This window comes from Myotis myotis, unplaced genomic scaffold (assembly GCF_014108235.1).
Source record: "Myotis myotis isolate mMyoMyo1 unplaced genomic scaffold, mMyoMyo1.p scaffold_m19_p_41, whole genome shotgun sequence".
Classification (NCBI taxonomy): domain Eukaryota; kingdom Metazoa; phylum Chordata; class Mammalia; order Chiroptera; family Vespertilionidae; genus Myotis; species Myotis myotis.
In genome coordinates this window covers 1,609,436-1,675,699 of record NW_023416348.1, presented here as the reverse complement: position 1 = coordinate 1,675,699, position 66,264 = coordinate 1,609,436, and the positions used below count along the sequence as shown (strand labels likewise).

At 66.1% G+C, this 66,264-nt stretch overlaps 4 protein-coding genes and 1 long non-coding RNA gene across 17 annotated transcripts in view; 4 read left to right on the top strand and 1 right to left on the bottom strand.

Moving 5' to 3' along the window:
* Positions 1–8,214, top strand: part of JAG2 (jagged canonical Notch ligand 2) — a 28,429-nt gene extending 20,215 nt beyond the window's left edge. For 3 of the 4 annotated variants that reach the window (XM_036306392.1, XM_036306394.1, XM_036306391.1), the window contains 17 exons: positions 119–232; positions 309–355; positions 436–606; positions 1,392–1,542; positions 1,644–1,790; positions 1,867–1,980; positions 2,174–2,287; positions 2,366–2,479; positions 2,635–2,751; positions 3,206–3,233; positions 3,314–3,399; positions 4,485–4,598; positions 4,705–4,820; positions 5,275–5,523; positions 6,169–6,300; positions 6,881–7,037; positions 7,535–8,214. In XM_036306392.1, the coding sequence (XP_036162285.1) occupies positions 119–232; positions 309–355; positions 436–606; positions 1,392–1,542; positions 1,644–1,790; positions 1,867–1,980; positions 2,174–2,287; positions 2,366–2,479; positions 2,635–2,751; positions 3,206–3,233; positions 3,314–3,399; positions 4,485–4,598; positions 4,705–4,820; positions 5,275–5,523; positions 6,169–6,300; positions 6,881–7,037; positions 7,535–8,010 (2,447 nt within the window). In that variant the 3' untranslated portion in view covers positions 8,011–8,214. The remainder of the gene's footprint in view (positions 1–118; positions 233–308; positions 356–435; positions 607–1,391; positions 1,543–1,643; positions 1,791–1,866; positions 1,981–2,173; positions 2,288–2,365; positions 2,480–2,634; positions 2,752–3,205; positions 3,234–3,313; positions 3,400–4,484; positions 4,599–4,704; positions 4,821–5,274; positions 5,524–6,168; positions 6,301–6,880; positions 7,038–7,534) is intronic. The other variant, XM_036306393.1, reaches the window with a different exon arrangement.
* A 22,910-nt stretch (positions 8,215–31,124) lies between these two features.
* Positions 31,125–38,536, top strand: GPR132 (G protein-coupled receptor 132). The gene is made up of 3 exons (XM_036306395.1): positions 31,125–31,398; positions 34,764–34,864; positions 36,082–38,536. Exons 2-3 carry the CDS (start codon positions 34,858–34,860, stop codon positions 37,179–37,181), a joined length of 1,107 nt encoding a protein of 368 aa, XP_036162288.1. The 5' UTR covers positions 31,125–31,398; positions 34,764–34,857; the 3' UTR covers positions 37,182–38,536.
* Positions 38,537–41,831: 3,295 nt separating this feature from the next.
* Positions 41,832–49,724, top strand: CDCA4 (cell division cycle associated 4). 10 transcript variants are annotated; one of them, XM_036306449.1, is made up of 5 exons: positions 41,841–41,874; positions 42,281–42,486; positions 44,473–44,494; positions 44,603–44,668; positions 48,735–49,724. In XM_036306449.1, the coding sequence occupies exons 2-5, from the start codon at positions 42,314–42,316 to the stop codon at positions 49,449–49,451; spliced, it is 978 nt and encodes a 325-aa protein (XP_036162342.1). In that variant the 5' UTR covers positions 41,841–41,874; positions 42,281–42,313; the 3' UTR covers positions 49,452–49,724. The 10 variants fall into 10 exon arrangements, with proteins under 10 accessions (XP_036162341.1, XP_036162348.1, XP_036162342.1 ...); XM_036306448.1 differs by having other exon boundaries at positions 41,832–41,874; positions 42,314–42,486; positions 44,473–44,668; XM_036306454.1 differs by lacking the exon at positions 41,841–41,874 and having other exon boundaries at positions 42,349–42,486; positions 43,996–44,494.
* Positions 49,725–55,352: 5,628 nt separating this feature from the next.
* LOC118655068 lies at positions 55,353–60,994 on the bottom strand. The gene is made up of 3 exons (XR_004967195.1): positions 60,177–60,994; positions 58,229–58,382; positions 55,353–57,221 (listed from the first exon to the last, which is right to left on the bottom strand). It is a non-coding gene; the product is annotated as an uncharacterized LOC118655068 (long non-coding RNA).
* Positions 60,995–61,984: 990 nt separating this feature from the next.
* Positions 61,985–66,264, top strand: part of AHNAK2 (AHNAK nucleoprotein 2) — a 42,084-nt gene continuing 37,804 nt past the window's right edge. The window contains 1 exon segment of the mRNA XM_036306506.1: positions 61,985–62,134. Coding sequence (XP_036162399.1) covers positions 62,080–62,134 — 55 coding nt within the window. The 5' untranslated portion in view covers positions 61,985–62,079.

The following is a 66,264-nucleotide window of genomic DNA, read 5'->3' as shown; positions in this document are numbered from 1 at the left end:
GCGGGCTGTGCGTTCGGCTGCTGGTGCTGCTGTGGCTGCTGGTGCTGCTGTGGCTGCGGGGGGCAGGCTCGGGGGCGGCGGGGCCAGGCCCCATGGCGCCCTCTTGTCTCGTCCGCAGACGCCAATGAGTGTGAAGGGAAGCCGTGCCTTAACGCTTTTTCTTGCAAAAACCTGATTGGTGGCTATTACTGTGATTGCATCCCGGGCTGGAAGGGGAGCGACTGCCACATCAGTCAGTACGGGTGGCAGGGCCGGCGGGGGGGGCGGGCGGCTCCCGGGCCCCCCGTGACCGCTCCTCTGTCCCCCAGACATCGACGACTGCCGAGGGCAGTGTCAGCACGGCGGCACCTGCAAGGTAAGGGGTGGCCGCGGCCCTGCCCCCGGGGAGGCGTGGGGGGCGGTGCCCGCGGGAGCTCACCCTGCCGCCCCGCCCAGGACCTGGTGAACGGCTACCAGTGCGTGTGCCCGCGGGGCTTCGGCGGCCGGCACTGCGAGCTCGCGCTGGACGAGTGCGCCAGCAGCCCCTGCCGCAGCGGCTTCTGCGAGGACCTGGTGGACGGCTTCCGCTGCCACTGCCCCCCCGGCTTCTCGGGGCTGCTCTGCGAGGTGCGTGCGGGGGACGCCTGCCCTTCCAGCCCCGTGCTGCCCTGCCCGCCCCCCGGGGTCCGGACAGGCTGCTGTGAGGACCGACCCCACAGTGTCCGGGGCTCAGTCCTAGACGGAGCCCCAGGCCCCACAGTCCAGGTTGCCTGGCAGGGTGGAGCGGGGGGGAAGAGCGAAGGGTCCCTGCTGGTCATGCCAAGCCCTGGCACACGCCCCGTATGCCCCGCACTGCCTGGCAGGTGAGTGGCTGTGACGAGGTGGAGCATGTGGGCCGCCCGAGAGAGGGGGGCCCTGGGATGGGGTGCAGGTGCCCGAGTGTGAGGGGCTGCAGGTGCCGAGCGCGGTCCTGGGGGGGCGGGATGCTCTCCAGACGGGTGGCTTATGCCTACCTCCCTCTGACCTGCCCTGGCCTTGGGGCTGCAGATGCACAGGGCAGGGCTCCTGGCCAGCAGGCCTCCTGGGCCCGTGGTAGGGGCCCCCCGGGGCTCCGTGTGGCGAAGACCCACAGACCGGCTTCAGGCAGCAGGCCTGTGGAAGGTCAGAAGCGGCCTTCCTGCCGGCAGGAGGGGCGAAGGCCGGATGCCGCCCAAGGCAGAGGAAGCGGCTGCCGCGAGCGCGGTGGCGGGAGGGGCCTGGCGGCCCAGGTGTTTCCGTCCAGCGAGTGGCCTGGACGTCTCGGGTGGGAGGCCCTGAGGCTCTGGCTGCGGAGGCCAGGTGTCCAGGCCGAGTGGACGCCACACCGGCGTCCCGTACCAGGGGCTGCGCCCTCACGCTGCCCCTCCCCGCAGGTGGATGTCGACTTCTGCGACCCGAGCCCCTGCCAGAACGGCGCCCGCTGCTACAACCTGGAGGGTGACTACTACTGCGCCTGCCCCGACGACGTGGGTGGCAAGAACTGCTCTGTGCCCAGGGAGCCTTGCCCTAGCGGGGCCTGCAGAGGTGGGGCGGGGCCTGCAGAGGCAGGGAGGTGGGGCGGGGCCTGCAGAGACAGGGTGGGGACTGCAGGGCTGGGTCTGCTGACCTCTTCCCCTTTGCTGCAGTGATTGACAGCTGCGGGTTCGAGGCAGGAGTGGCCGGCGGGGCCCCCACCAGCGTGTGCGGCCCCCATGGGCACTGCGTCAGCCAACCCGGGGGCAACTTCTCCTGCGTCTGCGACAGTGGCTTCACGGGCACCTACTGCCATGAGAGTGAGTGGCCGTGGCGGTGGCCGGGGGCCGGGTGGGGGGCGGCCAGCCGGGCCCTGCTCACGCCTGCCTCCCGCAGACATCGACGACTGCCTGGGCCAGCCCTGCCGCAACGGGGGCACGTGCATCGACGAGGTGGCCGCCTTCCGCTGCTTCTGCCCCAGCGGCTGGGAGGGCGAGCTCTGTGACACCAGTGAGTGGGTCTCCAGGCTCCCCCGCGCCCCCCCCCCCGCCCCCACACACCCGGGGGCCCACCAGGAGCTCAGGCCTGGGCCTGGCATCCGTTCCCCCCCTCTCTGTCTCTCCCGCCCGCTCCTGGGCCTCTGTCCCAGGCAGCTCTCCCTGAATGCCGGTGACCCCCTGTTGACCGGCGTCCTCGCCCCCAGATCCCAACGACTGCCTCCCCGATCCCTGCCACAGCCGCGGCCGCTGCTACGACCTGGTCAACGACTTCTACTGCGCGTGCAACGACGGCTGGAAGGGCAAGACCTGCCACTCGCGTGAGTGCCTGCCCGGCCCCCGTCCTGCGGGCCCTGCTCGCTGCGAGGCGTGCCCGCTGAGCAGCCCTGTGCCCGCAGGCGAGTTCCAGTGCGACGCCTACACCTGCAGCAACGGCGGCACCTGCTACGACAGCGGCGACACCTTCCGCTGCGCCTGCCCGCCCGGCTGGAAGGGCAGCACCTGCAACCTCGGTGAGGGGCCGGGCGCCGGGGCCGGGCACGGGCTGCCCTGCGATGGGCAGGCGGGCGGCCCCGTTCCCGGCTCGCTCTGCCCCGGCTGGGTGGGGGCGGTGTGGGCCTCTGTCTGCCCAGGGCTGGATGGAGAGGACCCCCTCTGTGCCCTTCAGCCAGGAACAACAGCTGCCTGCCCAACCCCTGCCTGAACGGGGGCACCTGCGTGGGCAGCGGGGACTCCTTCTCCTGCATCTGCCGCGACGGCTGGGAGGGCCGCACCTGCACACACAGTGAGCTCGGGGTCAGGGCGTCGGGGGAGGCATGGGGGTGGGGCCTGTGGGGGGGGCTCCCTGGGCCTGCCCCCTCCTGCCCCTGCCCACGCACGTGCCCACTGCACTGTCCACCAAAGCACAGTCGTACCCCAAGACCTGCTGCGCTCCCCTGACCCCCAGCTCTGCAGCCTCATTCCCCTCCCTGGGTGTCCTGGCCTCCATGGACCTGCCAACCCCTCAGCCTGCAGCCAGGCTCCTGCCCGTGCCACCCGCCCACTCCCGCTGCAGGCACCGCCCAGGCCCAGCCCCCTGCGGCTGTTCAGGTCACCCTCCGAGGCCACCGCTGCCCCTCACCCCCAGCCACCCGCACACGTGGCCAGCATGGGCTGTGGTGCCCGGGCCGCCACGCCCAGCGAGAGGGGCTCTGGTGGCAGATGCCTCACCCACCTCCTTTCTCTTTTCTCGAATGCAGATACCAACGATTGCAACCCGCTGCCCTGGTGAGTGGCAGCCCTGGGGGCCGGCGGACCTGGTGCTGGTCCTGCCCGGGGGCTCCCTGAGACCTGCCCTCTCTCCGCAGCTACAATGGCGGCGTCTGCGTCGATGGCGTCAACTGGTTCCGCTGCGAGTGCGCTCCTGGCTTCGCGGGCCCCGACTGCCGCATCAGTGAGGCGCCGGGCGGGCGGGGCTCGGGTTCGGGTGTCTGGAGTCGGGGGTCCCCAGAGTCCACACACCCTGGAGGACAGTGTGGACACAGCCCCCTCCTGCCTCGCGCCAGGCCTCAGTGTCCCCACTGGTCTGTGCCCTGCCGACACCCCCCTTTGCTCTGGGGCTGCCTGGGGAGGGGCTTGACCAGTGGTTGCCAACCTTTTTGTGGCCACGCCCCACCTAAGCACCTCTAAAATCCTGGTGCCCCCCCCCCCCCGTGACACAGAATCCTTATTATTCAAACAGTGAACTGTTCACGTGGAGGAAGCCAGAGGGGCCAGGAACTTGGTCTAAACAAGCTTCCACAGAGCACAGCACCCATGAAAGAGAGAAATAAAAGGGCGAAAGGATAGTTAAGTCCCGAGGAAGAAATCACTGAGAAACCGTTAAAAAATATATGAAATGATGTGAAAAAATAGCAAATAAAGCTTCAGAACATAATAGAAAACTGAAATGCGTGAATATGTCACAACGTGTGTTTACATGCTGCAGATGAGGCCCCTACAACCGTGGTCGGCAAACCGCGGCTCCTGAGCCACACGCGGCTCTTTGGCCCCTTGAGTGTGGCTCTTCCACAAAATACCACGTGTGGTCGCGCACGTACAGTGCGATTGAAACTTCGTGGCCCGTGCGCGGAAGTCGGCATTTTGTGGAAGAGCCACACTCAAGGGGCCAAAGAGCTGCATGTGGCTTGTGAGCCGCAGCTTGCCGGCCACGGCCCTAAAACCACAAGAAACGCAGAAGGTTCACTGTTAACAGCTCGTTCTCGAATGGCCCCCTTAGAATCACAGTGCCCCCCTCTGGGGCGTGTGCCCCGTTGGGACCCGCTGGGCTAGGTCCTGGCTGGCTGAGGGGCTGGTCTCCTGGCTCCGGGAGTGGAGGGAGCGGAGGGGCCAGTGCCCATGAGGCCTCGGGCTGTGACGGTGACAGTGCAGGCCCAGCTCAGAGACCCCTGGGCACCTGGAGGCCGTGCTGACCTGGGACTGCTCCCCGGACTGGCACGGGCGCCGTCCTCCTGTCTCTGAGCAGCCGCTTCTCCGCAGACATTGACGAGTGCCAGTCCTCACCCTGCGCCTACGGGGCCACGTGTGTGGACGAGATCAACGGCTACCGCTGCAGCTGCCCGCCCGGCCGCGCTGGCCCGCGGTGCCAGGAGGGTAGGCGGGGAGCATGGAGGGGGTGGGGGCTGTGCCAAGCAGGAGCCAGGGCAGGACCTGGTCTCTGCGGTCAGTGCCACCGCCGACCCGCCTCCTCTCCCCGCAGTGATCGTGTTGGGCAGGTCCTGCTGGTCCCAGGGGGTGCCCTTCCCACACGGGAGCTCCTGGGTGGAGGACTGCAACAGCTGCCGCTGCCTGGATGGCCGCCGGGACTGCAGCAAGGTGCCAGGGGCCCCTGCCCCCTGAGCGAGCCTCCCTGCCCTGCCCGGGTCTGACGTCCTGGTGCCCAAGGGGCTCCGTCCTTTGTCCGTGACCCCGATCCCCTGGGAGACCCAGGAGCTGCTGCCGGGGGGTCGGGGAGGACGAACCAAGTCCACCCCCCCTGCTGAACGTCCAGGAAGGAGGGCCCCCTGGCACGACCAGGCCCCTTTCCTCGCTGTGCAGTTGGAGAAACTGAGTCCAGTGCTGCTCAGGCTCCAGCAGCCCCAGGCCTGCATGCTGCTGGTCCCTCCCACGGGGCCTCCCTGCCTGGCGGGGTCCTTGCTGGAGCTGGGCTCAGCCCCGGAGCCCTGGGTGGTGGGTGGGCACGGCCCTGGGACTTGCTGACCCCGAGCCTGTCTGTCTGTCTGTCTCCCGCTGTGGCTTCTGTGGTCCTCGTCTGCTGTGCCCGGCCCAGGTGTGGTGCGGACGGAAGCCTTGCCTGCTGGCCAGCCGGCCCAACACTCTGAGTGCCCAGTGCCCCCCGGGCCAGCAGTGTGGGGAGAGGGCCCCGGGACAGTGCCTGCAGCCGCCCTGTGCGGCCTGGGGGGAGTGTGGCCCCGAGGAGCCCCTGCTGCCCAGCACCCCCTGCGTGCCGCGCTCCGGGCACCTGGACAACAACTGCGCCCGCCTCACACTGCGCTTCGACCGCGACCAGGTGCCCCAGGTGAGCTGTCCTGGCGGCACCCCCCCACCCCGAGTGTTTGCAGGCCCCGGACACATCTGCTTCTCGGAGTGGCCACTCGGATGGCGGGGACCGCTCCCGGCTGCCCTCCACGCTGCCCTTGGCTCCGCCCCTGTGGGGCCAGTGGGGCCGGTGGCTTCTGTGGCTGCTCAGGGAGCCTGGCCTCATGGGATCAGATGAGGGAGGGCGTGGAGCCCTGTGTGCCCTGTGGGGGGCAGGGAGCCAGGAACGGCCCAGCCAGGTGCCTGCCGATCCGTCGTCCCAGGGGCCTGGACTCCGGGGGGCCGGGGGCCGTTGATCGGGGCCCCTCAGCCTCCCGGGGGGCCAGGGCCAGCCTGCAGCTGGCAGGCAGTCCGGTGGCTGGGTGCTCAGAGCCCATGAGGAGGGGCTCAGAGTGGGGAGGCCCCGCCCCTCAGGCCTGCAGGTGCTGCTTCTGCCAGGATGGACCCTGAGGGTGGATGGGGGCTGTGTCCTCGGTGGGACTCAGGTCTGGTGCAGGAAACAGCTCCCCACTGACCCCCTGTGTCCCCACTGGCCCCAGCCGGGCTGCGGGGCATGTCCTGCCAGGCGCCTTGCGTGGCGGCTGGGGGATGCGCGGGCTGCTCATGTGCTGCCGTCTCTGCCCAGGGCACCACGGTGGGCGCCATCTGCTCGGGGATTCGTGCCCTGCCGGCCACGCGGGCAGTGGCCCGGGACCGCCTCCTTGTGCTGCTGTGTGACCGGCCGTCCACGGAGGCCAGCGCCGTGGAGGTGGCCATGGTGAGTGTGGGCGGGCGGGCGGGCGGCCACTCTCTTGGGGTCCTGCTCTGTATGGGCTTCTGGGAGGTGCTGGGGTGCAGGGCCCAGGTCCGGCCGGTCCCCAGGTAGTTGAAGGCAGAGGGACTGACCCAGAGGTGGGAGTCCACCCCACTGCAGTGGATGGAGCTGGGGTGCTCTGTCCGGGGCTGGGGGAGCCCGGGCCTGGGGAGAGGGGTGTTGGCGTGCCCGGGTGAGAGGAGAGGCAGGGGAGCAAGGCCGGGAGTCGGGCCCGTTCACTGGGCAGTGCATTCAGGCAGGCCAGAGGCTAGGCCAGGCAGAGGTGGGGCCCGGGGGCAGGTGTGCAGATCTGAGAGGACAGAGAGGCCCAGGGAGATGGTGATGGCTGCGGGGCCCGTGGGAAGGGCGGTCAGCCAGACCCACCTCTCTGAGCTGCCTGCAGCCCTGGTGCAGGGCAGCGCCCGCGTGAGCACGGCGGCCGGAGGGCTGTGCGCTGGGCCGGAGCCTCGGCCTTCCTCCGTCCCCGCGCTGGGGTGGGGGCCGGCCTCCAGGCGGCAGGTACCTCAGCGTGTCTCTGCCGCAGTCCTTCAGCCCTGCCTGGGACCTGCCCGACAGCAGCCTGATCCAGAGCACCGCACACGCCATCGTGGCCGCCATCACGCAGCGCGGGAACAGCTCGCTGCTGCTGGCTGTCACCGAGGTCAAGGTGGAGACCGTGGTCATGGGCGGCTCCTCCACAGGTGAGCGGGTGGGGCCGGGGAGCTGTGGGCCAGGCTGGGCCAGGGCCGGGATGGGGAGGGGCTGGAGCTGGGCTGGAGCTGGGGTTGGGGCTGGAGCTGGGGTTGCGGTTGGGGTTGGAGCTGGGGTTGGGGTTGGGGCTGGGCCTGGAGCTGGGGTTGGGGCTGGGGTTGGGCTGGGGTGGGCCTGGAGCTGGAGTTGGGGCTGGAGCTGGGGCTGGGGCTGGGGCTGGGCCTGGAGCTGGGGTTGGGGATGGGGTTGGGCTGGGCTGGGCCTGGAGCTGGAGTTGGGGCTGGAGCTGGGGTTGGGGTTGGGGCTGGAGCTGGGGTTGGGGTTGGGGCTGGGGCTGGGGCTGGGGCTGGGCCTGGAGCTGGGGCTGGGGTTGGGGCTGGGGTTGGAGCTGGGTTGGGGCTGGGGTTGGGCTGGGCTGGGCCTGGAGCTGGGGTTGCGGTTGGGGCTGAGCTGAGCCCCGGCCGGAAACCCCCTCCGCCGCCCGCAGGGGTGCTGGTGCCCGTGCTGTGCGGCGTGTTCAGCGTGCTGTGTCTGGCCTGCGTGGCCATCTGCGTGTGGTGGACGCGCAAGCGAAGGAAAGAGCGGGAGCGGAGCCGGCTGCCGCGGGAGGAGAGCGCCAACAATCAGTGGGCCCCGCTCAACCCCATCCGCAACCCCATCGAGCGGCCGGGCGGCCACAAGGACGTGCTGTACCAGTGCAAGAACTTCACGCCCCCGCCGCGCAGGGCGGCCGAGGCGCTGCCGGGGCCCGCGGGCCGGGGCGGCGGCGGGGAGGACGAGGACGAGGAGGAGCCAGGCCGCAGCGAGGAGGACTCCCTGGAGGCGGAGAAGTTCCTCCCCCACAAACTCACCAAAGAGCCGGGGCGCTCGCCCGGGAGGCCGGCCCGCTGGGCGCCGGGCCCCAAGGTGGACAACCGGGCGGCCAGGAGCGTCAACGAGGCCCGCCGAGCCGGCCAGGACTAGGCGCCACCGTGGCCGGACCGGGACCCAGCCCCGTGCCAGGCGCCACCCACCGCCGACCAGGAGGCTGAGGCTGTGTGCATAGTTTCTTTATTTTGTGTAAAAAAACCACCAAAAACCAAAAACAAATGTTTATTTTCTACGTTCCTTTGACCTTGTATAAATTATTCAGTGACTGGCAGGTGGAAAACAAGGGTGTCTTCTCGGGTAGTGGCTATTTTTGTACGTTTCCGCATGTCGCGTCCGCAGTGTGGCAGGAGAGGGTGTCATGTTCTCCCCAAACTTTGTCCCCAGAGGTGGCGCCCCGTTTACAGGATCTTCCCTTTTATTCCTCACGTGGGGGTCTCCGTGGCTCCAGGCCACAGCGCCGGCGGGACCCGTGGCCCATGGTGTTCAGGGGACCCGTGGCTGTTGGTGGGACCACCCGTGGCTGACCGCGTGGCCGTGGCTGACCACATGACCGTGGCTGTCGGTGGCGATGGCGTGGCCCGAGGCCACGGCAGCCCCTCCAGGCTCACAGCCATTCCCTCTGCCCCCATCCTCACTCGCTCCTGCCGGAACACGCCCTAGAGGTCTCCACTGTGCGTTCTGAAGTGCCCTTCCTGACGGCCCTTCTCCAGGGACGGGCAGTATTGAACTTGTGACAAGTGCCTTCACACCCCCTCGCCGCTGTCCACGCTGCTGTGGGCACAGGACACCGCCCACCAGCCCCGGCCCTCCCCCACCCCCCCCCCGTGAAAGTGCATTTTTGTAAATATGTACATATTAAACGAATCACTCTGTATATTTGATTTAATAACTTAAACGTTCTGGCCTCCCGTGTTCTTCGGGGCTGCTCCTGTGCTACTTGGAGCTGGGCGGGGCGGTCTCTGCGCGGCCGGCCAGGAGCAGGAGGCCGGGTGTGGGCAGCACGTTGGGCCCGTGGCCGCGGTGGCTGTGAGGTGTGGCTGGTCCTGCTGACCCAGGGCCTCAGCGTTTTGGTGCCTCGCAGGAGCGTTCCTGGGACCGGGAGGGAGGTGCACCCACGCCCTGCTGACTTTATAAAGTAGTCTCTTAGCCACGAAGAGCTGCCACGGCTTAAGGAATTGCGAGGTCGAACTTGAGAGAATGAAGTCGCGAGGCCATAGGCCTCATCTTGCCGGTTGGCAGACTGGACGCGGCATGGTGGCCTCGGCCGGCCGTCACAGGCTCAAGCCACTTTCGTCTGTGGGCTCTCTAGGTGCCCTGCGAGCTGTGGTGCGCAGGCCAGGTGCACAGTCAGGATCAGGTGCAGAGTCAGGCGTCAGGTGCACAGTCAGGCATCAGGTGCAGAGGCAGGCGTCAGGCACACAGTCAGGCGTCAGGCGCGCAGTCAGGTGTCCGGTGCACAGTCAGGCGTCAGGTGCAGTCAGGCATCAGGTGCACAGTTAGGCATCAGGTGCACAGTCAGGCATCAGGCACACAGGATCAGGCACACAGTCAGGCGTCAGGCACACAGGATCAGGCACACAGTCAGGTGTCAGGCGCACAGTCAAGAGTCAGGTGCACAGTCAGGCACACAGTCAGGCATCAGGTGCGCAGTCAGGCGCACAGTCAGGTGTCAGGCACACAGTTAGGCATCAGGTGCAGTCAGGAGTGAGGTGCGGTTGTGCAGGCCCGCCAGCTCCTTCATGAGGCCGGCTCTCCCAGAGGCCCCGTCAGATCCCGGGTGGCTCCATACGAGGGCGGAGCCAGTGCCCTGCACGGGCCTGGAGGCAACTGCCCTTCCTCCTGCGTCCTCCCCTCCTGGTTAGAGCAGCCCCCTCCCTGCCTTGGTGCTTTGGCCGCCAGGCCGACCCAGCGTCCTGGCCAGGGCCTCCTGCGCTGAGCAGTGGCTGGGATCCTGCCTCCCTCCTGCACCTCCGCCCGCAGTTCTGTGTCAGGCCCTGGGGACTGAGCCGCTGCCTGGGCTGGAGAGGCTGCCAGTCTCCGAAGAAACGGCCCCAGAGAGCAGGTCCCAGGCGACCAGGCCCATTAACCCCTCCGGGCTGGCCACGGGGTGTTCGACAGATGGGAGAGACACGGGGGGGGGGGGGGAGCTGCCAAGAGCCCCCTGCACGGGGCCTGCCCCTCATCGGCGGCACTTGAGGGAATAACATGCGGCCAGTGGCAGGGCCATCTCACCTTCCTGCGCCTCCCGGCCCCGTGGGCTCTCGCCCTCACCCCCCCCCCCCCCAGGTAGGGCTGCTGGGGCTTCCACTCCAGCGTGGGTCCCTGCGCACCACGGCAGCACGTCTCCGCTTTACTCAGCGCAGAGAGCTGCGCGCTTTCGTTTGTGCCCGCTCTGCCCGTCTGTCCCTGCGTCTCTCCGGCTGCTTGTTGTCCGCGCGTCCTGTCCCCAAGCCTCTACCCCACACACTCCCCTCCTGACCTTCGAGCCATGAACTGGGAGTCGCTGCCGATGGTTTGGCTCCAGGGGGGCCGGGGGGCGTCAGGGCACCGGCTCCTGGAGGGCCAGGAGCAGACGCACGCCTTCCTTCCCCGGGAGGCGCTCCTGTGCTGAATGGGCACCAGGCTGGTCTCCCGCCAGGACTGTGGTTGTGCGACTCCACCCGCGCAGGCCCTGTGGCCCCTCCCGCACCCCTGCGCCCGAGGCCGCCTGGGGAGTCCGTCCGTGTGCACAGCCCACCGGCCTGCACGCGACTGCAGAGGGCAGGCCTTCAGGGGGCCATTTGGGGGCGTTGGACGACGGGACAGGCGAGCCCACGGCCACGGCGGTGAAACGCGCTGGAAGGACGCGTGCTCACCTGGATGAGGTGCCCACGGAGGGTTTGGTTCGGGTGCTGAGCAGCATGGGGGCTGGGGGAGCGGGGGGGGGCTTTGAGGGGGCTCGGGGGGCTGGCTGCTCTGAGCCGCGCTGGACGCTAAGGGTGTTCGGGGAGCTCACCCGCAGTCTGCATGCGGCTCGGGGCCTGGCTGTGCCTCTCCCGGCACCAGGGAATCTCGGCTCTTTAAACTGTTTGGTTGCCCTGCTCCCAGATGAGACAGCATCCCAGCGGGCGGCTGACTTCCCAGAGCCTGTGCGACCCCCTCTCGGGACCTGACTGGGGCAGAGCTGTCCCTCAGAGTCCGGAGGGGATGTGGGGGGACAGAGGCAGCCAGAACCCCAGGGTCTTGCTGCTCCCCCGCCCCCCGCCCCCACGGTCCGGTCCTGCCCGGTTTGAAGACCTTGCCATGACCTCACCTGGTGGGCTGCTTTGCAAGCAGGTGCGATGCTATCCAGCTCCCCTCCCCCTGCCCTCCCCCGGCCAGGCCTGCCATTAGCCTCAGATGCCTGCAGGTGGGGGAGGGGGAGGGGGTGGGACAGACATAATTTGGAAAAGGGGGCTTATGCGTCACACATTTTGCAAGAGCCATCCTTTGCACTGTCAGGCGCTGGGGGGCAGTCTGGGAGTTGGACGGGGCGGGGGGTGGGGGGGGTGGGGGGGCGTGGCTGTGCCGTGGATGGGGGGGAGTCTGTGGGGATGGCGCAGCGACCAGAGATGCAGAATTCGATCTTTTCAGCTGGAGGAGCTGGAAGCGGCCCTCGCTGCACCCTGAGCTCACCAATCCTCGCCCTGGCCAGGGCTGAGATGCCTCCGGAGGCCCAGCCCTGCGTGGTGCAGTTGGGCCCTGAGTGCAGAGGGAAGGAGGGCTCGCGCACCCGCCCCGCTCCCAGGAGGACCCCAGGAGGCGGCCCTGGCCCCGGGCCCCAGGCAGTTCCCAGGCGTCCTCTCCAGGTGACCACAGGAGGTAGATGGGCAATGACAGAGACACAGGCGAATGGATTTGGAAAGCAGAGGGCGCTCAGAGCTCATCAATGATTCCAAGAGCTAATTCTTTATTTTTAAACAGTAGCTTCGTTATTTATTTATGCATTTATTTATTTGTATTTATTTCAAAGAGGAAGGGAGAGGGAGAGAGAGGGAAACATCCACGATGAGAGAGAATCACGGATCAGCTGCCTCCTGCACGCCCCACACTGGGGACGGAGCCTGCAACCCGGGCCTGTGCCCTGACCTGGGACAGAACCGTGACCTGGTTCCTAGGTCGACGCGCAGCCATGGAGCCACACCGGCCGGGCTGCATCTGGCTGTTGATTCAGACCCTTTCAGGACCTTCGTGGAGCGCGGCAGAGCGTCGCCGGGTTTCCTGAGCCCTGGACTCGGGTAGCAAACTGACCGCCCTCGAGGGGGGTCATGGCAGCCTCAGACGTAGAGGTGCCCCCTGGGCCTGGACGGTGCCTTGGGAGGTGGTCTCCTGGACGCCCGGCTGGTGTGGGAGCATTGCCTGGTGTGGGGGACCCCCACCCCCCGCATGAGAGTCACTGGCCAATCCTGTCCCCGCCTGCTGGCCCTCAGTGCCTCTGCGTCACTCTGTGTTGCCCGCCTGCCGCTCCTCCCTCTTCCGGGGGCAGGGAGCCGAGCTGGGAACCAGCAGGCGTGGGCTCCCCCGGGTCTGTCCCTCTTGGGGGGTCACAGACCTGCTCCGTCCATCCAGGTCCTTCCAGGACCTGCCTCAGCCGTGGGCCCGTGTTATAGCCCGGCAGGAGGACGCATGACCAGTCACAGGTCACGGGAAAAACCACGCGTTCAAAATTCCTTCTTTTTAATCCTGGCCTGAGGATATGCTTTGTTTGTTTGTTGTTTTTAGAGCGAGAAGAAGGGGAGAGACACTTCAGTGAGAGAGAAACTTCGATCCGTGGCCTCCTGACCGGGATGGAGCCTGTGGCCTCGCATGTCTCTGCCCGGACACCCAACCCCCTTTGGTGCACGGACGCGCTCCCACCACGGAGCCATGTGGCCGGCCACCCTCGTGCTCGCTCACATGTCCTCAGTGAGACACCATCCCTCCACGTACGCCCAGGCCGCCGGGCAGACGGCAGGTCACGGGAGGCGGCCCAGGGAGGGCCCACGCAGGGCGCGTGCCGGCAGCATCACTAGGTGGCAACGGAGACGAGAAGAACATGAGCCATAAGGTGGCGACGGAGCAGATTTGCAGATCGGATGACAAAATCCCCGGGTCACCCAGAACGATCGGTTTCCTTTCTGTCACAGACGGAGCTCAGCGCTGGGCCCGGGACCGGGGTCACGCGCCTCAGCCGGGCTGAGAGCCGGGGTGACGGGAGGAGTTCCTGAAGAGCGGAAGGGGGACACCAGGGACTAAGGCCCGGGCGGGGGAAGGAGGAGGGGCAGGCGGAATGAAGGAATGAACACGCCCCCAGGGCCAGCGGGAGGCGGGAAGGAAGGGCAGCCGCTAGTTTATCCCACGGTGCGATCTCACGTGTGGAGAGGGCTCTTCCGTCTGCAACGTCTGTAGTAGCCAAAGCCTGACCCCTTCTCAGGAGGCGGGGGTGCTTACCGAGAGCGTGGTGTGCGGGGCGGGTGCCACCAGGGACACGGAGGTGTGTGTGCGGGGCGGGTGCCACCAGGGACACGGAGGTGTGTGTGCAGGATGGGTGCCCACAGGGACACGGAGGTGGACGGCCACTGCCTAGGCTCTGATGAGGGAGAGGCTCTGAGATCAGTGGTTCTGTGGAAAAAACCAGGGTGCTGATCAGATCGTCTGTGAAACGTGTGTGTCTGTGTCTGTGTGTGTGTGTCTGTGTGTGTGTCTGTGTGTGTGTCTGTGTGTGTGTGTCTGTGTCTGTGTGTGTCTGTGTCTGTGTGTGTCTGTGTCTATGTCTGTGTCTGTGTTTGTGTCTGTGTCTGTGTCTGTGTCTGTGTCTGTGTTTGTGTCTGTGTCTGTGTCTGTGTCTGTGTCTGTGTGTGTCTGTGTCTATGTCTGTGTCTGTGTCTGTGTCTGTGTGTGTGTCTGTGTGTGTCTGTGTGTGTCTGTGTGTGTCTCTGTGTGTGTGTGTCTGTGTCTGTGTCTGTGTGTGTCTGTGTGTGTGTGTCTGTGTCTGTGTGTGTGTCTCTGTGTGTGTCTGTGTGTGTGTGTCTGTGTCTCTGTGTGTGTCTGTGTGTGTGTCTGTGTCTGTGTGTCTCTGTGTGTGTCTGTGTGTGTGTGTGTCTGTGTCTGTGTCTGTGTGTGTGTGTCTGTGTGTGTCTCTGTGTGTGTGTCTGTGTGTGTCTGTGTCTGTGTGTGTGTGTCCCCGTGACTGTGTCTCTCTGTGTGTGTCCCCGTGACTGTGTCTCTCTGTGTGTGTGTCTCTGTGTGTGTCTGTGTGTGTCTGTGTGTGTCTGTGTGTGTGTCTGTGTGTGTGTGTCCCCGTGACTGTGTCTCTCTGTGTGTGTGTCTGTGTGTGTGTCTGTGTGTGTGTCTGTGTGTGTGTCTGTGTGTGTCTGTGTCTGTGTCTGTGTGTGTGTCTGTGTGTGTGTGTCCCCGTGACTGTGTCTCTCTGTGTGTGTGTCTGTGTGTGTGTCTGTGTGTGTGTCTGTGTGTGTCTGTGTCTGTGTCTGTGTGTGTGTCTGTGTGTGGTGTGTGTCTGTGTGTGTGTCTGTGTGTGTGTCTGTGTGTGTGTCTGTGTGTGTCTGTGTGTGTGTCTGTGTGTGTGTGTCCCCGTGATTGTGTCTCTCTGTGTGTGTGTCTGTGTGTGTGTCTGTGTGTGTGTGTCTGTGTGTGTGTCTGTGTGTGTGTGTGTTGCCTGCTAGCAATGGTTTGGCTCTCAGTAAAAGAAATCCGAGCTCAGACAGCGTGGCTCAGCGGTTGAGCGTCGACCTATGAACCAGGAGGTCACGGTTTGATTCCCGTCAGGGCACAGGCCCAGGTTGCGGGCTCGGTCCCCAGTGGGAGGCGTGGAGAGGCAGCCGATCCATGATTCTCTCTCATCAGTGCTGCTTCTCTCTCTCCCTCTCCCTTCCTCTCTGAAATCAATAAAAATATGAAGAAAAAAAGAAAGAAAACGGAACTGAGCATGAAGCACACAAATAGGGTTTATTTTTCTCCCGGAGGAAGCAGCCAGGCCCCGGCTCAGTCGTGGCCAGAGGACCAGACCGTTGCTGAGGCTGGAGAGAGCATGCGGGTCGGCCCTCCCGCTGCGGCTCCCCGTGGCCTGGAGGTGCTGGAGGCCTGGAGAGAACGGGAGCCGCCACGTAGGCCGTGCGCTGAACGCCCGCCTGAGCCACAGGCGGACTGTGAGGGTTCACCGTGGCCGCGGACACCGAGGTCCTCAGGGAAGGAAACAGCAGGAACGGTGCTGTTTTCAAGGACAGAACTAACGCATTCTGAGCTCATCTTGGAACCCACCGTCCCTTATGGTGGGGGGGACCCTGCCATGTCGCCCCAGCCCGTAGCGAAGACTGGAACCCAGGACATCTTCCTCCCCCTCGCGAGGGCGGGGCCGGGCGGGAGGGCGACGCCGCTCACGGGGCCTGCTGCTGCCTGGGCCGCACTTGCCAGTTTCGGTGCCCAAATTCCTGTGGGTGCGGAGCCCGGCTGGAGGCTGTGCGCGGTGAGGCGGGACTGGGGCCGCACGGAGTGCCCCGGCCCCGGCCCCAGCACCCCTGGCCTGGGGTGCCCACCATCTGTGGCGCCTGGGCCTGGCCTCGCTCAGGGCCGCCCCTCCTGTGCTGGGCTTTGTGGCTCCGGGACAGCACACCCGGCCCCTCTCCCCCACAGTCGGTCACGGGTCAGCGGGCCTGTGGCTGCTCCCTGCTCAGCCCTCTGCGGCCGGCGTTCCTGGGAGAGACTGGGTGGTGACCGGGCCTGCCTGGGTTCTTCCCGGCCCATTCGGCCCGGAATGCCAGGGCGTGCTGCAGCGTGCCTGTCTGCGGCCTGGCTCGGCAAGCTCGTGCATGTGTGTGTGTGCGTGCCTCTGTGTGTGTGTGTGCACGTGTGTGTGCGTGCGCGTGTGCGTGCCGGTGGGGGGGGAGGGGGGGCAGGGCTGGGGCTGGGCCCTGCAGGAGACCTGGAAGACCTTAGCTCTTCCCTGAGCCTGGAGACAGGGTTGGGAGCCTGAACTGGCTGGACCTGGAGGGGGCATGGGGGTGCTCCCCTCTGCTCAGCCCCTGGACCCCCGGCTCCCTGTGTGGCACCAAGTCAGTCACCACACCTCTCTGGGACGCTGTGTCCCAGCCATGCGCCCTGATCTTCGCCAGGGTCCCACTCTGCAAACCCTCAGTGAGGCCTGGGGGACACTGAGTCTGGCCGGGGCTCGGAGATGGGAGTGAGGGTGCTGTGGCCCTGGGGGCCGAGAGGCAGGGCTTCTGGGTGATTCCAGGCAGCCTGGGCCACGGCAGCCGCTGACTGTCCCAGGCCAGGGAGGAGGTGGGGGCAGCCAGGGCTGGGCGAGCCCAGAGGGAGGGAAGGAGGGGCAGTGCAGGGAAGGGTTTGCTGAAGTGGCCGTACTCGAGTGCCAGGGAAAGGGGTGGGCACAATGGGGGGGGGGGGACGGTGTCTGTAAACAGCTGTGCAGGGGCAGGGTGGGCGGGCAGGTCCCCCCGGAGAGCTTGGGTTTGATCCTGTGGGCACTGGGGAGCTATGGCGGGCTTTAGAGCAGGGGCGGGGCCGGCCAGATGTGACTTGAGATATCTCTTGGCAGCCAGGAGGGAGGGGAGCGGGGAGCGGGGAGTGGGAATAGGATAAGGAGGGGCAGGTGAGGAGGGGCAGCACTCGGGTGGGCTGAGGTTTAAGGGGTTGGGCCAGTGGGGGAGGCAGAGGAAGGGGGTCTCCCACCGGGTCAGCCTGAGCAGCAGGGGAGGAGCCGTGCCCGGGCTCTCCTGCTGGCGGGTCGCCAAGCGGGCACAGTTCTGCAGCCACAGCTGATGACCAGGGGTCTGGTCTACCGGGTTCTAGAAATCTGTCTAAATGGCTCAAAATGCAAACAACATGGACAGTGACTTCCTTAAGTTCTTTATTGCTGCGATATTACCTGTGTCTCCTTTTCCCCCCTGCCCGCTCCCCAGCCGCTCCCACCGCAGCGGACAGGGTTTTCTTTTTCTTTTTCTTTTTTTAAAATATATTTTATTGATTTTTTACAGAGAGGAAGGGAGAGGGATGGAGAGTTAGAAACGTCAATCCGCTGCCTCCTGCACGTCCCCCACTGGGGATGTGCCCGCAACCCAGGTACACGCCCTTGACCGGAATCGAACCCGGGACCCTTCAGTCCGCAGGCCGACGCTCTATCCACTGAGCCACACCGGTCAGGGCTGGGACAGTGTTTTCATTGCAGGACTCTGTCTCCGCAGGAAGCTGGACGCGGCTAATACCCAGGATGGGCATGTGATGGAGTGGACGCTGGTCCCGGGACGATGGGTCATTCTGCAGCCGATCCCGGGCTTTCGTGGCGACCCTGTGAGACCCCGCGGCGAGCTTTCTAAAACGCACACCTGACCGTGTGGCTCTCCAGCTCAAACACCTCCCGGGGCCCCCCCCCCTCCCCCCCGCGCTCAGGGCCTGAGCCAGCCTCCTCCATCGCCGTCTGTCCTCCACGCTGATGGGCTTCTCCCTGGTCTGCCTTGGCCCCTTGGGGCTCCTTCCTGCCTCTTTAAGACTCCCCGCCCCCCAGCACTGCCTGCCTCTCCCCTCTGTCCCCGGGCCCCCTCCCGCCCAGCACCTCCTGTCATCAGCCCCTCCAGGGAGAAGGGTGTGTCCAGCGCCCACCCTGACCTGGGCTGTCAGTGCAGGGAGCTGGAAGCTGCGTGTGGGACCCAGAGCGCAGGAGAGGGCAGCCTCCAGCCCGGCGGGGGCTGCGGGGGGTGCGGGGGGTGTGGGGGGCGGGGGGCGGGGGGGGGGACCCTGCCCTTCCCACCAGGCCCCACCGACCTGGGCCCAGGGTCCAGGCCCCTCGCGGGAGGGCGAGCACCTCCTTGGCCCCCGGCCGGAGGACCCTGGCACCAGGAGGTCCTGTGAAATGAATGAATGGGGGCGCGGAGGCGGAGAGAGACGGAGCCACGGCCACGGCTTCGCCCGCCTCCCGCCCAGCCCCGCAGCGCCGCCCAGGCCCCCGCCCCGTTCCTCCGTCACCCTCCGGGGCCAGAGGTCACCCCCAGCCAGCGGGCCCGGGGTGCAGCCTGCGGCGGGAGGTGGGCACGGCCTGGTCGCCCCGCGAAGGGCTCCAGGGGGGCTGGCTCCTTCCCGGGGGTGGGGCGTCCTCCGCCCGCAGCGCCCGCCTCCGCAGGGAAGCGCGCGGGCCGGGCCGGGGGCGGGGGAGGGGGGGCGGGCAGGCGGAGGGGAGTGGGCGCTCCCGCCCGGTTCTCCCGCCCCGCCCCGCCCCCCCCCGCCCCGCCCCGCCCCGCCCCGTCCCGCTCCGGCCGGTGAGGCCAGCGCGCAGGAATCCGCCGCCCCGCCTGCCCGGCCGCCGGGGGTCGGGTGCGGCCGCATGGAAGGCGCGGACCCCCGTGGGCCCAGCCGCACTTCATCCCCCGCGGCACCTGGCTCTGCTCGGGACCGTCCCCGCCCCTCAGGGGCGACCCGGCCCGCCCTCTCCCTGTCCCCGAAGGAGGCGCCCCCTTGGGGTCCGGCAGGGGTTGGGGTACAGGCTGCCCGGGTAGGGACGGTGTCCTCTGGTCACGTGGGCAGGAGAGCCGCCCTGACAGCCCCGGTTCCCCAGGTTAGGGGTCCGCAGGCGGGGCCCGAGCCCCTTCCTGGCCGCGGGGTGTAGGGTGGTGCCCGGAGGCCGGTCCCCTCCTGTTTGGGGGTTTGAGACTGGGCCCCACACGCAGGCGTGGAGCTGGCCCGGTCCGGTCCGGTGGGGTGGTCAGGGTGCTGGGCACGGCTGGGTGCCTGTCACTGAGCCGGGAACTCACTGGCTGGGGCGATGGGGCGGGAAGCAAGCACATTTGGGGGTGAGGGTTGCAGCCAGCGCTGGGGCCTCTGCAGTCAGGGTGAGGCCCAGGACACTCGGGGTCCCCCCAATTCCAGGTGGCCCATCGCCCTGACCAGCACCAGCTGGTCTCAGGGCAGGTTGGTGGGGGTGAAGGGATGCTGGAGGCGGGGAGCAGGGCAAGGCCCCCCAGGCAGAGAAGAGTGGGGGGTCTGGACCCCAGGGTGGGTGGGGGATGAGTGTGTGGCTGGTGCTGCAGTCACAGGCTGAGTGAAAGGGGGGCAGGTCTAGGTCCCAGGTGAGGGCAGGAGGGGGGTCGGGTCAGGAGCTCCTGGGGCGCCTGGAGCAGAGCGAGGGCCTAGGAGCTGGGGTTCGGGCAGGGGAGCAGGGCGAGGGCCTGGGAGCTGGGGTTTGGGCCTGGGGAGCAGGGCGAGGGCCTGGGAGCTGGGGTTTGGGCCTGGGGAGCAGGGTGAGGGCCTAGGAGCTGGGGTTCGGGCAGGGGAGCAGAGCGAGCCCTGCCCAGCCGGGGCCTCGCTCCCAGCCCGCCCTGTGGCCCAGCTGGCGAGGCCTGGGCAGCCGCCCCGGAGCTGGCAGGGATCAAAGGGCGGGCAGCATCCTCCGCCCTCGCCCACGGAGACAGGAATCCGAGGCCCCGGGGGATGGAGTCCGAAGCCACATTCCAGGTGCCCCGGTCGCCGCGGGGCAAGGGTGGGGTGGGCTCCGGTGCCAGGACCTGCACCTCGGAGCGTGGGAACGCGCCGGTGCCAGCACCAGGCCGACCGCACCCGCTGCCTGGCCTCCGCTGCCCTCAGCCGAGCGGCTGGGTGGAGCCAAAAGGGGGTCCACGTTGCCAGGAGGCGGAGCCTCTGAGAAGGGTGGGGCCGGGGCCCAGCCACTCACCTCCGGGCCTGTCGCCCTCACCTCAGTGCGGGGAGGGGAAGATGCAGCCGCGATACCCTCCCCCGGCTCCTGGGCCCCCGGCAGGTCCCCAGGGAGAGGGTGCGGGTGGGCTGTCCTGGTGGATGCTACCGAGGAGGGCGCAGAGCAACAGGATCCAGACACACAGACGGTGCGGACGCGCGCGGGCACAGCCGGCGGGTGGCTACCTGTGCGCTGGCTCAGCCCCAGGCGCTCCCCTGAGGTCTGTCCCCTGCTGGCCCCACCCGCCTGCAGACTCCAGCCCCACGGACACCAGGCCACTGGCTGCCGAGAGGGCAGCCGTCATGGGCCCCTCCTGCTGGGTGGGGCCAAACCTACGGCGAAGTCCCCTCCTGCCCCCGACCCCTCTGCACCCAGACCCACAGCCCGGCCGGACACGGCAGGAGCCAGGGACCCGCGCTGTCCAGCACTTGGTCCTGTCCAGCCCCGCTTCACAGGTGGGGAACCTGAGGCCCAGAGAGGTCAGGCGACTTTCCAAAAGCCACACAGCCAGGTGGAGGCAGAGTCCAGGCGGACCTGGAGAACCCGCGGGCAGCCCGGACCGTACACCCGAGAGCCAGGGCGGGCGCCTCCCCTTCTCTGGCCTCAGCTTCCTCGCCTGGGAGGTGGGCTCACCTAGGAGGTGGGCACAGTTCCCGGGAAGCCCAGCGGTGCCAACCGAAGGCCAGTCTTGTCTTCCCCAGCCCCCCACCCACGCCCAGCTCCCAGCTCAGGGGTGCGGATGCACCCTAACTCAGCACCCAGAGCGCGGCGCTCCCTGGTGGCCATCGGTAGTGCGAAGCCACCTGTGCGCTCTCTGGGTTGGAGCAGGTGGGTGCGCAAGGCCCTGAAGGGGGCAGGGAGAGGGCAGGCCTGGCGTGGGGGGCGGGGGCGCGGAGCAGAGGGCTGCTGGCGGGAGCGGAGTCCCGGAGACCCACACACAGCGGGCCCGGGAGAGCGCTGGTCTCGGCGGCTGCGGGGCGGCTGCGAACGCCGGGGCCGGAGCGCGGAGCAGGCCCTGCGGCAGCTGGAGGCCAGCGGCGGGGGAGCAGGTCCCAGCATGAGGCGGCGCTTCCATTCCTGCTGGGCACCTGCCCAGGCTGCGGGCTCCATCCCCAGTGGGGGGCGTGCAGGAGGCAGCTGGTCCGTGTGTCTCTCATCATAGGTGTTTCGATCTCTCTCCCTCTCCCTTCCTCTCTGAAATGAATTAAAAAACAATGATAAAGAAAGAAACGATGACTCTCGGGGCCAGGCAAGGAGCAGCTCAGCCTCCGCCTGCCCACCCGGACTTGCCGACCCGACCGCAGCCTCCCAACTGCCCCCCCGCCCCGCGCCCAGCACCGCTTGGCCGGGCCTCTTTGCAGGTCCAGCAGCGGCCAGTGTCGGCCCCCCCCCCCCCGCGGTGTGCGCGGCGGGGCAGATGGAGGGAAGGAGCAGGTGTTCCGAATGCTAAGTCCCAGGCTGAAAGCCCTGCTCCTAGGGGCTCATCGGCCCGGCTCGCAAGAGGGCCCGGTCCTGGGCTGGAGTCTGTTACATCAGCAGCGGCGCCAGGTGGAAAGGACGTGGCTCCCGCCCAGGGTCCCACCAGGTGCGGGAAGGAGGGTGCTACCGCGGGGCTAGGCCGGGTGGCGCCGGGGCGGGAGAGGGGGGCGCGGGAGGCGGGACGGCGCTGGGGGCGCGGCGCAGAGGGAAGGTTTGCGCCCTGGCGGGGCGGGGGCGAGTCTGGAAAGTTCCCGTGTCTCTGGGAAGCGAGCTGTGGCGCGGTGGCACCTGGCCGGTCTCTTGTGGAGAGTCGCGGAAATGGCCTCGGGGGAGTCAGGGCGAAGTTCGGACGGACAAGTGCAGTGAGAGCAGCGTGCGTGTCCGCGGCTGTGAGCACGGGGTCCGCGATGGGGGGGGCCGCGCCCGCTGGGACCCGCAACATCCATCCAGCAGCTCCCCGCGGCGGCCCTGCGCGAGGCGGGCGGGCGCAGTGCGCGCAGCGGCCGCCAGGCGGCGGGGCGGGAGCTGAGCGCACGGGCCTGGGCATGCCCCCTGCCCTCCTGCCCGCCGGACCCGAGTGGGGGCGCTGGCCCCCCTGCTGCCGGATGGCTGATTGGGGAGCTTCAGTCCCTGCCGGGAAAGGGACCCGGAGGCTCATCCGCCGGCGGCCGGGCGCGGGGAATTCTTTGAACCACGAAGTTTCCAGCAGGGGCGCGTGCGTGCGTCATCCGCCGTCCGTCGGGAGCAGAGGGCGGGGGTGGGGAGGGGGAGCCCAGCCTGAGGCAGCGCCCGACCCCGCGCCAAAGCTCACACAGGCACCGGCAGGAAGGCACTGTGCCCCAAGCGGGCTGGCCTCCAGGGGCGCTGCCAGCCTCCAGCCCAGGGACCCTTTCCCAGGCGCCCGCCTTCCCAGGTCCCCCTGGACCCCCCTCTTCCAGCCGCCGCGTGGCCGGAGTCCTGCCCCTGCGGAAAGGAGCACCAGCAGGTTAGCCGGTTTGCAGCGGGAGCAGGATGAGGAGGGTGTGGGGAGGGGAAGGCCAGGGTCCCAGTCACGGACTCAGGTCAGGGCCGGCCCCTCCTGGCCTCTCCAGCTGGTACCCAGGGCCAGGTGAGGACTGGGGGTGGGGAGGGTGGGAAATGGGACCCAGGGCATGGCAGGTCTAACAGCTGTGGGGATGTTGGATAGATAGTGGGAGGGAGGGAAAGAGGGATGGATGGTGGATGGATGGATGGATGGATGGATGGTGGATGGATGGATGGTGGATGATGGATGGATGATGGATGGATGGTGGATGGTGGATGGATGGATGGTGGATGGATGGTGGATGGATGGATGGATGGTGGATGGATGGTGGTGGATGGATGATGATGGATGGTGGATGGATGGATGGATGTGGATGGATGGATGGATGGTGGATGGATGGTGGATGGATGGATGGATGGATGGTGGATGGATGGATGGATGGATGGATGGTGGATGAATGGATGGTGGATGAATGGATGGTGGATGGATGGTAGATGGTGGATGGATGGATGATGGATAGATGGTGGATGTATGTTGGATGGATGGATGGAGGATCGATAGTGGGTGGATGGTGGATGGTGGATGGAGGATAGATGGTGGGTAGATGGATGGGAGGGTGAATGGATTCATTTGTGAAAGAGAAAGTACAGTAGGTTGTTAACTGTGGAATGTAAGTGGTGGGTACCTGGGTTTCACTGTACAATTCTTTTAACTGGGCTGTTTGAAGATATACAACTAGGGATCCAGTCCATGAATTTGTGCACCTTGAAAGGAACTGTGGGTTGCAAGGCTCAGTGGGCACAGGGGCGGGTCTCAGCCCATCCTCCACGGCCCCACCTGGCCCCTCCCACTGCAGCCCCTGGGTCCCCTGTCTGCCCGCAGCTCCGCTCCCACCGCCACTCTGACATGCTGAAGCATCACCCTGGTCGCATCCGCTGACGGGGCGGAGCAATTGGGACTTGCGCCAGCAGCAGGTGAGAGCGGGGCCGGCGCAGTCAGCGGGTGTGAGCAGCAGCTACTGCCCCGATTGCCCCTCAGGAGCAGGGGGAGGTGGAGAAGCCCTCAGGGGCGACCGGCCCGCAGCCGCTGCTTGCACCCACTGATGGTGCCGACTGATTGGGACCAGTGCTGGGCACCGGCAGTGGGTGCGAGCACTGGGCGGGACCGTGGCACACGGGAGCAAAGACTTTTCAGTAACCACCAGAGTCTGGTCCCGATGATAGCAACTGGCACCCCGCCTTGATCTGGCGCCCCCCCTCCCCCTCACCTGCTCCACCATCCCGCCACGGCCGCTGCCCGCCATGTTCCGCGCCATGTTCGGTCTATTTGCATATTAGGGTTTTATGTATGAGATGTTGAGACAAGTACTGTAACACACACTCTCTCTGCTCAATAACTAATGAACTGAAAAAAGAGATCATAATAGAAGTGCTTTTCTTAAATACAAGCAGTTTTGAAATATGTTTTTATTGATTTTAGAGAGAGAGGAAGGGAGAGGGAGAAACATCAGTGGGCTGCCTCCTGCACGCCCCCTACTGGGGATGAGCCCATACCGGGGCATGAGTCCTGACCGGAATCGAAGCAGTGACCTCTCGGTGCAGGGGATGACGCCCAACCAACTGAGCCACACCCGCCGGGGCCATAACTGACGTCTTAAACACCTGGAGCCAATGGATGAAAACGCTGCATCCAGACGTGCGGGGCGCACAGTGGTGCTTCCCGAAGTGTCAGCCGGGCAGGAAGGAGGTGCAGGCTCAGACGCCGTGTCCCCCGGGAGGTCGGGGCTGGCCGGGGGCGACTGCAGGGGGCCCAGGGGAACTGGGGTGACGACAGTATTTTAGACTCAGTTGCGCTGGCAGTTACACAACGGGGTGCATTTGTGAAAAGCCAGAACTGCGCCCCGAAAGGAGATGAACTGCGCCACATGTAAACTGTCCCTGACTTCGTAACAAATAAAGAAAGAAGTTGCGGGAAGAAAGCGCACACACACAGAAAAGCCCGAAGAAAGTTGAAAAATAGGCGAAAGGTAACACCGGGAGTCAGCGAAGCAAAGGTCAACGGAGACAGACGTGAGTTCCCTGAACAAGGCGGCCAACGAAACAGACCAACTTGTGGGAATGATGATCCAAACCAGAAGGAAAGGAGAGACACCACTCGGACCAGAAAGAGGAAGTGAGTGAGGATTTAGGTGAGAGGAGGCTGTGCCTGGCACAAAGCGCTTGCAAACCGCGCGTCAGGCGAAGTGTATGCGGAATACAGTGAACTCTCAGAACTCAGTAGTAAAGAAACGAAATAACCCTTTAAAATGGGTCACAGACGGGGCACGGCGGGGGAGAGGGGGTGGCGGGAGAGGATGCGGACAGCCGAGGGGGGCTTCCGTCACCTGTCATCAGGAGGCAAAGCCAACAAAACCACAGCGCAACACCCTGCATGCACCCTACACGGCGGAAAACATTAACCCACCAAGTGGCTGACGGGGACGCTTTCAAACGGCACCGGGGGGGGGGGGTGCCCGAAGGGGGACAGGGGGCCTTCCCACCCCGCGAGGGCCCAGCGTTCACTCCAGAGAACGGAAAACGTACGTGCGTTCGCACGAAAGCCAGTGGCGCCGGTAGGTGGCTTCACTGATGATCACCCAACGCGGCGACTCGCCAGGCGTTCTCGGAAAAGGGAGGCGCTATCCCCGCGCCCGACGTGGGTGAATCTCAAATGCGTGTCCCATGGGGAAGACACTAGATTCAAAGGCTGTAATTCCGTTCCTGTGACATTCTGTGCCGGGAGCCGGTCCATGCTTGCTGTTTCAAGGGACCTGGCATATATGGCATACTGTTCTTAATATGTTTACTCACCTTCTTGGCACTATGTGTTTTAACCAAGGTCTCTGAGAAAGGTTGTTTCCCCAGGTAGGGATTTTCCCCTGAAGTTAGGGAGGGAATAAAACCTCTTAACTAAGTGCCAGGCGGGTAATTAATCACTTTAACTATGAACAATCATGCTTAAGCTACATAATCTTTACTCCCTGGAATGGAGATAAGAAACGCCCTAACCTTTGGAATAGAGATTGATAGGATTGGAATCAACTGGTATAAATACAGATGTAAGAAGACAAAACTTAGAATACAGAACTTAGAACACAGAACTTAGATTGAGAGAACATGGCAAAAGATCCTGGACTGAACCTGACTACAGAAATTGGCAAGAGAACCTGACTAGAACCTGGTGACTGAACCTGGCTGGAGAACCTGGACAGAACCTGGCTGGAGAACCTAGCGAGGGAACATGGCTACAGAACCTGGCTGGAGAACCTGGAGAACCTAGCAAGAGAACATGGACACAGAACCTGGCTGGAGATCCTAAGCAGAACCTCTCTGGAGACCCAGACCAGAACTTGGCTGGAGATCCTGGCTGGAGATCCTGGATGGGCTGCTGATCAGCTGAACGCTGTCTCCGTGTCGTTCCTTCTTCGCCGACTCCGTCTACACCTTTGGGGACCCCTGGACCTGCTGGGGTTGGACCCCAGCAATTCTGGAAAAGGCGGAACTAGAGAGGGAGGTAGACCCAGGGGGCCGGGCCGGGCTGGGGTCTGGGGGGAAGGAGGCCTGGGGAGGGGCGGCGGCGGGGACTTGGGGGCAGAGGGGGCTGGGCGTTCATGCCCGCGTGGTGCGCATGCACCTGCCTGCACCTGTCACAGAACTGCCGTCGCACGGCGAGCTTCACTGCGTGTAAATTAAATGCAAAACAATCAGCTCCCCGGAAGGAAACAAGACAATGCGGTCATATTTCTGAAAACAGATGAATTAGACACACTCGGGGACGAGCTCGTCCAGGAGAGACGGAGGGCTTGGCTGGTCCCCTGGCTCCGGGTGGACTGACGCAGATTTAAAAGTCCCGCCGTGGGGGGAACCAGGATGCCGGCGCCTCCCACAGCCACGTCAGAACCAACCCAAATTCAGAACCGCCCGGTCAGGTCGCCGAAAGCTGGCTGAGCGGAAGTCCCGCTCGAGAGAAGGAAGGAAAGCACCTGGAGGCTGGCAGGAGGGGCGGGGGCACAGGTGGGCCGGCCTGGCACCGTTTTGGAATCAGGGGGCTGTCTCGGCTGCGGAGGCCCCTGGGAGACGCAGGGGTCCCAGCCCCACACCGGCCCCCAGCCCAGGCTGCAGAGCTGGGAAGAGAGGTTCCTCCGTGACTCTGGGCTGTAAAATCCAGGGGGGATTGTGGCCGAGTGGCTCCGAGGCTGCCGGAGACCCAGGCAGTTCCTCTTAAAGGGCCAGAGCACAGACTTACATACGAGTAGTCTCGCTTCCTCTGGGCTCCCGTGTTGGGGGAACCAGGGACGCAGGGGAGGAACTGGATTGCCTGGCATTGGGGCAGGAACTCGGGGCGGCTTTCCCCCAGACGGAGGTGCTGGCAGGGGTCATGGCGCCTGTGCTGGGGCCTCCCCCCTCTCCCCCTTCTCCCCCCAGAGCTGGCTGGCAGCCATATCTGAGTTTCTATCAGCCCCGATGATTCCCCAAGACCCTGCCCCCACCAACTTGCAGCCCCACCCAAGTTGTGCCTCGACCTCCCCTCCCCTCCCCTCTGGCTCTGACCTCACCCCCATACCTGGCAGAGCAGCCTGTGCCCCCGCCAGCCCCAGAGACCAGTTGCAAAGTTCTGGCCCCTCCCCTCCTGTGGGCTCTGAGGGATCCCACTCGCTGCCCCTCTGCCCCAGCTGGCTGAGCTCAGGGCTCTGAGCTCACTCTGGGACTGTGGCCCCTGCGTGCCTGCCGGTGAGGCCCGTCCTGGGGCTGTGGGCCTCCTGGGGGGTGTGGAGGGCGCAGGGTCCCAGACCCCACTGGGCGCCCAGGGCTGGGTCCCGGCCATGCAGGCCCGCGGTCCAGCTACCCAGGGCCGTGCACAGAGCCGGGCTCAGCAAGCGCTCCCCCGCCTGGGGGGGCAGGAAGCTGGGAGCTGAGGTGCTGCAGCCGGGCCCCTGCAGAGGAGGAAGCAGGTTGCTGCGGTGTGAGGGTGTGAGCTGCGAGCTGTGCGTGCGCTGGGCCGGTGCTTTCCCACGGGGGCTGCCTCGTCCGGGGAAGGTGTCGTGGGGGCCGTGGGCGGGGGTCCCCACCCCTGGCGGTTCCCCTTCCAGGCGGCTTCTGCTTTCCACGTAGCCGCCCTGGGGGAGGGCTGGGTCGGGCTGCCCTGGCCTGGCTGCTGGTGTGGTCAGGGCTTCCCCAGGGCAGGGGGGCGGGAGGGGGGCAGGGGCCTCCCAGGTGCAGCAGCAGGACTTCCTCCCACAGGACCCAGAACAACTCCTAGAGGGGGGCCTGCCCCAAGGCCGGGGGCTGCCTACCCACATGGTGGAGGTGACCTTCGGGCTGCCCTGTGCATTATGGGAAGGTTAGCACTTTCCCCAACAAGGTTTCCAGAAAGGCTCAGTGTCCCTGGGGATGGAGCCCCTGGTGGGGGACCCCTGGGTGGGCTGCAGGGGGTGAGGGTGAGGTGGGGGGTGGGGGGTCCTCCAGAGGGGAGAGAAATCCAGGGGAGGATCTGCATTCATTCCAGCTGCTGACCTCTGACCTGTGAGAACTGGGGGGTCTGCTGACCTCTGACCTGTGAGAACTGAGGGGTCTGTGACCTCTGACCTGTGAAAACTGGGGGATCTGCTGACTTCTGACCTGTGAGAACTGAGAGGTCTGTGACCTCTGACCTGTGAAAACTGGGGGATCTGCTGACCTCTGATCTGTGAGAACTGAGGGGTCTGTGACCTCTGACCTGTGAGAACTGGGGGCTCAGTCAGCTGAGGGAGGCGCTAGGGCCGGGGAACAGTGGTCTGGGAGCGCAGGGCCTGAGGGAGGCCGGGGGCCTTCCTGGGGGGTGGGGAGGACATGTACCCCTTTGGGCCGAGGCACACAGCGGGCGTTTAATGCCACAGCTGCGGACCCAGCAGCACGTCCTCCCGTGGTCGTGGCCCGTGGCCCAGGAAAGAGGCTCTGCCTGGCTCCCCCCCGGGCGTCTTCCAGGGACTGAGGCTGGAGCTCGGGTGGCCTCAGTGGACACGAGAGGCCGGAGCTGGGCCGGAGCTGCCAGGCGGCCTGGGGGGGGGGGGCGGGGGGGGGGGCAGAGCCGTGGGCTCAGCGAGGTGACCTGGGCTTGGGGTGACGGTGCCCGGCCCCGCTGAACCAGGACACAGGCCACTTTGTGAAACCGCGGCGCCTGGGTGCCCGCTGACTGCCCCTGCTACCCCCCCCCACCCCCACCCCCCCAGGAACCGGCCTGAAAGCCCCTTCCCTGCGGCCAGGCCCTGGGAGCCCCCACGGGGCCCTGACTGGGCATCGCCGAGGCCGAGACTGGAAGGAGCGAACGATGGGCCCTGGGCCCAGGCCTCCAGCTCGGCCGCCACGGACAGACTGACACACTGACAGACGCAGGCTCGCGCCACCCACGGCGTCAGCCCCTCTGAGGAGGCGCGGTGCCAGCGTGCCCCACATCCGACAGTTTGAAGCCTCCAGTTCCCTCTGTGGTTGCAGAAGGGAAAAGCCGGCGTCCGCACCCCCACCTTCACCGCTGCGTTACCCACAGTGGCCGCAGGTGGCAGCAGCCCAGGTGCCCCCAGGGAGGCTGGACAGCAGGCGGCGCCGTCCACCAGGGACCGGGATTCAGCCCTAAGGAAGGCCGGCCGTGAGGAGGCAGACCCACAGAGGCGGCGGCGGCGGGGGGCCCTGTGTGACGGGGCAGAGGCTGTCTGGGACGGTGAGAAAGTTCTGGAGGGGATGGGGGTGGTCGCACAGCAGTGAGGACGCGCTGAGTGCACTGAGCTGGGCAGTCAAAGTGGTTAACGGCGGGCATTTCGTCCCGGCCGGTGTGGCTCAGTGGATAGAGCGTTGGCCAGTGGACCGAAGGGTCCGGGTTCGATTCTGGTCAAGGGCATGCACCTCAGTGCAGGCTCCTCCCCGCCCCGGGCCCTGGTCGGGTGCGTGCAGGAGGCACCCAATCGATGTTTCTCACACATCGATATTTCTCCTGTCTTTCCCGCTCTCTCCCACTCTCTCTATAAATCAATGGAAAAATATCCTCGGGTGAGGATTTAAAAAAAAAATTCAACATTTTATCTGTAAATATTTTTTGTTGATCTCAGAGAGGAAGGGAGAGGGAGAGAGATGGAAACATCAATGGTGAGAGTGAATCATGGATGGGCCGCCTTCTGCACGCCCCCCACTGGGGATCGAGCCCACAACCCGGGCCTGTGCCCTGACCGGGGACCGAGCCGTGGCCTCCTGGTTCAGAGGTTGACATTCAGCCACGGAGCCACGCCGGCCGGGCCCCCCTGCTTTTCTTCATAAAACCTTTAACACGCCCCCCCCCCCAGGAGGATGGTCACGTGGCCCTCATGGGCCAGGAGCAGGGCACACCACCCTGTGTCTTCTGAAATGTGGCTCTGGGCACAGGTGACGGGTGTGAAGGGCGCAGGTGACAGGCGTGAAGGGCGCAGGTGACGGGTGTGAAGGGCACAGGTGACTGGGTGTGAAGGGCACAGGTGATGGGTGTGAAGGGCACAGGTGATGGGTGAGAAGGGCACAGGTGACGGGCGTGAAGGGCACAGGTGACGGGTGAGAAGGGTGCAGGTGACGGGTGTGAAGGGCACAGGTGACGGGTGTGAAGGGCGCAGGTGACGGGTGTGAAGGGCGCAGGTGGTGGGTGTGAAGGGCGCAGGAGCACAGGTGACGGGTGTGAAGGGCACAGGTGACGGTGTGAAGGGCGCAGGTGACGGGTGTGAAGGGCGCAGGTGATGGGTGTGAAGGGCACAGGTGACGGGTGTGAAGGGCGCAGGTGATGGGCGTGAAGGGCGCACAGACGTCCCCGTGGGGAGATGATGGAGATGACGTGGCAGGAGGACAAATGAGGAAGCACTCCAGGCCACGGCCCTGCCTGCGGAAGTCGGGGCCACGGAAGCCAGTGGCCCTCGGGGTGAGGTCACGGGAGGCTGAAGACCCCCCCCCGGGAGGTACTCAGCCCTCTTCTCCCCCTAAAACCCCCCTCACACCCCCTCCTGCCCAGTTAGGGATCTGTGCCCGGGCAGGGGGTAACCTGGGTCCTGGAGGTGGGGGTGCAGCTGCCACCCCAGCTGCCCCCTCAGCTCCCACCTCCCAGGCCCCCTGGGAACCCTGTGAGGACTTTGCTGCCGTGACGGAGGGTTGGATCTGTGCTTCCCACCCGGACCCGCCACTGGGGTGCAGGGAACCCCTACGTGGGGGTGCAGAGGGAGCAGGCCCTGCATGAGTGACAGCTGTCTGTTATTCTGGGGCGCTGAGCTTGGTGGCCGACCTCCCTCATCGGGGCCTCGAGGGGCTGAGGGTCAGGGCGCCCCTCACCTCACTCCCCCGCTTGCTGGGAGGGGCTGCCCTGCGCTGGGCCGCTGGGAGGGGGGACACTGTTGGGCGGTGGCCCGTGGGCACCGCAGGGCTCGGGCAGGCGCGTGGAGGCTGAGGGGAGCCCGCGGGACAGCACAGAGCGGGGCGCCTCCCGCTGTCCCGGCCCTGGACACGTGGGGCCGGCGGCCCTGGCTGCGCCTGGGGACCGTGCTGAGTCAGGCTGGGTGCTGGGCCAGGGAAGGGCCCCCGGCCTCTCACCCCGAACCCCAGAGTGGCCTTGGGCCGAGGGTGGAGGGAGGCGGTGCCTGCGCCGAGTGCCTGGGGCCTGGGCGTGTGTTTGGATGAGGCTGTTGGAGCCCAGGGGCAGCGCGCGGGGTTGCTGTGTCCAGGGACCCACCGGCCAGGCCCAGCTCAGGCTGGGGTGTCTCTGGGGTGTCAGAGGCAGAGCCCAGGGTGCGGGTGCGGTCTCTGCCCTCCAGCAGGCCCCCCGGACGGGCCCCAGAGGGCGGGGTTGGGCTGCGGGCGCCGTCTGGGGGCCGCCGTGCCCTGTGTGTTCCCGGAGGGTGCGGCTCCTTGGAGGCGGGCCTGCGATGCCCATGCTGCCGGAGGCTGGTCAGGAGGTGGACCCCCTCGAGGGGCCTGGCCCGGGTCCCACGTGGCCCTGTCTGGGCCCCCGGAGGGTCTGGTGAACTCAGAGGTGCTTCCCACCAACTCTGGTGTCAGAGGGGAAGTGGGTTGGGCTCATTTCCTGTTCTCAGCGGGCACAGCGACGGGCACATGTCACAACCAGAGAGCTGGCATCCCCCTCGGTCGGCCCACACTGGGGTCTGGGCCGGGCTTTCAGAGACAAAGGCTCCTCCGCTGCTTCCTGGAGGCGCCCAGCCCGGCGGCTGGCGGCGGGGAGCGCTGGGCCGGTGAGTCCGCGCGCTGGGGGGGGGCGGCGGGGGCATCTGACAGCCGAGGGGGGCCCGAGGGGGGTCGCAGCCTGAGGCCTTCACCAGGGAGCCCGGGTGGCAGTGCCCAGGCGCTATGTGGGCAGAGGATTTGGGGTGCGGTGCCCTCCTGCGGCTCCGCCAGAACCTCACCCCGAGACTGTCTCCTGCTGAGGCCTCACCTGCTGCTGGTCAGGGCCAGAGTCCGGTGGCAGGGCTGTCCCTGGGACACCCCCGCCAGGTGGGGTGGGGGGCTGGGCGGGCATGAAGCAGCCGCTCCCTCGTGTCCAGGGCTGCGGGGCCAGGGGCTGGAGGTCGCCTCCGCCTCGGGGAGACGGGGAGACGGGATGAGATGGGTGCGAGCACAGATCTGGGGGCTCAGCCTCACTCGTGATGAAGGAAATGCACCCGATGAAATCGGGGGGATAGGAGGTGAGCCCAGGGCGGGGGGGGGGGGGGCGAGGCAGGTCTGCTCAGGCGGGGATGCGGCTGGGGCTGGGGAGCCAGCGGACACGCAGGAGCTGGGCCATCGGACCGCGGAGGGGAGAGGGGAGAGGGGAGTGCCGCCCGACAGGAGCGCCGGACCCGCTCACCAGGGGTCAGGACGAGGGGACGAGGCCGGTGGCGGCCACAGCGTGGGTGCGAGGGGCTCGCAGTTGGTGTGTCCCCGTCTGTGAGACGTTCATAGTAAAACGCGAGTAGAACGACCGAGGACGTGCAGCAGGCGCAGGGCACGGGGCGGGGCTCACTGGCGGCTCCGCTCCGTGGGACAGTGGGTTTGTGTGGCCGCACCTGCAGCACAGGTGAGCGTGGGGGGCGGGGGGCGCCGGGCTGGGAGGACCAGCCCAGGCTGCATGTCCCCTCCCTGGGCTGAATCAGGGCCATCCCATGGGGTCTGTCACTCTACAGCCAAGACCCACCTCTGTGAGACCCCAGAGGTGGGCGGGGACACGGGGTGACCTTAGGGAAGAGTGTGCGGCCAGGAGGCAGCGTGCTCTTGGGCGTGGGGGACGCAGGGCTCCCCCTGCCGGCCTTGTCCTCCCACTTAGCATCCAGCCGGAGAGGCAGGGGTGTGGGGAGGGGGGCGGGGGGGAGGACGGCCGTGGACACTGGGGCGGTGGGGACGCCAAGAGGACATCTGCTGCCAGTGGCTGCTGTGGGCTCCCAGCTGCAGGCGCGGGAACGTGGGTCTCACTGTGGCTGAGCCTGCCAGGCCCTGGCCCCCCGGGCTCGCCCACCTGGGGGCATGGACTTGAGGGAGCAGGAAGTAGAGGGGCGCCAGCGGGGCCGGAGGAGGAGGTGCCAGGAACGGGGTCACCGGGCGCAGGAAGTCCTGGGAAAACTGAAGCCACGTGTCCCAAGTCAGGACAAGCTGCGGAGTGTCCGCCAGGGAGCGGGCAGAGGGGCAGGTGCCCCGGTCGCTGACCATGGCGAGGGCAGGGCCTGGGCCCTGGTGTCGGGGGCCCGGGGGCCCCTCTCAGGCTGCGCTGGCCCCGGCCGCTCAGCTGGGCCTTCTGCTGGGAGGCGGGTTCCCTTGGGGGGTCCCTTTCTGCTCCCCCACGTCCAGCCTGGCCATCGGGGCCTGACGGTCAGGGCCGTGGCCCCGGTCTGGGCATCAGCACCCGGCTCTGCCCAGGCGTGTGGGCAGCCTGCCCAGGACCCGCCTTGCCCACCAGCCTGCCCTCAGGGCGGTGCTGGGAGGGGAGGGTGTGTTCAGTTGGGCCCCACTTCCTCTGGCTTTTGTGGAAGTGCAATCTGGGTCCCCCCCTTCCTGTATGTGGTGGGGAGAGGCCGGCAGTGGGCTGGGCCAGGGCTAACCCCACAGTGCGAGGGGAGCAGCAGGCTCTCCTCCCCCAGCCCCTCCCCCAGCCCCTCCCCCAGCAGCGCGGCCTGTCTGAGAGAGGAACTCGGGGTGGGGGCTAGGCCAGTGGCACCCCATGCTTTGGGGTCCAGAATGTCTGGATGGTTCCCAGGTGGGCAGCTCCTCCCCTGGGAGCCCAGCCCATGGGGCCTCTCCCCTTCCCTCCCCCCAGAGCCGCTGGGTCTCCTCGGGGGCTGCATCTCTCGCTGGGCTGCGGGCCCCGGGGCCTCAGGCCATCGTCTCCTTAGCGGGCAGAGCCCGGCCGGTGGGCCTCGCCACGGCCCCCAGGGTGGCCCAGGCCCCGGCCTGCAGCCGGCAGGCGTCTGACCTGAGACGCGGGGGCAGGGGCAGGGGCAGGGTGAGCAAGGCCCTGTGACCTCCAGGATCTGTGGCCTCCAGGATCTGTGACCTCCAGGCTCTGTGGCCTCCAGGATCTGTGGCCTCCAGGCCCTGTGACCTCCAGGATCTGTGGCCTCCAGGATCTGTGGCCTCCAGGATCTGTGACCTCCAGGCTCTGTGGCCTCCAGGCCCTGTGACCTCCAGGATCTGTGGCCTCCAGGCCCTGTGACCTCCAGGATCTGTGGCCTCCAGGCTCTGTGGCCTCCAGGCCCTGTGACCTCCAGGATCTGTGGCCTCCAGGCCCTGTGACCTCCAGGCTCTGTGGCCTCCAGACCCCTGGGGGACGTCAGGCACTTGGCGATGGTGTTTCTGGATTCTTCTTTGCCTTGGCCCTCACCTCGCGTGCATTCGGTCTGACCTAGACTGTCTGGTCAGGGGCATCCTGTGGCTTCAGGTGGCGGAAATGCCTTTCGGAGGCAGGGCCGGGGACCCTTGGGAGTGTGGGCAGCAGCATCGGGCTTAGAGCCAGGGCTCAGCCTGCCGGCTGCCTCGTGGCTCCGAGACCCGTGGGCCTGCCCTGCAAAGCGGCGCAGGACACAGCAGCTCCTGGCTGGGGCTCATCTACACCCTCTGAGGGTGGAGCCCGTCTCGGGCACCTGTGGTTCGGGACGGGAGCCGGGGAGGGCGGAGGGCTGCTGGGTGCCCTCCGGGGCCTGGGTTCCTTTCACAGGAGCATGCTGGGACGTTCTTTCAGGTGACAGGTGCTGTGCATCTTGGGAAACTGTGGCCACAGGTGCCGGTTCACGCTGCCATCGGCACAGGGGAAGGCGTCACTTCCTCATGCTCTTGCCAACACCAAAAACTAAAGTCCTTTTTGCCAACCCGAGAGGCCAAAAAGGACTGCCGCTGGAGCTTTTTAATTTATCTGTAGGGGCTACGTTTGTTTCTTCTGTGAATTATCTGCTCTTTGGCTTCGACCCTTGTTGTTGATTTGTGGGAGCGCTTTCTATATGAAGGACACACTGTAGAATCCACAGGACAAATGCAGGACGTGCCTCGTAATAACTGCTCAGTCACCACTGTTTCATGCCTTCGCTTGTGATTTAATCGATTTCCCTAAAGCGATTTCCACCTACTTGTTCTCCAGGTCATTTTAAACCGAGTGGTCTTCGGAGCAGGACCGACGGTGTGATGTGCCCTGGGCTGCTGCTGTAGAGCTGCCTGGCACCGGACCGGCAAACATGCCAGGTGAGAGCACTTGGGAGGGAGCCGTGCGAGTTTCTCCAAGGGCACGCCTCTCAGACGGTGACCGGGCGTCAGGGAAGGAGCATGCGGCCCTGGCCGGTCGCTCAGTTGGCCGGAACGTCGTCCTGCGCACTAAAAGGTTGCAGGTTCAATTCCCGTCAGGGCACATACCCGGGTGGCGTGTTCGGTCCCCAGTCTGGCTGCTTACAGGAGGCAGCCAATCGACGTGCCTCTCTCACACCGATGTGCCTCTTCCTCTCCCTACAAATCAATAAAAGCACGTCCTCAGGTAAGGGCGAAAAACTGAGCATGCAGCCTGGCTGGTGTGGCTCAGTGGTTGAGCGCTGGTCGACCTATGAACCAGGTCACGGTTGGATTCCAGGTCGGGGCACAGGCCCGGGTTGCAGGCTCCATCTGCAGTGGGGGGCGTGCAGGAGGCAGCTGATGCATAATTCTCTCATCGTTGATGTTTCTCCCTCTCCCTTCTTCCCTGAAATAAATGTATATTTTGCAATGAGCACGCACAGGAGAGTCACAGGAACTGAGAAACGGCAAAGCCAGAGGCTCTCCCTCAGGCGTTCGGAGAGCCCGGCTTGTCCTGGGACGCACGTGAGCAGGCGGCCCGGGGCTGAGGGACAGCGGGCTTCAGGGTGCGTCCTGCTTCTGGTGACGGACCCAGGGCCGAGTCAGAGCTGTCACGATGCCCACGGAGCCCCCCCCAGGGGACACTTTTCCTAGGAGGTGCCTGTGGGGTGGGCAGGCTCTCCTCGGCACACCCGGGGCTGGTCGCCAGATCGGCACAGAGAAGGGACTGGGCACGGGCGAGTGAAGAGCAGAGGCCACGTGCCCGGCCCGCGTGGCCCGAGCAGGTGTCGTGGACTTAACCACACCAGGGCCCAGTGGCCACGACAGGGGTGGGCAGGGGGAGAGGGAGGGGCCAGGAGGCTCCCAGAGGCGGGCGCTGGGCGTGCGTCTGGGACTTTTTGTTTTGTTGATCTCAGAGAAGAAGGGAGAGGGAGAGAGAATCATGGGTGGGCTGCCTCCTGCACAGCCCCCACTGGGGATCGAGCCCGCAGCCTGGGCACGTGCCCCGACCAGGAATCGAACCCGGGAGCCTTCCATCGCAGGCCGGCCCTCTCCCCTGACTAGGGCCGAATCTTATCGTTTCTTAGCGTCTCCGGAAGGTCTCCTCCACCCACTCACGCCGTCTCTTCCCACAGGAAACCTCACGGCCGCGGCCGGCTGCAGGCTCGGCTGCAACGTGTCCTTCGAGGGGAGCCGGGCGCTCGCCGTGGGCGTGTACAGCGCCGTGTGCGCGCTGGGGCTGCCGGCCAACTGCCTGACGGCCGCGCTGGCGCTGCGGGAGGCGCGGCGGGGCAGCGTGCTGGCCGTGTACCTGTGCGGCCTGGCGCTCTGCGAGCTGCTGTACGCCGGCACCCTGCCGCTGTGGGTCCTCTACGTGCAGAACCAGCACTGCTGGACCCTGGGGCCCTGGGCCTGCAGGGTGACCGCCTTCGTCTTCTTCTGCAACCTCTACGTCAGCAGCGTCCTCCTCTGCTGCATCTCCTGCGACCGCTTCGTGGCCGTGGTGTACGCGCTGGAGAGCCGCGGCCGCCGCCGCCGCCGGACCGCCGCCCTCCTGTCCGCCGCCGCCTTCCTGCTCGTGGGGCTGGTTCACGCCCCCGTGTTCCTGATGGAGGACAAGGGCACCTGCTTCGAGAGGATGCCCGTGGACAGCGAGGTCGCCCGCTACTACTACTCGCGGTTCGCCCTGGGGTTCGCCGTGCCGCTGTGTGTCATCGCCTTCACCAACCAGCGCATCGTCAGGACCGTGGGGCTGAGCGAGGGCCTGAGCGCCGCCCGGAAGGCCCGGGTGCGGCACACGGCCATCGCGGTCGTGGCCATCTTCCTGACCTGCTTCGCCCCCTACCACCTGGTGCTGCTCCTCAAGGCCGCCGCCTTCTCCTACTACGGCAGCGACGAGGCCTCCCTGTGCCGCCTGGAGGCCCGCGTCAGCACCGTGTCCGTGGCGTTCCTGTGCCTGGCCACGGTGAACAGCGTGGCCGACCCCATCATCTACGTGCTGGCCACGGACCACTCGCGGCGGGAAGTGTCCAGAATCCGCAGAGAGTGGACCATGTGGTCCGCCAAGACGGACGCCGCGAAGCTCACGCGTTTGAAGGACTCGGAGGAGAGGCCGCCGCCCGTGTCGCTGACAAGCAGCTGCCTGTTCCCCAGGCCCGCGCAGCCCCGCAGGGCACAGCCGGGCACGTGGGCCCCGCTGGGCGCCCTGGAGAGGCCGCGGGAGGAGCCCTGCTGAGCCCAGGCCTGCAGGAGAGGCCGGCCAGCTGGCACGGGGCATCTGGGGCCGCCCGCGTGGCTTCCCCGGCCACGGAGCCTGCCCACCGGCGTCCGTGGCGCTGCTGTGACGGCCCTCTGGAAGACGTGCCACCGATTTCCTGTTCCTGGAGCCACACGCTTCGCAAGCCTCTTCCCCTCGGGTCCCAGCCCGGCTTTCCCACCGGGCCGAGGGCGGCGGCTGTGCCAGGCGCAGGAGCCAGGCAGCCCAGGCAGGCAGGAGGCCCTTCATCCACAGCTCCTTTGGCTGCGAGCTGGCACATGCCGGGCACCGTGGAGGTGCCGAGTCAGCATCCAGTGAAGACTTAAAATATATATAAAATCTTCAGAGAGGAAGGGAGAGGGAAAGAGATGGAAACATCAATGATGAGAGAGAATCATGGATCTGCTGCCTCCTGCACGCCCCACACTGGGGATCGAGTCCACAACCCGGGCATGTGCCCTGACCGGGACTCGAACCTGGGACCTCCTGGTTCATAGGTCGGCGCTCACCCCCTGAGCCACGTGGCCAGGCCAGTGAAGACTTCATTTCTTGGCTTCCCGGTGGGCGTGGCCTGGACGACCGGTGGTTCGTGGTGGGCCATGCACAGGGAGCCCGCCTAGGCAGAGCCTGGTGACCGTGGGCACCCGGGCCTGTGGGGGCGGGAGCCCAGCCCCGAGGGCCCTGCGGGGCGGCCGGCTCTGTGCCGAGAGGTCTGCACGGAGGCTCCGAGCCCTCGGGGAGTCCTCCGCAGGGAGCTCCAGGCCCTGTCACCCGGCCATGCTGGGGCTCCGAGGCGGTGGGAATCCCTCACGCCAGGCTTCCCGGACTCACTGTCAGGAGAGCGGCCAGGGCTGGATGGGGTGAATGAGAGCCAGCCCTCGGCCGCAGGCCCTCACAGGCGAGGCGGAGCACGGGCGGCCTGACAGGTGGCCGAGAGCACGTGGGCTCCCCGGAGACCACACAGCTCGGGGCCGGACCCAGGCAGGCCCCCAACAAGCCACTTCTGGGCCAAGTCACACCACTGCCTCAGTTTCCCCATCTGCAACAGGGCCAGCGACACCTACCTCACCAGTACCTCTGCCTCGGGCACCGCACGGCTCGAAGCACAGGGACCACAGGGATGGACGCAGCAGCCGCCGGGGCCAGGCCCCTCCCTCACCCCCCCCCGCCCCGTTTCGGGGGTTCCTTTCCCAAGAGGCCGTGCGGCCGTGTGCTCAGCTACAGTCTCGTGTCCGGAAGGCAGCGCTGGTTGTCTGTCTTCACTGGGAGAGGCACTGAGAAGGCACGTTTAGAAAATACATTTAGAAATAAACACGGGATGAACGCCTGTCAGTCTCAGCTTCGCCTTTACATGAAATAATGTCCTTTTCCCTTTTTGAGTAAAATCCCGAGGGCTCCCCGGGAGGCCAGGCCCGGGAGGGGCGAGCGCGTGGGCTCCCTCAGGGGTGGGCTGGGGGCTCTGGAACAGTCTGGGGGAGAGTGAAGACAGGCGGGGCCCCGTGACGCCCCCGCGTGGAGTGTGTCTGGGTTTCCGGGGCTGCTGGATCTGCACCACAAACGGAGTGGCTTAAAGCGGCTTGTTTGCTCAGAGTCTGGGCAGGAAGCCGGGGTCGGGGCGTCTGGGCTGGTTCCGCCTGGAGGCTCAGGGGTGCCTGGGCCAGATCCCCCCCTCAGCTCTGGGGCTGCCGGCCTCCTGGCCTCATCTCTCCCGGCTCTCCCTCCTCCTCTGTGCCCCTGTCTCTTCTATTATTTTATTTTATTTGTATATTTTTATTGATTTCAGAGAGGAAGGGAGAGGGAGAGATAGAAACATCAATGATGAGAGAGAATCACTGATCAGCTGCCCCCTGCACGCCCCCCACTAGGGATCGAACCCACAACCCAGGCGTGTGCCTTGACCGGAATCGAACCCGGGACCCTTCAGTCCACAGGCTGGTGCTCTAACCACTGAGTGACACTGGCCAGGGCCACCTCCTCTATTTATTTAAATTAAGTTTCCTGGGGTGATTTGTAAGTTTCAAAGGTACTGTTCTGAAAGATGTCACCTGTGTGTCTGTGGTGTGTGCCACCCGCCCCGACCCGTAGCCATGACCTCATCCACCATGACTGGGGCTGTGGTCAGAGCCACAGCCTGTGACCTTTCGGCTGACTCTCGAAACTCGGCAGCCTCGGTGGCATCTCCTCCTCCCTCCCTGCCTCCTCCCTCCCTCCCTGCCTCCTCCCTCCCTCCTCCCTCCTCCCTCCCTCCCTCCCCCCTCCCTCCCTCTTCCTCCCTCCCTCCTCCCTCCTCCCTCCCTCTTCCTCCCTCCCTCCTCCCTCCCTCCCTCCCCCTCCCTCCCTCCTCCCTCCCCCCTCCCTCCCTCCCTCTCACTCCTTCGCTCCCATCTCCCCCAGTTCATTCCCTCCCTCCACTCCCCTCTGCCCCCGCCCTGTGACCGGCTAGGGAGGAGGCCGCACCGTGAGCTGTGAGGTCCTTGCGGGGAGCCCTGAGAGTTGCCAGGTGTCCCCCCACGGGGCACGCCACCTACGCTCCTGACTCTGCCCACAGGTGTGTCCCGGGGGCTCCTGGGGGACGGGACACCTGCGATTTATTCGCTGCCGGACGCCCAACTCGCCGGCACGACCTGCACCTGAGCAGGCCCTTGCTGTCCTTCCCCGAATCACATGTGGAGCCCTAGGCCAGCCACGGCCACGGCCACGGCCACCAGGCTCCTGCCACGCCTGCAGCACTCACACGCCATGGGTTTCATAAGCCGTCGGCCGGCCTGGGACCTTCATCAGACCGCTCCAGCTTCCCACCCAAGGACATCAGCACGCCTGGGGCAGGACGGCCCCTGCCAGGCTTCCCCCCCATTCCACTCTGGTGGCTGGGCCCACAGGCCGCACACCTGAGGGACCCCTGGGGGAGAGGTGGCCCCGCCCACGGAGGTGGGCCCAGAGGGTTTGGCTGGGAATTCTGGGCTCCCATCCTCGGGGTCGGACTCCAAGCGGGGATGGCCCATGGGAGGGTCACTCCAGGGAAGGGCCACAGGGTCCTGCCTCTGCTGGACCCTGGGGTGCTGGCCACACTGGTGGGTTGATGGCTGTGGGCTGGGGGTGCGGACGCTGGTGGGGGTGCTCCGTCCCCCCAGGGAGGCGGCTGGCTGCCTGGTGTTGCTCCCTGTGACCGGCTATCTCACCCTCCGTGCCTCAGGTACTCTGCCTGTAATTTAAAATAAAATGTTTTTATAGCCCTGGCTGGTTCGGATCAGTGGACAGGGCACTGGCTGCAGACTGAGGGGTCCCAGCTTCGATTCCGGCCAAGGGCACGGACCTAGGTTGTGGGCTTGATCCCTGGCCCTGATCCGGGTGCCTGCAGGAGGCAACCAATCAATGTCTCTCTTATCACTGATGTTTCTATCTCTCGCTCCCTCTTCCTTCCTCTCTGAAATCAACGCAAATGTATTTTTAAGAAGCTTTAAAAAATATGTGTTTATTGATTTTAGAGAGGGAGAGCGATCCCACAACCCACGCATGTGCCCTGCCGGGCATGGAACTGGTGAGCCCGCGCCCGGCCTGTGGTTTGGGACCGGCCACGGCACCTGCTCTGCTTAGGCCGCGGACACAGGACGCGCATTGTGAGTCCGGCCCGGTTCGGCCTCCCCGACCGGTCCGTCCCAGGGTCCGCACCCCAAGGCCATGTGCGTGTCCCGGGGCCCCTAGAGGGCGCTGGCGGCGGGGAGCCCGAAGTGTCGGATGCAGCCGCTAGTGGGCAGCGTTCCCGCGGGGGCGCTGGCCTGGCAGCTGCCAAGGGCGTGGGGAGCCGGGCCCACCCTGAGCCCTGGCCGCGAGCACCGGGTCGAGCCCCCTCTGAGACCGGGGGGGGGGGGGGGGGGGGGGGGGGCGGGGAACCCCAGGCCTGACATCAGCGCCGACCGCAGGGCCTGATGGCGGGAGGGCGGCAGGAGCGGGGAGGGGGCCTTGCCCACCCCGGGTGTGGGAGTGGGGACGGGGCAGGGGCAGCCCAGCCTCCTGAGGCGTCAGCCCACACCCGCTGACCGCCCCACGGCGCAGGGGCCCGGCTTCCCACCCGACACGCGGCCTCACACCCACGCGGATACCTGCGCCCCGGTGCTGGCTGGGCGGTGGGGCAGCTGCGGTGGAAAACGGTGCAGGGTCCCCATAGGAGCCAACATGGAGTCACCCCGTGACCCAGCGGCCCCACTCGCGTCCTTCCAGGGGACCCCCTCCTGCCCATCCCTCCCACGCCCCGCCCCTCTTCCTAACCTAAGCCCCGCCCCTCCACGCCCCGCCCCTCTTCCTGTCCAACGCCACGCCACGCCCCTCTTCCTGCCCTACGCCCCGCCCCTCCCACGCCCCGCCCGCTCTGGGTACGCTCCCGCTCCCATTGCCGCCCCGCCCCCAGGTGGCCCGCGCAGGCGCAGTAGGGCCGCGCGCGGAGACCTGGGAGCCGGCGGGGGCGGGGCGGAGGACGCGGGCCCAACGGCCAACGCGGCCGCGCGGGAACTCCAGCGGCAGGCCCCGCCCCCAGTTTGAACCAGAGACCCCGCCCCCGATCTCAGCCAATCAGCGGGCGGAGCGGCCGCGTCAGGCGGCCCTTTGTGGGCGCTGAGCGGCCCCGCCCCGGCCCCGCCCCCCCTCGGCGCAGGCGGCGCGGACGGCGGGCGGCCAGGTGAGCAGAGGGTCTCGGCTCCCGGTTCCTCCGCCTGGGGGGTGGCGGGGCCCGCGGGCGCGGGGAGGCGGCACATGGTCGCCTGGGCTCCTGGGGGGGCGGGGGCGGCCCGGGGTCTTGGGGGGACGGGGCGGCCCGGGGTCCTGGGGGGACGGGGCGGCCCGGGGTCCTGGGGGGACGGGGCGGCCCGGGGTCCTGGGGGGCGGAGCGGCCCGGGGTCCTGGGGGGACGGGGCGGCCGGGGTCCTGGGGGGCGGGGGGCGGGCGCCCGGAGGAGGGGCGCGACCTTGTGGAGCTCTGCCTCCCCCCTCCCGCCCCTCCTGCCCGGGGAGCCGTCAGCCACCTGGGTTCCCCCCGGTGCTGCCCGGCCTCCACGTTCGCTCTCCTGCCCCATTTTTACCCAAAAGTCGCAGCTCGTGGCTGTCGCCCGGCCCTTTTAGATGGAGACCCGCTGGGAGGGTTTGCTGCGCCGGGAAGTGGTGCCTCGTAGGGAGGCCCCCACCGGTCTCCTTCCCGGGGCGTCGGCCCAGGTCGGCGCAGGTCCGTCACCCAGGAGGCCTCCGGGAAGCCCGCGGGGACTCGGGGCGACGCGCGTAAAGTTACATCCGACCAGGTGCCCTGTGGCTGCCCCTCCTTTCCCGACCAACCCAGTCACCCACCCACCCATCCACCCACCCAGTCACCCTGTCACCCACCCACCAGTCACCCACCCACCCAGTCACCCACCCAGCCAGTCACCCACCCATCCACCCACCCATCCACCCACCCAGTCACCCTCCCACCCCCCCACCCCCCCACCCATCCACCGAGTCACCCTCCCACCCCCCCACCCATCCACCAAGTCACCCTCCCATCCACCCACCCAGTCACCCTCCCACCCATCCACCGAGTCACCCTCCCACCCACCCACCCACCCAGTCACCCACCCACCCACCCACCAGTCACCCTCCCACCCACCCACCCAGTCACCCTCCCACCCACCCACCCACCCACCAGTCACCCTCCCACCCACCCACCAGTCGCCCACCCACCCACCCATCCACCCACCCAGTCACCCTCCCAGCCACCCTCCCACCAACCCACCCAGTCACCCTCCCGCCCACCCACCCAGTCACCCTCCCGCCCACCCACCCAGTCACCCTCCCGCCCACCCACCCAGTCACCCACCCACCCAGTCACCCTCCCACCCACCCACCAGTCACCCACCCAGTCACCCTCCCACCCACCCATCCACCCACCCAGTCACCCTCCCATCCACCTACCCAGTCACCCTCCCATCCACCCACCCAGTCACCCTCCCATCCACCCACCCAGTCACCCTCCCACCCACCCACCCAGTCACCCTCCCACCCACCCACCCTTCCATCTACCCACCCAGTCACCCTCCCATCCACCCACCCAGTCACCCTCCCACCCACCTACCCACCCAGTCACCCACCCAGTCACCCTCCCATCCACCCACCCAGTCACCCTCCCACCCACCTACCCACCCAGTCACCCTCCCACCCACCCATCCAGTCACCCTCCCACCCTCCCACCCACCCACCTACCCACCCACCCATCCACCGAGTCACCCTCCCACCCACCCACCCAGTCACCCTCCCACCCAGCCACCCTCCCACCCACCCACCTACCCACCCAGTCACCCTCCCAGTCACCCACCCACCCAGTCACCCTCCCACCCACCCATCCAGTCACCCTCCCACCCACCTACCCACCCACCCATCCACCGAGTCACTCTCCCACCCATCCACCCACCCAGTCACCCACCCACCCATCCACCCACCCAGTCACCCTCCTAGTCACCCACCCACCCATCCACCCACCGAGTCACCCTCCCACCCACCCATCCAGTCACCCTCCCACCCACCTACCCACCCACCCATCCACCCAGTCACCCTCCCATCCACCTATCCAGTCACCCTCCCACCCACCCACCTACCCACCCACCCATCCACCGAGTCACCCTCCCACCCACCCACCCACCCAGTCACCCTCCCACCCACCCATCCAGTCACCCACCGAGTGACCACAGCGGGAGTCGAGGTTCCCTCCTCACCTGCAGGCCTTGCAGAAGGAGTGGTAGCAGTGTTAGCGATGGGGCACTTGAATTTCCTCCCAGGGAAGCTCCGTTCTGCTGGAATAGGATGCCGGACAGAGTGGCACCTCCCCAGGAGCCGGGGCAGGGCAGCCTCCTGTAGCCCCGTGCGTGCCCCCTTTGTCTCTCGGCTTTGGTTGCCTCGTACACGGATGCTAAGGACGTTTTGCAACGGCTTCCCTGCTCCACACTGCGGTGGGCCCAGCTCTCTGGTCTGGGAGCGCCGGAGCGAGCGTGCGGCTGGGGGTCTGACACTGGCGCCCTGCCCGCTTCCCAGCAGCCTCTGCAGCGTCCCAGGCCGGTGGGGACTGACGGGTGGGGTGGGCTGCCCTGTCCCAGACCCCCTGGCAGGAGCGCTGTCTGCTGTGGCTCCTGGTGCGGCCCCGCAGCCAGCCTGGGACGCGGCCCAGCTGTGACTCGGAAAAGTACTGGCAACTCGAGTCCACAGCTCCCAGGCCAGCTGAGCTCCACATCTTCAAAAGCTCATTGTCCCCAAAATAGGATTTGCAGGACGAGTCCCCAGGTGAGAGTGCCGGGGGCTGTGGGCGAGCAGAGCGGGCCCAGCCGCCTTTCCCTGGGGCCGTGTGCTGCGCTCAGAACGCCGGCCCACCGGGTTCCCTGTCCTCGCCAGACGAGCCTAGAAGAACACGAAGGTTACTGTCTCATCGGCTTCCTGCCCGCACCGCTCCGTGTGCAGGTGTGCCACGGTTTATAAGTACAGTTGAAACGCAGGATAAAAAGTTCGCCATGACCGATGGAGGTTTAGCCTGGACGGAGGGCAGGGACGTTCCCTCAGCTGGCGAGTGGAGCCTGTTTCATTCCAGGTAACCGGGGCCTGGATGCCCTGGTGGCAGCAGCCGTGAGAATGGCAGCCCACAGCGGGGCGGCCTCCCCTTGCGCACGCCCGTCTCCCCTCCCCGGCGCCCGGCGCCCTGCTCCTCTCGGGTGGAGGGCTCCGCAGTAGATCTGACTGTGACAGAGGGTCGAGTTGCCTTAAAAACCTGAGGCCCGCAGGGTGCCTGGCAGTGGCTGAAGGTCACAGTGGTGGGTCAGGTCAGAGTCGGTCCTGTCCCCGCCCTCCTGCTCAGGGTCGGAGCTGCGTTCCCATCAGCCTCGCTGTGAGGTTGGTGTGGGGCTGGGTGCCTGCTGCAGGGGGGTCGCTCCCCATGTGAGCCCAGCCTTCCGTCCTCCTCTCTGTCTGGCCAGCGCCTGGGCTGGAGGAGGCCTGAGGGCCGGGGACGCTGGCAGGGCAAGTGCCCGTGGGATTTGGGCATTAACTAGACGCGCCAGCTGGCCGACCCGAGATCATGGAGGTGGTGAGACCAAAGGGCTGTTCATCCTGAACAGGGGCCGGCTCTGCGGTCGGGCGGCCTGGCGGTGGGCCCGTGTCCCCATGAGGAGGGTGACGGCTGGGCCAGGCCCACGGAAGGGACTGTCCCACCTCCGCCCCGAACCCCCAGGGTCCCCTCAGGACACACTGCAGACTTTGTCCCGGCACAAGGGCATGAGGAGTGTGACCCTCCCGGCCCCTCTGGGCCCGGCCTGACCCCGTGACCCGCACGTGGGCTCGCCGGGTGACGCCACAGGCGGCCTTGTGCTGAGGAGCGATTTGGACGGAGCACGCCTGCGGCAGGCTCCTCTCCTCGCTCGTCCGTCCTGGTTGTCATCAGGTGTGCAGGGCGGTGACCTGCACGGACGCCAGCACTCGCCCGCGTTCTGACAGGCGCGCCGGTGGCGTGTCCTCAGCGCGCTGGTCAGCTTGCCTGCTCGGGGCCAGGTGAACAGTCGGGCCGCCTCTTGGTCTTGCTTTTCGTCCCTGTGTTTTGAGATTCACCATGTTGCCTGTGGTGGTGGCCTCGACCCCCATGATCCCTGGTGGGAAACAGGCTGATGGCAGAGGCCGTGGGCTGGTGGGAAGGAGCAGTGGGGAGCACGGCTGGGGGACCCTACAGGGAGGGCGGTGCGGAGACCTGGTGGGTGGGTGTGCACGGCCTGGAAGGGCCCTCCTAGTCCTGGTGGAGGCTCCGAGGAGTCCAGTGCTGGGCGGCGGTGCAGCCCCAGTGAGAGCCCGCGGGCCTGGGGGCGGGGAGGGGAGGGGAGAGCCTCACACGTGGGTCAGTATGACTGGACGTTGGGATAAACGTGCAGGGTCCGAAGTGATGGTGACCTTGCACCTGATACGACTGTGATCAGCAAGAACGCAGATGAGCTCAGTTCCATAAACGAGAGAGAAAACGCAAGGGAGAACCCGGAAATAGGGGTCCTGCCTGGGCCAGGGGCTTGTCCAGTACTTTCTGATCCTCTTCCCATTAGTCACAGGGAGGACCCAGCCCCTGCTTGGCAGGCACGCAGGCCGGGAAGGAGGCGCTTCCTGTGGAGAAGGGGGCTCGGCACCTGTGGAGGCTGGGGCAGGGCGTCCTCTGGTGGGCCCTCGGCCGGAATGGGGACGAGGTAGGGAAACCACTGGTTGCTGACGGAGCCTCCTGCTGTGGCCGGAGGTTGTGGGCCTCCGGGCTGTCCTCCTGAGAGACCCGCCTCCCTGCAGTGTCAGTGCCTCCTGCGCCGTGAGGGAAGCCGGCCTCTGCCGCTCCAGGCCCCGTGGCACCCCGACTCCAGTTGGCAGGCAGAGGCCGGACTTGAGCTTTTGTTGGAAACACTACTGAGAGCCAGAGGTGCAGAGCCTCGCGACAGGACCCCCGGAAACCTCGCCTTGGTCCTCTACCTGGTGTCTGGTAGTTCGACATAATCTTTTTTTTTGTTATTTTATTTTTATTTATTTTATTTTTTAAAAATATATTTTATTGATTTTTTACAGAGAAGAAGGGAGAGGGATAGAAAGTCAGAAACATCGATGAGAGAGATCGATCAGCTGCCTCCTGCACGCCCCCCAGTGGGGACGTGCCCGCAACCAAGGTACATGCCCCTGACCGGAATCGAACCCGGGACCCTTGAGTCCGCAGGCCAACGCTCTATCCACTGAGCCAAACCGGTTCAGCTCGACATAATCTTATGGTCTCAGCTACAGGGTGGGCAAAAGTAGGTTCACAGGTGTCCGTGTGGAAAATCAGTAATAACACCAGAATACACTTCTGTGCACTCAGCGGTTTTAGCAGCGACTTTCCCAGGTGGTGCGGGCGTGAACGCCGGACTAGCTGCTAAGACCACACGTGACTCTGCCACCAGAGTGACTGGGATGGTCTTCCTGGTATGTGTTTTGGTGGTAAACTCGTGACATGCGCACCGCCTGTGCACTGGTGTGAGGGCAGGACGGACGGACGGACGGACGGACGGACAGACAGACGGTGGTGTCGGGCTGTGCTGATGTGTTCGACCTGCTTGCTGTTCTGGGGGACTTCGTCTTGTAAGGAATAAGCTATGGTCACTCAGTCCCATAGAGAGGAAGGGAGAGGGAGAGAGATACCGATGTGAGAGCAAAACCAAACGTGGATGCTGCCTCCTGCACCCCCTGGGGGGGACCAAGCCTGCGCTCCGGGCGTGTGCTCTGACCGGGAATGGAACTGGCGACCTTTTGGTGCACATATGACGCCCACACTGGCCAGGGCTGTGGTCACTCGGATTTTAAAATCCCCTGGGTGGCCACAGGTCTGATCTGATGGCATGTGTGTGCGTGTGCACGCGTGTGGTTCTGTGCACTTAGCAGGTGCATAGCTTGTGGACCCACCATGCCATGCAGACCTGTTCCGGCCACGCCCACCCGTCTCCCTCTGTTAGAATGTCACCGCCGTGGGGTCAGCACACCCGTGTTCTTTTGAGATTGGCCGTTCCCTGAGGTCCCTGGCCGCTCCCATTGCTGGGGGAAGGGGGTGCGTGGTGTGGGCCACGCCGGTGCGAGCCTGTTCCGTGTTCAGCTCTGAGTGCCGCTGCTGTGAACATGCCTGTACGTGTTTGTTCGTGAACGTCGGTGTTCATGCCCGGGGCTAAATGCCCACGGTCGCTTAAGCTTTACACGTTAAGTACATGGGAGTGAGGTCTCGGGTGTTGAAATTCCGAGGACAGGGCCCTCCATCTGCAGGGCTGGCGAGGGGGCGGGGGGGTGTTGGTATTTTTAAAAAGGTTAAATCCAATAATTTGCAAATTTAGAAGATTCTAACCCTCATGAACAACTCGAATGAGTTATTTGAAGGAAAGACGTTGAGCTACTTGACAAAGTTGGGAAGAGAAAACCTAACGGCATGGGTTCCTTTTCTAGAAAGGGGAGCCCTGGTGGGAGGCGCCCACCCACGGTGCTCACCCCCACATGTCAGCGGAGAGCGCTGGTGGCGGCCCTGCAGCCAGCCCTCTGGGAGCCCAGGGGACCTGCCCCAGCCTGTGCCCCTGCTGACAGCCCAGATGGCCCCAGGGCCCTGGAGGGGTGGGGGGCAGAGGCCCGCTCACATGAAGGTGACTCCGCCGCTGGCGGGACTCTGAGGGCGCCAGCAGCGCCTCCTGCCTGCGGGGTTCGCTGAACCTCTTCGCGGGGCTGTTTGCTGGTTGGGGTGAGGCGCCCTGCCTGGCGCAGCCCAGGGGTTGTGCCTGCGCCTGCAGCCCAGCTCCTTAGCGTGAGCCTCCAGTTCTAGTCCGTTGCCTGTGCGGTGGAGGCGGCTGTGCGGGGTTAGAGGCTGTGGTTCGCGCGCTCAGAGCTCCGAGTGGCGGTGCGTGACTTACACGCGCTTCGGCGCTCGGGTCTCCGCTCCGCCCGGGCCGGCTGACCGCGAGGGGCCCTGGACGGTGCTCAGGGCGTCCTCGTCCTCTCGTCCCTGCAGGACACGGACGCGATGTTCGCCCGCGGGCTGAAGAGAAAGTGCGCCGACAGCGAGGACAGCCCCCCGGCCCCGCCCGCCTGCAGCCTGCAGCGCCAGTCGCTCCTGGACATGTCGCTGGTGAAGCTGCAGCTGTGCCACATGCTGGCGGAGCCCAACCTCTGCCGCTCGGTGCTCATCGCCAACACCGTCCGGCAGCTGCAGGAGGAGATGAGCCAGGACAGCGCGTGGCAGGTGCCGGCGCCCGCGAGCGCGGGGCGGGGGCCGCTGGAGCGCCTCGTCTCCACCGAGATCCTGTGTCGGACCCCGTGGGAGCAGCAGGGGGGGCACTCTGCTGCTGACTCGGGGGGCAGCCCGGCGCCAGACCTCCTCTCCGAACCGCCAGGGGCCCCGAGTGCGCAGGCGCCGCGGGGCGCTCCCGGCTGCGCGTGGGAGGCGGCCAGCCCGCGGGAGAGCAGGGGCGGCTTCCAGAGGTCGCTGGACCAGATCTTCGAGACGCTGGACAGCAAGGCCCCCCGCGCGGCGGAAGGGCTGTTTGCGGACGTGGACGGGCCCTACTACGACCTGGACGCGGTGCTGACGGGCATGGTGGGCGCCAAGTCAGTCCCTGGCGACGGGTTCGAGACCTTGGCCCCCACGGGCGCCCCGCCCCCTGGCGTCAGCTACAAGCGGGACCTGGGCGAGCTGGACCACGTGGTGGAGATCCTGGTGGAGACCTGAGCCTGTGCCCTCACTGCCCGCCGCCAGCAGCCCCGCAGCGCTGGCCACAGGGACCCGGGGCAGCCCCGGCTGCCTCCTCCTGCCGGCGCTGGGCCTCACCAGCCCGACAGCCCCGAGGGCGTGGCCACCAGCGTCTGCCTTTCCTAGGTGAATTTTTAAAAATTGAGTTTTATATGTTTGGGGCAACATTTTGGCTTAAGATATATTTTGTAAACTTTTCATTATCTCTAGACTTTCTCAGCTATTTTCTTAAAAGTATATTTTTTCTATAAACATCCTCTGCTGCTAATTAGAAGCGTCTGTAGCCTGAGCACCTGCAGTTGGTGTGTTTACTAAGGTTCCTTCTTAAGAGTCGCTCCCTCCCAGCCAGGGTCTCTGTAAACTCAGGAGGAACCGCCATGTGCTGCCAGGCCCTGCGGGCGCCTCATCCGCTGAGGGGGCCCCCCCACCGTCAGCTTGTGGGAAGGAAGTGAGAATCTAGCGTTTAATGGATGGCTGTCCTACCTAATAAACGGCTGATAGGCACGTCCACCGAATGGCAGAAGACTGGTTGCTCTGATGCACACTGACCACCACGGGGCGACCTCAGTGCAGGAGCTGCCCACTAGTGGTCAGTGCTCAGCCAGGAGCCTCTCCCGCCTCTGAGGCAGCGCTAAGGACCCCTTGGGGGATGCCCCACTGCCGGCTTAGGCTCAGGCTCACTCCCTGCCGGCGGGCGGACATCCCCTGAGGGGTCCTGGACTGCGAGAGGGTGCAGGCCTGGCGGAGGACCCCCCCACCCCCCAGTGCACGAATGTCACGTGGCGCACCAGGCCTCTAGTTTATATATAAATGTTCTTGGGGGCCAAGGTCAGATTGCTGTGTGGCCCTCGTGGATCTTCAGACACCTAAGGGGTCTCTGGTGCCCCCTCAGCACCGGCCACGCCACTAAGGCCTGTGCACACGCTCGCTGTTGGTGGGCTGGGGCCTGCCTGCGCCTGCTGTGGTAACTGCTGGGACCCGGGTCAAGGTCAGTTTATGTCCAAGGTTAAAGAAACGTGGACCCGGGTCTTGATGGCCCCTCGGTCATGAGGGAGTTGGTGGTGGGGTTGGCCGGGGTGCCTGCCCGGGGCCCTGGTGGACACCGCCTGTGCCACCTGGTCTTTCTCTCCAGCTCACAAGGGCGCTGCCCTCCCCACTTGGTTCCTCTCCCTGCCCTTCACCAAAAAGGCGGTTTTAATTCCAGGCACGTGATGATTTCATGTCAGTGCCGTCACCTCCCTTGATCAAAGATTGCTCAGCGCAGTGGGGGGTGCAGTGTCCACGGCCTCCTGAGGGTCTGTCTGCCGGCTCAGCGGTGCCTCGTGGGGGGGGAGGAATTTCACTGGATGTCCAGGGGGCAGTGGGACCGCCTGGGCCAAGGACGAGGGCGCTCCTGGAGCCGGCCCCGCCCCGGGAGGAGCCCGTCACGCTGGGCAGAGGGGCCCGGCAGGGCCGGCAGGAGGTGTGGCCCTGAGCAGCCTGTTGCTCCTTCAGGCTTTGGAATCCTCTCCTGGTGGACAGTGGTTCCAGGTGTGTGTGTCTCAGAAGCAATAAACCGGCCTTTTGTGTCCACGGCATTTCTGTCTTTTCAGTATGTTCCGTTTCGAAGTAGCTGCGGGGCCCACCTTGCCAGCCTTCGGAGTATAAACATCAGAGTGGGCAGGGAGGCGGCAGGCTCTGGCTTTGGGCTTGGGCTCTGGGGTCCTGATTTGTGGGTATGGATTTGGACAATGGGGAGGTGGCTCATGGCAGGGGCAGGGAGGCGCGGTGGGAATAGGTAAAGTGCGGCATCCAGCCTGAATCTGGGGGGGCAGCTGCAGTGGGCTGGGAGCCCCAAGGCATGAGCAGTGCGGTGGAAAGCAGCTCCAGACGCCACCTCCTTCTGGCTGAAAGTGATGGCGGACGCGCAGTTCCCAGGTTCCAGCCACAGCCTGTGCGGCGCCCCCACCTGGGTCCGACACCTGGGAAAGGGGCCTCAGACCCCAGGGGTGGGGCGGGGCTGCTGGCTGCCCGTACAGAGCGGTGAGTCGGTCAGAATACGGTTAATCCAGGCAGTTTTATTTAGTACAATTTTATAAACTTCAGTGCTGACTGCTGCTCTGTGAGAGGGGTTTCCTCAGCTGGTAGCAGGGGAAGCTCGCCTTTTGGGTGCAGGAGATGCTGTGGGGACACGGGTGCCCCGGGCAGCGGCACAGGCCGTCGGGTCTGGGTTCCTCAGAGGCCCCCAGGGGCCGGCCGCACTTCCTCGGGCAGAGGCCCTGGGTGCCACCTCGTTCATGGGGTCCCTGGTGCCCTTTGGTGAGCACTGGCTCTGCTGAAGGAGCCTCCATCTAACCTGATCCGAGGGCGCAGAATGGGTCTACCCAGCGGCCTCCGGGCAACTGGCCTGGGACTTGGAGTGCCGGGGTCCAACCCCAGCAGGTCCAGGGGTTCCCAAAGGCGTAGACGGAGTCGGCGAAGAAGGCAGGACACGGAGACAGCATTCAGTTGATCAGCAGCCTAGCCAGGATCTCCAGCCAAGTTCTGGTCTGGATCTCCAGAGAGGTTCTGCTGTTTATTGTCTTGTTACATCTGTATTTATACCAGTTGATTTTAATCCTGTCAATTTCTATTACAAAGGTTAGGGCGTTTCTTATCTCCATTCCAGGGAGTAAAGATTATGTAACTTAAGTGTGATTGTTTGTAGTTAAAGTGATTAACTACCCGCCTGGCACTTAGTTAAGGAGTTTTATCCCCTCCCTGACTTCAGGGAAAAATCCCTACCTGGGGAAACAACCTTTCTCGGAGAGGTGACCTTGGTTAAAACACACAGCGCTAAGGGGAGCAAACATATTAAGAACAGTATGCTATATACGCCAGGTCCCTTGAAACATATGCTGCGCAGACGTTTCTTTCCTGCAGCGGCTGTGTCAAGCAGCAAGGATGGACCGGCTTCCGGCATTGGAGAACCCCACAAAACAGCTCTGGGCTCCACCACCCCCCAACCAGTGAGGCTGCACAGCACGCCCCTCGCAGCTGTCCCTGGAAGCCATGTCCCTCTCAGTCCCGCAGACCAGACGCCTTGGGAGGGAGGCACCCACAGGAGGGGGCACCCACAGGAGGGGGCACCCAAAGGAGGGGGCACCCACAGGAGGGAGCACCCACAGGAGGGGGCTCCCACAGGAGGGGGCACCCACCGGAGGAGGAACCCACAGGAGGGGCACCCACAGGAGGAGGCACTCACAGGAGGGGGCTCCCACAGGAGGGCGAGCACCCACAGGAGGGGGCACCCACAGGAGGGGGCTCCCACAGGAGGGGCTCCCACAGGAGGGGGCACCCACAGGAGGGCGAGCACCCACAGGAGGGGGCACCCACAGGAGGAGGAACCCACAGGAGGGGGCACCCACAGGAGGGGCACCCACAGGAGGGGGCACCCACAGGAGGGCGAGCACCCACAGGAGGGGGCACCCACAGGAGGAGGCACCCACAGGAGGGGCACCCACAGGAGGAGGCACCCACAGGAGGGCGAGCACCCACAGGAGGGGGCACCCACAGGAGGGGGCACCCACCGGAGGGGGCTCCCACAGGAGGGTGTACCCACCGGAGGGGGCTCCCACAGGAGGGCGAGCACCCACAGGAGGGGGCACCCACCGGAGGGGGCTCCTACAGGAGGGGGCACCCACAGGAGGGGGCACCCACAGGAGGGCGAGCGCTCAGTGCGGGGTTGTTTCCCAGTCACTCTGGCTTCCGCACCCAAAGTCACTCAGACCTTCTGTCTCAGCCGATGGGGCATTGGGAGGAGGAGGAATGTGGCTTCAAGAGGAGGGGCCGGCCCTGGCGATGTGGCTCAGTGGGTAGAGCATCAGCCTGCGGACTGCAGGGTCCCGGGTTGCAGGCTCGATCCCCAGTAGGGGGCATGCAGGAGGTGGCCGGTCCATGATTCTCATCATTGATGTTTCTATCTTGCTCTCCCTCTCCAAAATCAATAAAAAAATATATTTATAAAAACACACAAAATAACATTCGTCCCAACTGCAGGCCCTTCCTACCATTTGTGCCCAGATCCAAGGCCTGGCTTTTCCTCTCTGCTCCTCCCTAAGCAGTGGCCGAGGCCGGAGACGTCCTCCATTGCCTGCGGGACCGGCCATTCTAGAACAGCAAACCTGAAATACTCTCACAGCTGAGAAGGGGCTGGAAAAGGAAAGAAACGCCCACCAAACAGGAGGGACACGCAGGGAATGTCATCGCCTTCCACGGACATAACTGGTCCCAACAAGTTTGTGAAATGACTGCACGTCTCTGCTATCACATGGTCCTCAAGGAAAACCACGCTGTGTGGAAAGGGCTTAGGGACGCGTGAAGGACAGGCGCCCTAAAAATGCTGGCACCCCTTCCACGCGTTAACGCTGGGGCACCCACCCACACATGAATAGGCACTTTCCCGCTACAGGCCTGAGGCCCGGGGATGCGTTCGCGGGAGGCGGGGCGGGTGTAGAGGTGCGTGTGCGCCGTGTCTGCGTGGCCTGCTGATTCTCGCAAATGCTGGCTGCACCAGTCAGCTGGCGTCCAGCCGGCTCAGCTCAGTGGTTGAGCGCAGACCTGTGGATCGGGAGGTCGGTTCCATTCCTGGTCAGGGCACGTGCCCGGGTTGCGGGCTCGGTCCCAGGTGTGCGGCAATGATTCTCATCTCTCTCTCCCCTCCCTTCCCCTCTGAAATCAATAAAAATATATTCAAACAAACAAAAACGGTGTGCGAGCCGAGCTGCCTGGGAGTGCGGACCTGGTCGGAGGCCCTCCCTAGAACCAGCGAGGCCGTTTCTCTCTGGCCTCTTACTTCTGTGTTTGGGAAGAGATGAGGGGAAAGAGGGCCGTGGGTGAAAGAGGAAGGCAGGAGGGTCAGAGGCAGCCACAGAACGCAAACCCAAACACGGTGGTCAGGTTGGGAGACGGGGTGGGACCAGCACGGCCTGGGGGGGGGGGCCTCCGGCGCCCCCTCACGACACAGACTGGAGTGGGGCTTCCCGGGGGCTTTTGCAATAAGCTCACTGGCGCTTCCCCACGTGCCCTGAGCTGGTAGGTGGCAGTGGGGCTGGAGGGCGGACATGGCCAGAGCCTGGAGGAGTGGGCAGGGAGGCGGCCTCCCTTCTTCCCTGGCTCCAGAGGACGGGCAGGTGGCCACCAGGCAGGGGACAGCGGCCAGAAAGCAGCAGACCCCTCCCTAGCCAGGCTTCGCTTCCCAAGTACTTGAGAAATACCTCGAAGGGGCGGTGACAGCGCCTGTCACCCAGGATCTGCCTGGTGAGGTTGGTGGGAGCCACACTCCTGGGCAGAAGGGGCTCCGGGCTCGAGATGCTGCAGGCCCTCCGGGTTCCCAGTGCTGAGAGCTGCTCAGACTTGGCTGAGGATTCCCGGCCTTCAAGCTCCCCCAGGCGCCGTGTTCCCTGGGTCCAGGCCACCAGCGATGCGGGTGGAAAGCCCCACACGGAGCCTGGGGATCCTGGCTTCCCCATCTGACCGAGGAGGGTGGGAGCGGGCCCTCACCCGCTGGGCACAGGCACTGCCCTGGCCCCCAGGGCTCTCGCACTGTTACAGAGAACCGGAATCAATCGAGCGATGCTCAGAGAGTTGGAGTCACACTTTATTCCCCGCGGGGGGCTTAGAGGAAATGAATTCAAATCCTAAGCAGAGCTACAAGCAGAACTTCCCTTTTGATGAAAGGGCCGGCCCTAGGTGTGCTTAGCGGTTACCTCGCTGGTGGCCTCGGTAACTACACAGTTCCATCCAATTAAAAAGTGCACCGGCCTGGCGCTGAGTATGGGCGTGTCTATTCTCTGGCCTACAAGGTCAGACAGCTACGTTTACCTTCCTCAGTATGCAAGCAGGCCAAGGCAGGCTGGGAAGCAAAGTCATTATTATTTATTTTTAGAATAAGAGGCCGTCTAAAGAATAGCAGAGAATTCCAAACAGTAGTTTTACAAAACAGGGGTTAGCCTTCTCAGCAGCTGCCTTCGGAGGCCTGGCGGTCGGAGACCTCGCCTGCTTCCGCTGTGAGGTCACGCGGAGACCCGCTTAGAGCTCCCACGTGCGTGTGTGCGCGGGTGTGGCCAGCCCCGCAGACGGGAGGACGCTCAGGAGACACACGCACAGCGGAGCTGGGCGGCCCAGGGCTGCCGGGGCCTGGGGGCCGCGGCTCGCCCACTGCCCAGGAGCTGCGGGTGGCTTCCCCCGGGGTGCGAGTGGCCCCGCCTGGTCCAGGGTCACAGTGGGACGCACACAGTCCCGACACCCAGGCGCCCGGCCACGTCCCGCACAGGGGCATGTCCTCAGACAACTCGGTGCCGTGGGGACTCGGGCCGGTGGGCAGGGGTCAGCGAGGCCCGGTCTGGCCAGAGCAAGGGAGAGTCCGGGCGCTCGGGGCGGGGGGACGGGGGGAGGGGGAGTCCCCAGTGGGATCGGGACTCCGGGTGGTCCCCGGGCGGGGCGGGGCGGGGCGGACGGGAGGGCAGCCGGAGTTCGGGGTTGGCCACTAACCGCCCTCGGGGACCGGGTCTGCGGCTCCCGAGGGGCGAGCTGGGCGCGCTCAGGCCGGGGGTCCGGCTCCGGCCCGCACCCACCTGGGCCGCGTCGCCCCTGGGACCTCGATCGCTGCCTGCGGCTCCAAGTCCCCGCGTCCCGCTCCCGCCGGTTGCCCGGCAACGATGCGCACCAGCCCCACTTCCGGCGTCGCCACCGTGACGTCACGCTCTGGTGCAAGAGGGGCGTGGCTGAGACCGGCCACGCCCCCGCGGAGCCCCGCCCCCGGCGCCGCCCAGACGCGGTGGGAAGAGGGGCGCGGATCTCCCTGCGCGAGGCCTGCTGCACGCGCCCCACGCGGACTGTCCGGCGGCTGCGTGACGCCTTCCCCGCGGGCTCCTGGCCTCGTCCTTCCTAACGCGAGGCGGGAGGAGCGCCCGCTGCCTCTGAGCCGCCGGCAGTGCGTGATTCCACTGGGTCCCCAGCCCTCCTGCAGCTGCCACCCAGGGCGAGGGGCGCCGATGGGCATCGATGGGCACCGGTGGGCCAGCCGTGCCCTCTGCCGGCGCCCCTCCCAGGCGGTGCAGGCGTTTCCATCAGCCCCACCCCGGGCTCCTGCAGTCAGACTCCCTGCGCAGCCATCAGGCCCCGCGAGGCCCGGATCCTCACCCGCCGGCCAGGCTCACCTCTCCCCACCCTGCGTCCTTGGGCTCCTCCGGGCCCTGTCCTGTTTGCACGAATCACCCTCCCTCCCCCTGGTCCTTCTCAGCCAAGCTACTGGAAACATCAATTTAAAAAGTCACCAGATGAGATCATTCTCTGAACCTGGACCGCAGCCTCCTGCCTCCTGCCTCCTGCCTCCTCCCCGGCTGCCCGCACAACAGCGGGCTCTGCAGTGTGCGAGCAATCACACTGTCCCGTCAGACTGCCCAGCCTGGACAGACACGGTGACCCTGCAGGAGGTGACCAGGCGCTGGCTCTCTCCTGCCTCGATGTCGCCGGGGCCAGCAGCCCCTGGTCCACTGTCGTTGCTGTCTTCACAGCCCAGGGCCTCACCTTGTGTGCAGGTGGGGAAGCTCAGGTCCAGGCCCGAGGCCCGAGGCCCGAGGCCCGAGTGGGGTGTTGCCCGGGCTGGAGCCACTCTTCTGAAGCTCCCCCTGCCCCGTGTCGACCTGATGGGGAGTGAGGGCAGCGCTGTGGTCCTCAGGGTGCAGCACGGCAGCGCCCAGGCACACAGCATTACCTGGTGCCCCAGACCTGTGAACATGGGAACTTATGGGTAAAAGGAACTTCACAGACGTGTTAGACACTTGAGATGGGAGGCGGCCCTGGGGGATGGTTATGCTGTGGAGCCCAGTAATCACAGGGCCCTTACAGAGGGAGGTGGGGGAGGGGGAGGGGAGGGGAGAGGGGAGAGGGGAGAGGGGCTCAATGTGACGGAAGGAGACCTGACAGGGTGGTGACACACAGTACAACATGCAGATGACGTGTTGTAAGACTGTACACCTGAAACCCATACAGTTTCATTAACCAATGTCACCCCAATCAATGCAATAAAAATAAGTTGTTTTAAAAGAGGGAGGCAGCCCTGGCTAGAGTGGTTAGAGCATCAGCCCGCAGACCGAAAGGTCGAGGGTTTGATTCCCAGTCAAGGGCACCTACCTGGGTTCACACACCTGGGTTGCAGGTGCAGGGGCAACCAATCAATGTCTCTCTCTCTCTCTCTCTCTCTCTCTCTCTCTCTCTCTCTCTCTCTCTCTCCTCCCTCTCTTCCACTCTCTCTAAAACAGCGTTTCTCAACCTGTGGGTCGCGACCCCTTTGGGGGTCCAATGACCCTTTCCCAGGGGTCGCCTAAGACCATCCTGCATATCAGATATTTACATGACGATTTGTAACAGTAGCAACATGACAGTTATGAAGTAGCAACGAAAATGATTTTATGGTTGGGTCACAGCATGAGGAACTGTATTTAAAGGGCCAGAAGGTTGAGAACCACTGCTCTAAAAGCTCAATGGAAAACAATATCCTGGGAGTTAGGAGGCTCAGAGGCTGAGAGAGGATGGAAGATGGGAGCAGGGCTCGGAGTCATGTGGGGCCTGGCCTGAGGGATGCAGGCAGCCTTGAGAGGCTGAAGAGGCAAGGCAATGGTCTTCCCTGAGCCCCCAGAGGAACACAACCCCCCCCCCCCCCGAACTGTGAAAGAATGAACGGACGATAACTCTGTGCCGTTACTTGTCACAGTGGCCACAGGACACTCATATACCTGGTGACCCCACTCAGGAGGTGCTCCGAGGGTGAGTCAAGACTCAGAGGAGGCGGCAGAGGGGCCCCGACATTGGGTGCTCGGCCCTGGCGGAAGGAGGGGGTGAGGGCAGCCCAGGTTGCTGATAGGTGACCCCTGCTCCTCAGGTCAGCATCTGGACGGACAGACGGGGCATGACATGGGTACCAGCCAAAGCTCAGGCCTCCACGTGGGCGGGCAGGGTAGGCAGCTGCTCAAGAGGAATATGCTTCACCAGCTGGGAAGACCGGCCAGCGGGGCCGGTCCCCATTAAAGTGGGGGTACAGGGGCCGTGAAGTGGGGTGCAGTGTGGTCAGGAGAAGGAGCCCTCCCAGGCCCCTCAGGAAGGACACCTCGCCTATCCCTGCTGCATAGGGTGGGGGTAGCTGTGGAGGTCCAGATCCCCCCGCACTCCCCCCCCCGTGCCCCTCGGGGTGGGCAGGGCCAGGGCAGGGACAACGGCAAGAGCTATTTTTGCTTATGCTGCTGCGGCTGCTGCAAAGAAGCATCAATCATTGATGCTCTCACGTCCCTGCTGCCTGGAGAGGCGGAGAGCCCGGTCCGGTGGGTGGGGGCTCTGCCCGGAGCCAGGCCTGCAGAGATGTGGCTGGAGCCCCAGCTCCTCGCCCTGCCTCCAACAGTGCCCTGCACCCCAGCCCCAGCACCCAGGTGCCCAACATGGGAGGCTGCAGGCAAGCCTGGACCCCGACCCGCGGGCCAAGGCCAGGGCTGGGTGTGGTCCAGGGTCCCGGGCTGGGGGTCCTGGGGGGAGGTGGGCCTGTTTGTCAGTGGGGAGAGCACTGCAGGACCCGCCCGGCCCCCACCCAGGAGGAGGTACCCAGAGGTGGCGTGTATGCCGGGGGGCTGTGAGGTGGGCTCTCATCTCCAGCCTCTGGGGGACAGCGATTCCTGAGCCACGCCCAGATGCTGTGGCCGTCTGAAGTCGGGCATCTGTCCCCAGAGGGGGACACTGGGACAGGCTGCAGCTGAGAACGATGATCCAGCTCCTGGCAGCACAGGGCTCTGCGGCAGGCAGGTGGCCAGGCCTCGGCTGGGGTTCGGGCCCTGGGATCCTGAGGCCAGGCTGGGCTTCCAGGGCCCTGCACGCGGGAGGAGGGGTGCGAGGGGCAGGGAGGAGTCCACAGGAGGAGGCAGGGCCTGTCTGTCTGGCCTGGGGGCAATAGCCAACGTCTGGGCAGTCTCCCTCTGCACACTGTAGGGTGCACTGCCCGTGGAGCCAGGGGCTCCCAGGGATAAAATGGGGCCCACATGGCCCTAGGGCAGCGGTTCTCAACCTGTGGGTCGCGACCCCTTTGGCGGTCGAACGACCCTTTCCCAGGGGTCGCCTAAGACCATCCTGCATATCAGACATTTACATGATGATTCGTAACAGTAGCAACATGACAGTGATGAAGTGGCAACGACAATAATTTAATGGCTGGGTCCCAGCATGAGGAGCTGCATGTAGAGGGCCGGAGGCTGAGAACCCAGTAGTGGGTTCTGGGGTGAGCACAGCAGGTGATGTATGCCTCTGCTTCAGAGCAGGGAGGAGAGGAGAAGGGGCAGCCCTGGAGTGGGGCTCCCTGCCCCCAATCCTGAATCTGGGGCCCCAGGGACCACCCAACTGCACAGGGGCCAGCAGTGCGTGGCTCAGCCCCTTCCTCAGTGCTCAGGCCAGGCAGCCCCAGCCTCTCACCAGGCCCCCCCCCCCCCCCCCCGAGCTGCTGGGCGTGCATCCTGCTTGACAATCAGGATGTGCCACTTGGTCACCTGGAGTGAGGCTGCTTCATTTGGGTGGGGGCCCAGGGTCCCCACAACTTCACCAAGGTCACATGCCAATGGGGACAGAGCTGTGCCCCAAGGACTCCTAAGACTGCCCGTGTCCCCCGGCACCCACAGCCAGATGGGTGGGCTGAGACCCCCGACAGACCTGCACAGATGCCGGATTTGACTCACTGCGGTCAGAGGAAGGCAGGGCTCCGGGGAGGGGGGCAGGGTCTCTGGCCCAGGGCTGCTGCCCAGCCTGAGAGAAGACACCAGGGCAGGAGGGGTGAGACCGTGGCCGTGTCCCCTCCTGAAGGACAGGGCTGTGCCCATCACGCCATGGGCTGGAGACGCAGGAGGCTGCCAGGGCCTCTTCCCGGCAGTGAAGCCGCGTCTGTCCGACCCGCTGCTGGAAGGCTGCCCAGCTGCAGCCGGCTGCCGGGAACTGGAGTCTGAGTCATGCAGCAGCGGCTCACCTGGGCCCTGTGCATCCAGGGAGTCAGCACACTGTGCACCTGCGTGTGCGTGCGAGCCATGCATGTGGGTGTGTGTTCATGTGTGTGTGTGTGTGCACGCGTGTCCCATCCCAGCAGGTGGGCTGGGGTGGGTGCACGTGTGAGTGCGTGTGCCTGCCTGTCTCTGAGTGCAGGGGACCTGTCCAAGCAGATGTGTACCTGGGTATGGGGCCGAGTGTGTGTGTGTGTGTGTGTGTGTGTGTGTCTGTCTGTCTGTCTGTGTTTCAAGGCTGTGTGTCTGAGTGGCCCTCTGTTGCAGCCTGGCCTGCAAGTAAAGGGGGCTGTGTGTCCATCTGTCCGTCCCGGCACCAGCCGGCAGCCCCGCCAATGCCCTCCTTGGTGCTGTGCTCTCCTGGGTCTGTTCTGCCCCCGGCCCCCAACCCCAGCAGGACCTGGCCTCCAAGGTGCCCCGGCACAGCCTGAGCCTCCTCACCCCCGACTCCCATGGAAACAACTCTCCGGGGCTCCCCACTCGTTGGCCACTTCCCCGGGGGAGCCTCCCTCTGCATAGCACCCCTGGCCCCCAACTGTCCTGCCGCCCTCACCAGCTCCCCTCCCCCCGACACCCCTCCTCCCATCGCCCACCAGCTCCTCCCACCCCCAGGTGGTCCAGCCCCACCCCCCGGAGGTCTCCGACTTCCAGCAGTTGCCCCAGGCACCCCCCCACCCAACGGGGTGGTCTTTCCTCAGCCCCCACTGCCCCCGCCCACGGGCCTGCCCGCGGGTGAACCAGCCCCGGGTCACCGTCCTCTGCGCACACACTGCTCTGCTGCCTCTGTTCCCGCGCTCCTGAGGGCGTGGCCTAGACTGTCCGCCCTGAGACGACGGCCCAGGGCCTTCCAGGACCCTCTCCCCACCCACGGCCCCCAGGGGGGTCAGACCCCGAGTCACAGCCCCTCCCTGCAGCCCCCCAGGGCGCCCACTCCCAGCCGGTGACGACAATGCCCGTCCCTGGACGAGGCGCTAAGACTGCGGCTCACGGTCGACCCCTCCCTGGCAGGATCCAAAGTCACCTCTCCGGACCGGAAAGTGGGGTTGGGGGCGCCAGGGGCGGGCTGGGTCCTGCGGGAGGTCCGACGTGGGCGGGGCGGAGGGCGGGCATGGGGGCGGGGCCTCGAGGCGGGGCCTGCAGGGCCCTCCCCTGCCAGGGGCGGACCGTGGGCGTGGTCTGCGCAACAGGGGCGGTAATGGGCGTGGTCTGGGCGCAAGGGGGCGGGGCCTGTGCCCCCGCAGCCAATGGGCTGAATGAGGCCGGCGGCACGGGCCCCACCCGCTCACAGTGGCTGGGCGCGGCGGGCGGGGCTGGGCGGGGGTTGGGCGCGGGCTGGGGGGGCCGGGCGGGCCGGGCGGGCCGGGGCGGGCCGGGGCGGGGTCCGGGTAGTGGCGGGGTCGCGGGCGCCGGCTCGGTCCGCAGTCCGAGGCCGGCCGTCACGGGCAGCGCAGAGCAGCGGAGCCTGAGCGCGCCGCCCGCCCCGCCCCGGGCCGCCGGCGCCCGGATCCGGACCAGCGACTGAACGCGAGGGCCGCCGCCGGCCCGCCCGCCCGGCCGCCGCGATGTGCGACTGCTTCCACATGGTGCTGCCCACCTGGCCCGGAGCCCCCGGCAGCGGTGCGCCTCCTCCCGCCTGCAGCCCGCTCCCCGGGGCGGGTGGGTCCGCGCGGGGTGCGGTGCCGGCCGGGGTGAGGGGGCCTCGGGCACCGGCCCGCGGTGCCGCGCGCGTCCGTGCGTCTCGGGAGCCTCTCGGTCTCTGCCTGCCTCCTCCCGGGCCTCTCTCCCCGCCTCCCATCGCGCACCTGCCTCTCCAGGTCGCCCCTCATCTAACCGCTGTGGCCCCTGCCCCTGCCCCTGTCTCACTGTCCGCCTCTCTCCCTGCCGCGGCCCCCCTGCTGTGACCCTCTGGGAGGTGGGCTTGTCCCTAGAGATGCCGCACGTGTGAGTGGGGCGTGAGAGCCGCGGGCCACCAGGCCTGCCGTCGAACACGTTTTGGGGGCGAGCAAGATTTGGGGCTGTTGGTCTCGGTCCGGGACTGCCCGGCCGGCGGGGCTGGGTCCGTGGTGTGGCTCCTATGCGGCCGGGCCCCTGGGCGGGTGGTGGCTGTGGCAGGAATGGACCTGAAGTCTGGGGTTTGGTGAGGGACCCGAGGGGTCAGAGGTCAGGCCACAGTGCTAGGCGAGGGGAGGGGGGTGTTGTGCCTCCGGCCTGGGGATGACCGCCAGGTGCTCTCCGTCCCCGTCTGCTGGGCACTAGGCCTGGCCCTGGCCCTCAGCATCTTGCAGGGAGGGTGGGGCGGAGGAGTCCTCCCGGCCGCGGGTCAGGGATGCGGGTCAGGGATGCCGGTCAGGGATGCGGCAGCCTGGCCACGCCCGGACACCTGGCCTGCTGCCGGCGGGGGCTGGGCTCAGCGGCTTCGGTGCAGGCTGGACCCCCCTCCTTGGGGAGAGCAGATCAATGAGGGTGATGGCGCTGCTGGTGCCGGGGACGGGGTGCTCCCGCCTGGGCACACCCTCCAGCCACAGCAGGACCTGCCTGGCCCCCCTGCTCCCCATTTGTCTGATGACACCGAGGCCCAGCTGACCTCCTGTGTGGGCCTCCCTCACCCAGATGGGAGTGGGCGGGAGATTGATGGCCACTGTGGGCCCCCAGCCCCCAGCCCCCCCCTCCTCCCCCAGGGCTGGCCCTGGCCCTCGTCCCTGGGACTCAGCACATCCCAGGGAGAGCAGAGGGGGCCTGGAGGACACGGGGCGTCCCTCTGCCTCTGCCCAGAGGCCGCCCCAGGCTGCAGGCTCGAGGGTCCATCTCGCCAGCCTCCTGCCTCTCAGAGGCCTGGGCCCCTCCCCATTCGAGGCCCTCATTCTCTGCTTGATTTTGGTGGTTCCCTGGCCTCCTGGCGTCCAGCTAGGCGTCCGCTCTCAGGGATGGAGGTCAGTGCCTCTCGTGGGCAGTGGTGGGAGACCTGCTGCATCAGAGAGGGGTGGGGGTGGGGGCCTGCATCCCTGATAAGGCCCCAGGGGGTTGGTCCAGGCCTTTTCCAGCTGATTCCTCCCTGGCAGGCTCGGAGGGACCACACGCCCTGGCCTCTCCACCCACCCAAGCCTGCCCCCTGCACCAGCCATGCAGGGCGGGTCTGCACCCCTATCCAATCTAGGGGGAGAGAGCCATGTCCCGTCCAGCCTGTGTGTAAAGGCTGCCCCCTGGTGGCTGTGCTGGGAACACACCCAGCCTCCCCCCACCAGACCAGGTCCAGCTCCCTCCCCACACCCCCAACTGCCCTACCAGGTGACCCTTCCCTCTTCCAGAATGTCCCGTGCCACCCCCACCCCCACACAGGACCCCGAGTCCTTCGCCTGCGATGGCTCCAGTGGTCACATCCCTTCCTAACCCGGGGCCACGGGTTCCTTCCAGAGGTACAGCAGGGTGTGGGCAGCTGGGCTGACAGGGAGCCCCTGACCTCCGGCCAGGGGACCCGCCTTACACCTGAGAGCCCCTGGTTTGGCCTGAGCCCCCACCGGAGAAGCTCCCACCAGGGCCAGGGAGGCCCCATGGCCAGTGCTGACCATGCGGGGGGCTGGGTGGCTCTGGGAATGCCAAGACCTCCCCAAGGGCAGGGCAGTGCTGGGCCCCCCGTAGCCCCGCCCTCCTGCACAGCCCAGGGCTGGAGGGGCTGGAGGGGCTGGAGGGGCTGGAGGGGCTGGAGGGGCCGGATCTTGCATCTGTGAACAGGAGTGACCACAGCTGCCACGTCCAAGGTCAGGCAGAGCTGGGCAGCCGGGCAGGCAGTCTTTGCACCGTCCACATTAGTGCAGCGCTGTGTCCCCATTTTGCAGATGGGAACACTGAGTCTAGGAGCAGCGTGGAGGCTCTCTGGCCTCTGCAGGGCCCAGAGCGGCCATGTCGCATGCTTTACGCAGTGACGAATGACCGGTGCCGGCTCGGCCCCACCCCACCGGGCAGGGGTGGGCACGGAGGAGGAGGCAGGCGAGGTCATCTTGGCCCAGGTGCCAACCCTCCCAACCCCTTAATGAGACGGACTCTCAAAGCCTCTGCTGGGGATGGCTGTGCCCCTGACAGCACCCCTGGGTCTGGGACAGCTCGGCGCGTGCCCCAAGTCCTGGGAAAGGGGCTCCACAGGTCCAGTGCCCAGAGGCCCCACCTCCCCTGGGCACTGAAGCAGCGTGTGCCCACCCCGCCTGCGCCCATGGTGTGTGGACCTGCGGCAGGAAGGCCCTTGTGGCCTTGTCTCCCTCGGTCCAAGCTCTTCGGTCCTGGACCAGCCAGGAGCCGCCTATTCCAGGAAGACCCCCTGACTGCTGGGCCCACCCGCTCTCCTTCAGGCTCTGACCCTCTCTGCCTCCTTCTAGGGTGGCCCTTTGTTGAAGGCCCCTGTGTTTTAGGTTCGGCCTGGGGGTGAGCCCCAGGCAGGTGGGGTGAGGCACTGGCCATCTGGGGGCCCTGCCACCCACTTCAGGGCTGAAAACCCAGACCTTCCCAGCTTGGTCCTCTGCCTGGGAGGAGGCGGACCCTGCGCTCAGAGCTCATGTGAGGGGGTCTGTCTGCCTTCCGAAGGGCCGGGGACTTGGAGGTCATGGGCAGAGGTGAGTCAGGCAGCTTCGGGCAGGAGCAGTCAGGGAGGGCTCCCTGGAGGAAGCTGTCAGACGGGGACAGCACACGTGCAGGAGGCCTGGAGAGTGTTGGGTGGGGGAGTAGCAAGTGGCCAACAGGGTGAGGGTTCAGGGGAGCGGGCGGGCGCCAAGATGTCAGGAGGGAGGGCTCTTTTGAGGGCACCAGGACACTCCAAAGGGTTTCAGGGCAGGTCCTGAGGTTGAGGGGAGAGGCTGGACGAGAAGATGGGGGGCTGAGGGCTGAGAGGAGAGCTGGGGTGAGCCCAGAGCGGTCTGGGTGTGCACCCAGGCCGAACAGCTGCCTCCATGACCCCCACCCCCACCTCCACTCCAAGGCAGCTGCCACCTGTGGGGGGTCAGAGCCTTGGGGGCGTCTCTGCCAGCCACCACCCCCCCCCCCCCCGCCCCTGCCGGCACCTCCAGGCTTCCCTGTGTTTTTCTTTTTTTGGAAGCCCAGGGGCCGGGAGCCAAAGGCCCGCCTCGCTGGGATGAATATTTAATGGCAGAAGCACTTTCTAAAACGGAAAAATGGACCTGGGCCCGCAGCTGGGAGGTGGGGTGGGGCGGAGGCAGCCCCCCTGTGCCCCCCTCCCACGGCTGGTCCCTGCCCCTCAGGAGTCACCGGGAGACCCTGCTGGCCTGGGGCCCACGGGAGGGCGGCCTCGCGGGCTCATGGGCGGGGGGCTGGGGTGGACCCGCATCGAGTTGCTGAGTCCTGGGGAGGGTCCTCCAGCCGCATCCGGCCTGGCCCGGGGGTGGGGGGTGGGGAGTGGGGGGGTCCACGGCCAAGAGCACAGCGAGTCTTGGAAGCGAGGCTGGCGGGGCCTCGCCTTCCCGCGGGCACAGCGGGTGGAGGGGCGGCTCAGGCCCACTGGCCGCTGGGCAGCTGCACGCGGTGGGTCCCCCACGTCCCCTGGAATCTGCCCTCCGGCCGCCGGCGCCCGGCCGGGCCCTCCTTTCCCAAGAGCTGCCGGCCTTGCTGGACCCTCGGGGGCGGGACGAGGGCGGCCTCGCGGGCCGGGCTGTAGGACCCTCCAGGGCGGCCCCTTCCCAGCAGGCCTTGCTCCTGGGTGGCGCCCGCACCCGAGGGCGCCTCGTGACACATCCCCTGAGAATGGC

Bases quoted from the DNA above. Each gene is read 5' to 3' on its own strand.
- CDCA4 (XM_036306448.1), top strand. From the start codon at position 42,314: ATGGAGACCCGCTGGGAGGGTTTGCTGCGCCGGGAAGTGGTGCCTCGT. The intron at 42,487-44,472 runs GTGCCCTGTGGC...TCCCCAAAATAG, and splicing joins GTAAAGTTACATCCGACCAG to GATTTGCAGGACGAGTCCCC. The intron at 44,669-48,734 runs GTGTGCCACGGT...TCGTCCCTGCAG, and splicing joins CCGCACCGCTCCGTGTGCAG to GACACGGACGCGATGTTCGC.